Raw genomic sequence first — 71,515 nt, forward strand, 5'->3', positions numbered from 1 at the left:
ACTAGCTTCCCAGATTAAGGACAATAAGAAGTCCTTCTTTAAATACATAGGGGGTAGAAAGAAGGTCCTGGGTAATGTGGGGCCCCTGCAGGACGCATTGGGAAATTTGGTCGTCACACCAGACACCAAAGCTAACATGTTTAACGATTTCTTTGCCTCCGTCTTCCTAAGTAGGGACCAGAACAGCCACCTCCCTGCTGGGTCCCCCTCGGGCCCCAGGGGAGGCACACCTGGGCCAAGGGTTAGCGAGGAACTAGTTAGGGAGCTTCTGGAGGGACTAGAAGTATTCAAGTCAGCCGGTCCAGACGATCTCCACCCTAGAGTTCTAAAGGAATTGGCCGAGGTCATTGCAGGACCCCTGGCTCGGCTTTATGAGCACTCATGGTGCTCTGGTGTGGTGCTGGAAGACTGGAAGAGGGCCAATGAGGTTCCCATCTTCAAAAAAGGGAAGAAGGAGGACCCGGGAAACTATAGGCCAGTTAGTCTTACCTCGATCCTAGGCAAGCTGTTTGAGAGAATTATTCTGGCACACATCCATGAGGGGCCAGCAGGGGAATGCATGCTCAGGGGCAACCAACATGGGTTCATCAGTGGCAGGTCTTGTCAGACCAACCTGGTGGCCTTCTATGATCAGGTTACCAGATCATTAGATGCGGGGGTAGCAGTGGACATAGTCTTCCTGGACTTCCAGAAGGCTTTCAACACTGTCTCTCACCCCATTCTCATTAAGAAACTGGGGGACTGTGGTGTCCACACCCACACAGTCAAATGGTTTGCCAACTGGCTGGAGGGCCGCACCCAGAGGGTTGTAGTAGATGGGTCCTTCTCAACCTGGAAGGACGTGGGCAGTGGGGTTCTGCAGGGCTCGGTCCTCGGGCCCGCACTGTTCAACATCTTCATCAGTGACTTTGACGAGGGGGTAAAAAGCACCCTGTTCAAATTTGCTGATGACACTAAGATGTCGGGGGACATGGCCACACTAGAAGGAAGCAACAGGCTTCAGTTGGACCTAGACAGGTTACTTGGGTGGGCGGATGAGAATAGGATGGGATTCAACACAGACAAGTGCAAAGTGATGCACCTGGGGAAGAACAACTGGCACCATACCTACAGGCTAGGGAACTCCCCTCTTGTCACCACAGAGGTGGAAAAGGATCTTGGAGTTATCATTGACTCCAAGATGAATATGGGCCGGCAGTGTGGTGAGGCAGTCAGGACAGGTAACCGCACCTTGTCATGCATCCACAGATGCATCTCGAGCAGGTCCAAAGAGGTGATCCTCCCCCTCTATGTGGCACTGGGCAGGCCGCAGTTAGAGTACTGCATTCAGTTCTGGGCGCTGCACTTCAAGAGGGATGTGGAAAGCATGGAGAGGGTCCAGAGGAGGGTCACTCGCATGATCAGGGGACAGCAGGGCAGGCCCTATGAGGAGAGGCTATGAGACCTGAACCTGTTCAGCCTTCAGAAGAGAAGGCTGAGGTGGGATCTAGTGGCCTGTTATAAACTAGTCAGGGGGGATCAGCAGGCATTGGGGAAGTCACTGTTCCCCTGAGCACTGCCAGGAGTGACCAGGAATAACGGTCACAAGCTGGCTGAGGGTAGGTTTAGGCTAGATATCAGGAGGTGCTACTTCACAGTCAGGGCGGCTAGGATCTGGAACCAACTTCCAAGAGAAGTGGTGCAGGCTTCTACCCTGGGGGTGTTTAAGAGGAGGTTGGATGAACACCTTGCTGGGGTCATTTGACCCCAGTGCTCTTTTCTGCCATGGCGGGGGTCGGACTAGATGATCTGTTCAGGTCCCTTCCGACCCTAGAAACTATGAAACTATAACTAATAGGTGCCACACTGGAGGTTTCATGTTCATGGGGTGCGAGGACTGACTGAAATAGGTGGTGGAGGCAAACTGTCCCCCTTGTTGTCACTACTTCTGCTTTGTACTTAAGCAAAAGCTCCAGCAGCCTAGCTGTCCACAGCCCATCAATTACATCTTTCTGTGTGTATCTGAACAATTCCTTCCATAAGAAATGCCTAAACTCATTCCTATGAGACTGAAACTCATTAACTGTCTGTGTTCCTGTTGGTTCCTCTCCTGGAAACCCTTACAATTCCACTCTCTTTTCTGGTACTGCCCCTTATCCAAGCATAAGGCCTGATTCTGCCTTTTACTAGAATTTCCCTTATGAACAGCATGTTGGCTAATTACACTCACTCAGGCCTTTTTCCTATGCTGCTGCTGTGGCTGATTGCTAGTGGTACTATTGCTGTCAAAACTCACAATCTTAGCCTGGCATTTATGCCTCTTAACCACCCTTTCCTTTTCACTTAATTCCTTTCCAGAAATCATGGCTATTTTTCCTGCTCTATGGTAATCAGTATTTCTGCTGGTATCAAATTCAAAACTTTGTTTTGCCCACTTCATGATCTTGTTGAGAGAGGCATCAACACTCAATGGGACTACCCCCATTTTACTCCCTATACAGTGTAGCTTTGTCGTGGACATATTTCACCCAGAATTTTGAGGGGGAGCCTGAACTATACTCTCACTGTGCTTGGAAAGATTTCATAGATTTCATAGACATTGGGGCTGGAAGGGACCTCAGATGATCGAGTCCAGCCCCCTGCCCCAGGGGCAGGAAGTCAGCAGGGATCATAGGATGCCAGCAAGATAAACATCCAGATGTCTCTTGGAGGCGTTCAATGTTGGTGCTCGAACCACCTCCGGCGGCAGTCTATTCCAAACCTTGGGGGCTCGGACAGTAAAGAAGTTCTTTCTTATGTCCAGCCTGAAATGGTCATGGAGGAGTTTGTGACCATTTGACCTTGTCATCCCGTGGGGCGCTCTGGTGAACAGACATTCCCCCAGATCCTGGTAAGCACCCCTGATGAACTTATATGTAGCCACCAGATCAACCCTGAGCTTTCCAGGCTGAAGAATCTCATGGCTCTCAGCCTCTCTTCATAAGGTCTGCTTTCCTGACCTCTGATCATGCACGTGACTCCTCTGCATCCTCTCAAGCTTCTCCACATCCTTTTTGAATTGTGGAGCCCAAAACTGGATGCATTACTCCAGTTGTAGCCTCACCAAGGCCAAGTACAATGGGAGGATGACATCCTGAGGTTTACTTGAGAAGCATCTGTGGATGCAAGCAAGCATTTTGCTTGCTTTACTAGCAGCAGTATCATACTACAAACTCATGTTCATCTTGTGGTCAATCATGACCCCCAAGTCCCTTTCATCCATAGTGCTAGCCAGCGTAGCCCTGCTGAGCCTATGACCATGCTGCAGGTTTTTCTTCCCAAGGCGGAGAACCTTGCATTTTTCAGTGTTAAACACCGTCAGGTTCTCATCTGTCCATTACCTGAGCCTGTCAAGGTCAGCCTGTGGACACTTTACCCCAGAGTTTAGTGTCATCAGCAAACTTGGCCAGTCCGCTTCTGATACCAAAGTCCACATCATTAATGAAGATGTTAAATAGTATAGATCCAAGGACAGAGCCCTGGGGGGCCCCACTGGCCACAGGGCACCACGACGATTGACTTTCATCAACCACCACCCTCTGGGTCCTACCACGGAGATAATTCCCCATCCAGCGCGTCATGGTGCAGCCGAGCCCGCAGTTAGCCAGTTTTACTAAGAGGTGATCATGGGATACCAGATCAACGGCTTTTTTAAAGTCAAGGTATATGACATCAATCTCTTCTCCTTTGTCCAGGTGATAGGTCACCTGGTCATAGAAGGAAATGAGATTGGACAGGCAAGACCTGCCCACAGCAAACCCTTGCTGGCTATCCCTCAGGATGTTGCCATTGGCCAGTCTGTTAAGAATGGCCTCTTTGATAATCTTTTCTAAGACCTTCCCCGGGGTAGAGGTCAGGCTGATGGGCCTATAGTTTGCCAGATCCACTTTTCTCCCTTTCTTGAAGATAGGCACCACACTGCCCTTTTTCCAATCCTTGGGCACTTCACCAGAGCACCAGGAGTTCTCAAAGATCTGTGCCAGGGGCTGAGCTATCATGCTAGCTAGCTGCTTGAGTACCCTGGGGTGTAAAGTGTCAGGGCCGGCTGACTTGAAGGTATCCAGCCTCTCAAGTTGTTCCTTCATGAGGTCAGGATGGACAGGGATGAACAGGGTTAGATGTTAGCTCAAGATGACCAGTAGTGCTGGGTAGCACTGGCTTGGGGCCTGGCTTGGTATTGGGGAATATTTGTTTATGAATCAATGAAATTAAGGACAAAAGAAATGTAACATTTATTAATAACAACAACAATATTAATAGTAATTCACAACTATTAGCATATATATATCTATTTCACAAGTGACACCGCAGCTTATGCAAAATAATTTAATTAGCTCACACTTAAACTTATGCTTCCTAATACTATATAGAGTCCCCTGCAGGTTTAGCAACTCCACAGGCAGTACAAAAGGCTGAAGCTCTTTTCCTTGCTCACCACAGAGGTACTCTGTTAGGCTCCTCAGGCCTCTTTCTCCTCACCATGGATAGGTACACAAAGTAAGGCTTCTCAGGCTTCTTTTGTAAGGCTTCTTAGGGTTCTTTCTCCTCACCACTGAGAGAGACACAAATTAAGGCTGAGACAACAAATGCTTAGTTAAGAGCCCTGCACTTCTTACAACAGAGAGATTCTTCCAAGGGACTCTGGAGCCCTTCTCTTCTTGTCAGTATAAACGTAGAGTAGTCAAACTATGCTCACAGGATTAACCAACAGGCTTTTACCCTTACAAGGAGGTCCCCCAGATCTCCAGGGGCAGATGAGGACAGCAGAAGGTAGCACTGATGGAGATCACCACTCTCTCAAAATACCAAGTACCTTCTCCTGCTTCCAAACCACTTGGCACCAATCATTCTCTTTTATACCTTTTTCTTTCTTACATTGCATCATTCTTTCAATCATCTCCTCTTACTATCTCTCTCTCTTTATCCAATCATCACCATATGCACCTTGATACATTCTTTACCACTCATCTGTCCATCAAAGGTGGTTGTCCACATTTACCTCAGACTCCTGCATGACTTTTCCCAACAACCATCCTGACTCCTCTGTGCATGCCTGTGCTAGGTAGGGCAGCAAGTCAGAAGTTCCCATTCTTCTGCAGGATTCTACTAAATGTTATTGTTGCACATGCTCAATTTCATCTACGATATCAACTTTAACAAGCTACCTCAAAAACATCTACCACCACAGACATTTATCATCTAATTTTTTTCATACTTTGAAGAAATCAGAAGGAATATCCCTCTCTTCCTGCTCCACAGTACATGTTGCTTATTATTAGTTCATCAGCACTAATATGCAATCATGTGCATGTAAAAGACATTTGCCTTCTCATCAGTCGCCTCAGGGCATCCTTCACCTCCTTGGTCCTCAGGCTGTAGATCACAGGATTCAAGAGGGGGATCACTACTGTGTAGAACACTGATGCCACTTTATCTAGGTCCTGTGAATGCCTGGAACTAGGCTGTAGATACATGAATGCAATAGACCCGTAGAACAGGGTGACAGCCATTAAATGTGAAGTGCATGTTGAGAAGGCTTTGTACCTACCCTCAGCTGAGCGGATCCTCAGGATGGTGGCCAAGATGTAGGTATAGGAGGTAATAATGGTAGTGACAGTGACTACTATAACAAAGCTAACAAAAGCAAATATCACAGTTTCATTGATGGTTGTGTCAGTGCAGGAGATTGTGTACAGAGGGGGGCCTTCACAATAGAAATGCTTGATGACATTAGAGGCACAGAAGGAGAGGCGAAGCATAGTGCCTGTGTGCACAGTTGTGTTGATGATCCCAGCCAGGTAGCAGCCAACCACAAGCTGGAGACAAACTCTGCTGTTCATGGAGGCCATGTAGAGCAGTGGGTTACAGATGGCCATGTAGCGGTCATAAGCCATGGCAGCAAGGAGAAAACCTTCTGTAGTGCCAAACAACACAAAAAAATAGAACTGCGCAAGGCACCCACCATAAGAAATGACTTTCTTCTCTGTTAAGAGATCTGACAGCAATCTGGGAGTGATGGCAGATGAGTAGCATACATCTACAAAGGACATGTGGCTTAGAAAAAAGTACATGGGGGTGTGAAGTCGGAAATCCACCGTAATTAGAAGGTACATCCCAAGATTCCACACCACAGTGATACTATAGACCCCCAGGAACAGCATGAATAGGGGTACCTGCAATGCTGGAAGGTCTGTGAACCCTGAAAGAATGAACTCTGTTGCTATGGAGTGATTTCTCTCAGCCATTGTCTTGGTGTCTGTGGGAAGGAGACAAAGAACAACATATAAGAAATATTGGAAAACATGTGACAGTCGCACAGGAACATCAGGAAAAGGAAAATGGGTTGTTCATGCTCTTAGGGAGAAGTTTTAAATTACTTGAGGAGGGCGAAAGATTTCTGGAGAGCATTTTAGCTTAGAATCATATGCTGAAAAAACTTTGTTTATAGGAAACACAAGGCATAATTTGAAGACTGATGGTGGATGAGTGTTTTCAAAAATAAGAAGTGAGCATTTGTTCAAGGCTCCTTGAAAAGGTTTAGAACTACTATATTAAAACATTCTTAAAAAGGAAGACGTGGACTTCTAGGGACACTTGAATTTACTGGTCAGTTTCCATCTGCCTATGTGCCCATTCTTACAGAGGTACTCTTCTTTGGGGGCAACCAGCTTCATTCCTTTGTTTCATAGATTTCATATGCATTACGGCTGAAAGGGACCTTGGGAGATCATCAAGTCCAGCCCCCTGCCCCAGTGGCAGGAAGTCAGCTGAGGTCAAAGGATCCCAGCAGGATAAGCATCCAAACGTTTCTTAAAAGAGTCCAGAGTAGGTGCTTGCATCACCTCTGGAGGCAGTTTGTTTCAGGCCTTGGGGGCTTGGAAAGTAAAGAAGTGTTTCCTTATGTCCAGCCTAAAATGGTCTTGCAGGAATTTGTGACCAATGGACTTCGTCATCCCTTGGGGTGCTCTGGTGAACAGGCGTTCCCCCAGATCCTGATGCACACCCTGATGTACTTATAGGCAGCCACCAGGTCCCCCCTGAGCCTGCGCTCCTCCAGGCTGAAGAGCCCCATGGCTCCCAGCCTCTCCTCATAAGGGCCATTCTCCTGCCCTCTGATCATGTGCGTCGCTCTCCTCTGGACTCTCTCAAGCTTCTCCACATGTTAACTGAGGAACTGCAGAACCACAGTTGGTATCAAGGAGGGGAATGAAATTACCTGATCTTTGTGTGCCCCCGAGGCCTGCACTGGGGATGGAAAAGTACCTGGACTGGTCCTCTGCAAGGAAACGTCGCCGTAGGGAGCGTGCTGTGTGGTGAAACAGAGTGCCAAGTGCAGAAGTTGGGTCAGCCAATTTTCTCTGAAGTATTGTGGTGTCGCTGTAGGGTTGTAGCTGGCTGCCCCAGTCTGGGTAGCACACCTGTAACATTGTTGTTCTTGGGTCAGAAGCCAGCTGTTGACCTCTGTTTTTATCAACCTGGTGTACATAATTCTACTGCCCTTTACTTGTAGTTGCACTAGTGTTTGTTCTACGTACCTGTTTGCCATTGTTGTTAATGTTGTTTTGTGTTTCACAAATACATTCTGAGTCTGCGGTTTCTAAGCGCTAATTAAATATTTGGTTGGGTAGAGTCAGGCAGTAGATTTATGAGTCGGACCCCCCTACTGGGTCTGGCGGTGTACCTGTAGGTGTGATTAGAGTTTGTTTTGGATAATTAGTTCTGCTCCTAACATTGTGGGCAGTGACAATGGAGTAGTGTAACATGGCTTGAGTGAACAGGGCACCAGCTCTGGATGCCAAATTAGTCAGGGCACCACAATTTCACTTCCAGGAAGTCCATGTCCCAGCACTAGCAGCAGCACCCCACATTGCTGCTGTTGCAACAGCAGCAGGATACATGCTGCAGTGGTAGCAGCAACAACTGAGGCAAGCACAACGTGGCATGGCAGCAACTGCTAGGTGGTTTTTTGAGTCCCAGGAGCAGGTAAGATGCCTCTCTCTTTCCCCTATCCCCATTATCAGCACTCCATCCTCACCAGCTCTGAGTGACACTTCACTTTCTCTCAGTGGACTTTTTAGCAGGGCTTGCCCAGGATGCAAACCCTGCTTATTATGCCTCTGGTGCAATTGGATGTGACTGGTAGCATTAACCAATGGCCCTACCATGGTTGTGAATGGTGCAGACTGGCCTCCCAGGGTTGTCCTTCATGCTCTTTTATCTTATTTTTCCTCATAGCCCTTTCAGATTAAGTAGGCTCTGTAGCTGTGATGCAGAAGTGTCCTGGCATTCTCTTACTCACTACATCAATTTATATCCCATATGGTTTCTTTTCTCCCTTTTATACTTTTCCTTTTGGTCCATCCTTTCTGAAAAGAGTGCAGTGAAGGCAGCAAAGGAAGCCTTCACAAATAAAGCCTTATTCTTGATAAACTTTCCTGTTTCCTAACAGCTAAACTGGTAATAAAAATACTTTACGCTATGTCTGGAAGAAGGATATGAGGATATGTAATAAGCTCACATATTTTAAATTTCTAGACCCTAACATGATTTACAGTAAGAGCTGGAAGTTACACTTTCTCAACATTTCCTTTGCGTGTGGTTCTTCTAAATGTATGCGTGTGTCTTTGGAAAAAAAGAAGGGGAAATATAATGACTGGACTTTACAACAAAACTTCAGAGACTGCCAACAGACATGACAACCCATCTCTTTATCTGTCAAAGAACATGACTTTTAACAAGAACCAAACTCCTTTTCTCTTATCGACGTATACATCAAACAAGTTCTTTTTTACAATCTGTGTAGTGATTGACACCAGAAAATCTGGTAGGTAATTTAGCATTGTCAATCTATTTTGCATGTCAGGTAATTAGATTATGTTGCCAAACCAAGTTACAAGACAGATTGATAGAAAAGCACATAGAGAGACAGCTACATATAACATTAAAGAGACACATTATACCAGCTGAGAACATACCACAGATTTGCCTGGAGACATCATGGGCGTGTCCAGATGAGCGCGATTGTGCTGTATGGGGTACTGCAAACACATGTGGCATGAGCATTCCCTGGGGACAAGAAGTGGTGGCGCAAGATGCACCACTTCTACTTGTCCCTGGGGAACCAAACGTCCATGCTTGTGTGAATGGGCCTCATGAGATTTTCAGTAACACGTTATTTCCTATTCTTTATGCACCCATTGTATACTCTTCTTTTTTACCACTAGACAAAGTTCAGCAGTTGTTTCTATAGACCTGGCCACAAACACTTCCAAACCTTTTCCTAAGCAATTGCACTTAATTGAGAAGTCAAGAAATTCTAGGAATTTCTAGGATTTCTGGGAACATTTCCACACATGTCCTCTGATGCCCCTGCATTTTTACCTCATCTACATTCATATGAATCTGCTCGCATGTTGGTCACTTTTTGCTGATAATCCCTGGAAGCTTCACTCCATGGTTCTCTCTGGTGATGACCAACCTAACCACAAAAGGCAGCTTCCTGTCAGGCACTTACTAATGAAACAGGTAGTATAATGAATCAAAGGAGATTGAATCAAAGGAGAATTTTTACAACAGTGCTTCTAAACTCACTTGTTTCCTCACAAAGTTTCCTCCAATTATTCTGAGAGGTTCGGGTGGCAAAAAGCAGGTCTTGCTCTGAACTCTGCATAAAGGAATCAAAAGCAATGCTCTTTTCCTTGCTGTCTCCTAGTTAGAATAAGTGATAGGCTGTAGGGTTCCAGGTTTTGTTTCATTCCTAAAATTCTCTGGTGACTTTCCTCAACAGAGTAAGGTCCTTTGCCAGATTTAGAGTTGACATATGAGGCATTTCCACTAAGGATTCCAGATGTCGACATGTACTCTCAGATGTATTACAGAACTCAGGTGTGCATAGATGAAGCAATTATGTTCATAGTTTCCAATCCAAATGGTTTATGAACATAGAGCGATTTTTGTCAAGTTTTTAAAATAAAGGATTTTTTTCTCCTGTCTCTTATAGCCCTCAGGTGCAAATAAATCTCTAATAATAAAGGTGATGCAAATTAAAGCAAGTGTTAGTCTGAAAAAATGGCTTTAAACAGGGCATCTTCCTCAAACACTCTACACATTCACTGGGGTGGATTCTATTCTGCCTATTAGGTGAGTCATAGGACTTAGAAGTCTATGTGCAATTTTTATTCCATCCTCTTGGGTTCCTTAGAAGTAGTTTATGCAAAAGCAAATGAATTTTCTTCCTCCACATTGTGTTTTGTTACTCAGTCTTCAGAGTAAGTGGACAGTATGCTACAAACATAAATACATTAATGGATTTCAGGACTTGAACAGGATGGAATAGTATCACACTTAAGCACCTTATTCCAACAGGTGTGCATCACCAATACCTCTCTTTTAACAGTGGACAAAATCTGGACTGGTTCATTAGGCATCTCCAGTTGAGACATTAAACTGTGTAAATACAAGTGCCTGGCTCTGGCTTCCCACGCTTTATCAAAAGGGAAAGTCAGGCATCCCATACATGGGAAAGCTCTGTCTCTTTTATAAGGTGATTCCAAAATGCTCTATGTTTATGCTTTCATAGGACACGTCCAGACGAGGGTGGCCATGTGGTACCACAAACACACCTGTGGCACCACATACCACATACTCTTCGCACTGCAAGGGGTAAAAAAAACCTGCAGAAAAAAAAGTAGAGCAGCTCACATACAGCCTTAAAAGCGGAGCCTGGCCATCTGGAGCCATGCTGTGGCTGTGAGCCTGGCTCTGCTTGGCAGGACTGCCATTGCCACAGCTGCAGAAGGACCCCAGAACCCCAGGTAAGGCTGTTGGGACCAGCCCAGTGCTGGCCCCAGCCTCTGCTACCCCACCTGGGATAACCGAAGTGCATGTGGCACAGGTGTTCCCTGGGGACAAGAAGCTGCTATGCAAGGTGCGCCACTGCTACATGTCCCCAGGGAACCAAATGTCCATGCTCATCTGGATATGGCCTTTGGCTCTGTGTAGATGAAATGAGAGGCATGTGTGCATGACACTTTAAAGTGGACTGAATGCTTTTGCAGCGCTTTAATGGTGTCGGTGTTTGCATGCCCTAGCAGCGTGTTGTTTAATTCTGGCCGCTGTAGGAAATTTGGCAGTGTAATGTGCCTTAAATGACTTGGGGCACAGCAAACTAAAATTCCTTTGAGGAGTTTGAGTTTGTTGCCTCTACAGCTGTGGAGCAAAGCACTGGGCTCCGCGCAGCTCCACAGCTTGGCAGGAAGCCCTGCAGGCAGCCTGGCAGCAGCCTGGGAAAGCAGCTCTGCCCAAGAAAAGAGGCAAGCCTGATCCTTTTTTTTTTGACCTACTGGAGCCTGCCTGCCTGCCTGGCTGAGCTGCGTGGGGGCCTGCGTGGGGGCCTGGTGTCTACACATGCCATAGAGCCTATGTATTTGCCTAGAGTTGGGCAATAGGACATGAGAAGCATTGGGTTCTGTTTGGTAGGTGCCTATGTGACAGCAAGGTGTCAATGAAACCATAGCATAACTAGAGGCAAGCGAAGGGGAGCACCCACCCTGAGCACAGATTTAGAGTGTTTTCCCTTTCACAGCCATAGAATATAGAGCAGCGCTGTTCCAAAGCACTACCAGGCCTATTTCTAAAAGCAATTCTCTATTTACTGGCAATTTCCAATGATCTCTTCCAAATCTACCAACATGACACTTTCTCCATTGATTTTAGCTTACTATCATCTTACTCAGTTTGCTGAGCTATATTGGTGCTGCCTGCAACAATTCTTCATGCCTATCTTCAGTAATGAACAACTTACCACAAAGTGTGGCTGGCTGTCAGGTGCTCTCACCTGTTACTAACAAAAGTAACTAAATCATGACCCAGAGGGCAGTGATAGGAAGCAAAGGAAGAATTTCCATCTTATAACTTACCTGTTGCCTGACATTGGTTCCGCCATATAATCCAAGACTTTCAGATGACACAGAACAGTTTTTGATCTGAAATCTGTGTTTGGGATTCAATTAAAAAACTTCTTGTTGCCTTCTGGTGAGAATGAATCATCTGTCACCATCAGCTTAAAAGGAGCTGGTTTTATTCCATTCCCATAGAAATCTAGAATTCTCAAACCGTGTTGGAAAATCTAGTTAGATCACCGCAGACTACTTAAGAGTTGTATCCACTGCGGATTTCAGATGTTGGCAAGTCCCTAGTGGCCCGAAGAGCTCAGGTGTGCACAAATGGAACAATTATTCCTATTAGCTTCAGATCTTCCAGTGCAGGTCTATTTTTGTTAAATTTTATGTTAGAGGAATATTTCCTTCTCCTTTGCTTTGAGTCCTTCAGTACAAATTAAACCTATAACATTGGAACTGAATCAAATGAAGGCCAATGCTGTATTAGTCTGAATTGTAACTGTAAATGTGTCACTTTGTTAATCAACACACCTACCCCTCCAAGTACGAAGGGCAGAATTTTATTTTGCTTCAGGGATGACCAAAGTGTAACTTGTGACGAATAGTGAGTTACCCAACTAAAGCATAGAAGTAATTCTAATGATACATCAGGAATATTAGGGATTTACCTAAGTTGTGGTTGGCAAAAGGGTTTTTTTCAGGGTGCATGGAACCAATTTTGTGGCCTTTTAACAGTAAGCCTATCCCTCTCCACTGGTTGGCTGAGAGGGCTGTCCATTGTGGGGCCCCTGTCTCTTGCTGCTGATTGGCAGAGAAGGGCAAAGCCATGCAATTGTAAATATTGGAAAGATGAGGTAGAGGATCTGCAAGCCATGTCATTGTGGTGGTACAATCACCTACCCTGGAAATCTTCAAGAGGAGACTAGACAGCCACCCTGCTGGGGTCACCTGACCCCCAGTTATCTTTCCTGCTTGGTGCAGGGGACTGGACCTGATGATCTTCCAAGGTTTCTTCTGGCCTTATAATCTATGAATCTATGAACTGTGTGGCAGTAGGCTTACTTATTGAACAGTAAAATACTTACTGTGCAGGTGTCAGTGCCTGAGGAGCGAAACTGGAATCCCTGAGCTGAGCCGAACAGCTCTGATAGCTCTTGTCAGAACTAAGGAAGTTGCTTGACTGGGACCCTGAGGGGGAATCCAGACTGAAATGGTGGTTGTTCCACTTACAGCAGACCAAATTCATGTGACTGGAGGACGTGTAGGACTGTTAAAGAAAGAGATTGTGGTCTCATGGCTGGCAGAGGTAGATTTAACAAGTGAAAGCTCTGGCTAATACAGTTGTAGATGTATTGGACATAATGCAGCAGTGCATGAATACACAGAATTTTGCTGCTTTATCAGTGAAAACTAGAAACTGGGCAGTGTAGACCTCTGGGGGTGTTTAAGAGGAGGTTGGATGAACATCTTGCTGGGGTCATTTGACCCGAGTATTCTTTCCTGCCATGGCAGGGGGTCGGACTAGATGATCTGCTCAGGTCCCTTCCGACCCTACCAACTATGAAACTATGAATAGTGCTATTAGAGATGAGGTGTTCACATTATTTTTCCCTAACAAGCCACCTGTTGTTTTGTTCCATGAAGAGAGACGGGACACTGGCAAAAGACTGGAGGCATATTCTGAAAGGAAAAAAATGTCATTCATTTCCACTGGCCTGGTAACAGTCAGGAGGGGAAATGCCTTTGACTTTGATGTGTTGGCTTTTAAGGAACCTCTGGTTAATGGATTTATTCCTCAGTGTCTGGGAGGAGGAGGAATAGAAGCTACTCTGGACGAGATTGTGAAATGGGCAAAGACTGGATTTGATTTAGGAAGCAACCATGACAATGAGCGCTGGATAGCCAGCGAGATATCTGTAGTGTCTGTAAGAGATTATGAGTATTTGAGAGCAAGGAAGAGACCACAGCACAGACATGCATTTTGTCAGTGGTAGTACCTCAAGTGTGAAAGCACAGACACAGCATAAGGAGAGACCATGTGTCAGCATAGTGGCTCAGCATGACAGAAAATCTGATAGAGAGCAGGTCCGTAAGGTACCAATAGAGTCTCATAGTGAATTGGAAGAAGAGAATAGATATAGATTCCAGGAATGTGGTTCATATCAGGAACATACCCCTTAAGGCTCCCAGGAGGGGAGTCAGGGTTATAAGGAATGGAATGGATTCTGTGCTCATACAAGTGACTTCAGGGATTCAATCTGGAAGAAGCTGCTTCGATATACAGATTGGTAATTGATTGATGGTTTACCCACTGTATGATTATTAGAATTGCTTACAGATTTCAAAAGGAAAAACCAAGAGACTAAGGAAATCATTGACATGAAGGACAACATGGGAGTGCCACCACCTGTGCCCGCAGTTGACTCCTCTGATGGTTAGGACAGCTCAGAGCCCTCACAGCTCCCTATCCCTGGTGAGTTTTCTCCTGCTTTGGCACCACTTGGCTTTGATTAATTGGGATGCCCTGTGACACTGGTTTATTTCCGTAATCACAAGAGAGCGCTGTGGCATACTCAGAGAATGCTCATTGATACTGGTGCCACCTTCTCGTTAAATAGCAACAAGGGTCCATTCAAAGATTGGAAACCCATGAGCGCAATGATCCTAGAGGGGTTCAGTGGTTCAGGAGGGAAAGTAACTTTCTCTTTCCTGAAGGCATTGAGGATGGGACACCAAATTGGCATGGGAAGTTTTGGTATGAGCAGATTATCAGGTGTAGGCATATTTGGCAAGGAGCTCCTAAGGAAATTGGGGGTAATTGTAGATCCACAAAACAGAGTCCTGTGAATAGTTGAAGAGCCCAGTGACAGACAAGAAATGCAGGTGAGGCAGTTTCACTGCTATTAAGGCAAGAGAGCCTTTGATTATGCCCTCAGGGGAGGAAGATGTTGCTAATGTTGTTTCCAAGTTGCAGATGTGTGTGACAGAAAACTTGCTTGTGGGGAAATCAAAACAGAAATAAAGATACCCAGTTTGGATCCCAGTCCAGTAAGGCAGTACAAGTATCCCAAGGAAGCTGAAAAGAGCATTGCAGAATCACTAACTGTGCTCAATGAACAGGAAGTACTAATTAAAACAAGAAACATGACTAATAGTCCTATATGACCAGTAAGTAAGAGCAATGGAAAGACCTGGTGCCTTACTATTGATTATCAATAACTAAACAACATAATGTCAGCATTTAGCACCCATGGTATTGAAATATCTGGAAGTCTTGGCTAGTATTTATGATGGGGCTAAATGGTTTTCAGTCTTAGACCTTGCTAATGCATTTTTTCCTATTCTAGTCTATGAGGACTTCTGGTATAAATTTGTGTTCACTTTCCAGCATGACCAATATATGTATACTAGGCTCCCACAGGGTTTCCACAACAGCCCATTGTTTTGTTACCAACATGTGACCAAAATGTGGGAGATTCTGATATATATACTATAGCCTATGTTGCTGATCACTGAAGCAACAAGAGAAGAGTGCCTAGAAACGACTGAATTGGTATTGAAGGCAATAGAATCCACAGGATTCAAAGTGAATCCACAGAATTGGTGCAATAACAGGTGAAGTATTTAGGCTTACACTTGGTTCCAGAAGAGAGGAGCCCTGACAAGCAAAGGGTAGAATTGATAAGTTGTTTACCATCATAACAAAAGAAGTATGCAGAGTTTTTAATATTAAACGATGGTTGCACATATCTGGTCATCACCAGAGTTCAGGTTGATTGAGAGCAGTAATTGGACATTGAAAACAGCTCTTTGAAAAGCTGTGAACAAACAGGGGACCACCTAGGAACATAAATTGCTCCTAATCTTCATGGCATTCGGAGAAACATGTACCAGTCAGGGATAACACTGCACAAAGCCATGACTGGATGGGAAATGCACATGCCAGAGCACTGGTGGATTGAGCACAACACCCCCAGTGATTGGTAACCTAAGATACTCTGCATACTTCTTCTGTTATGACTCCTACAAAATGTAGCCCCTGGTCACTATCTGTACACTGTGTTGTACCTCACCATGCAAAAACTTGGTTAATGAGAACTCATGCTGGTGTAGTTTTGATGCAATTTTTCATGGTAATAGTTTCAGAATAGTTTCAGTCCACTTGGTATAATTGATAATAACTAAACAAAATCTATTCAACAGGAGGGAGTGGGGTAGGGGCTGGGGTCCAGTTTCCTGTAGCCCGTCCAGTTTCCTACAGGGCTGTAGCTCAGTGAGCTTCAGCCCCCTTTCCCCACCCTGACTCCCTTCCCCCACAGCCCCAGTCTGCTCTTATTAGATTCACTAACTCCACTGTATTTTGTCTTTCCTTATTGGTTTCCCTCTCCCTTATGTAAAACCATGGCAGAGTGGTAGACTTCTAAGAGGGAAGATGCCAGCCCCTGCCAAAATGTTTCCAAGCCCCCCCAACTATCAGGGACCAAGACAAGGGCAGTGGAAAGGACTCCTCTTCGGCCTCCTCCACAGATTTCATAGATTTCATAGATTTCATAAACATTAGGGCTGGAAGGGACCTCGGGAGATCGAGTCCAGCCCCCTGCCCAAAGGGCAGGAAGTCAGCTGGGGTCATAGGATCCCAGCAAGATAAGCATCCAATTTGCTCTTGAAGGTGTTCAATGCAGGTGCTTGAACCACCTCCGCTGGCAGACTGTTCCAGACCTTGGGGGCTCGAACAGTAAAGAAATTCTTCCTTATGTCCAGCCTGAAACGGTCTTGCAGGCGTTTGTGACCGTTCGACCTCGTCATCCCTTGGGGCGCTCTGGTGAACAGACGTTCCCCCAGATCCTGGTGGTCATCCCTGATAAACTTATAGGTGGCCATCAGATCACCCCTGAGCCTGCGCTTTTCCAGGCTAAAGAGTCCCATGTCTCTCAGCCTGTCATCGTAAGATCTGTTTTCCTGACCTCTGATCATGCGCGTGGCTCTCCTCTGGACTCTCTCAAGCTTCTCCACATCCTTTTTGAATTGTGGAGCCCAAAACTGGACGCAGTACTCCAGCTGTGGCCTCACCAAGGCCGAGTACAAGGGGAGAATGACATCCCAGGATTTGCTCAAGAAGCATCTATGGATGCACGCCAGCATTTTGGTCGCTTTACTAGCCGCAGCATCGCATTGGAGGCTCATGTTCATCTTGTGATCAATGATGACCCCCAAGTCTTTTTCTTCTGTAGTGCTATCCAACGTAGCACTGCCGAGCCTATAAGGATGCTGCAGGTTTTTCCTCCCAAGGTGGAGAACCTTGCATTTATCGGTGTTAAACACCATCAGGTTCTCGTCTGCCCATTTGCTGAGCTTGTCCAGGTCAGCCTGGATCACCCGCCTATCTTCTGGCGTGGATGCTTTGCCCCAAAGTTTGGTGTCATCGGCAAACTTGGCCAGTCCACTCCTGACTCCAATGTCCACATCGTTAATGAAGATGTTGAACAGTATGGGTCCCAGGACAGAGCCTTGAGGGACCCCACTGGTCACAGGGCACCATGATGAGTGACTGCCATCAATCACAACCCTCTGGGTCTGACCACGAAGCCAGTTTCCCAGCCAGCGGATCGTGGTGGAGCCAAGGCCACAACTGGGCAGTTTGGCCAAGAGGTGATCATGGGATACCAGATCAAAAGCTTTTTTGAAGTCAAGATATATGACATCAATCTCTTCTCCCTTGTCCAGGTGATAGGTCACCTGGTCATAGAAGGAAATGAGATTGGTCAAACAAGACCTACCCGCAACAAACCCATGCTGACTATCCCTTAGGATGTTAGCCTGGGCCAGTCCATCAAGGATGGCCTCCTTAATAAACTTTTCTAAGATCTTCCCCAGGATAGAAGTCAGGCTAATGGGCCTGTAGTTAGCCGGATCCACTCTCCTCCCTTTCTTGAAGATCGGCACCACATTGGCCTTCTTCCAGTCTTCGGGCACTACACCAGAGCGCCAGGAGTTTTCAAAGATCCGTGCCAGGGGCTGGGCTATGATGCTCGCCAGCTCCTTGAGTACCCTGGGGTGCAGATTATCAGGGCCGGCTGACTTGAAGGTATCCAGCTTTTCAAGGTGTTCCTTCACGAGGTCAGCATTGATGGAGGGTAGGGGATCCCCCTCACCCAGATTTCCCTGTCCCATAGCAGGCATGGGCATCCCATGTGACTGATGAAAGACTGACGGAAAGTACCTATTTAATAGGTTGGCTTTTTCCTATTTCCCACAGCTGGGGGTGGGAAAGGCAAGGGTCCCACACCCAAGCCTAGACCACCAGTGCCTGAGGGAATCAGATGTGCTATGCCAGCCAGCACACCCACTCAGCCTGTCCCTGGTCCTAGCCCAGGCTCCACCAATGTGGCCCCCCAGTAGGGGAACCATGGCTATACACAGGCAACTGCAGGGTGACCTACAGCTGCAGGGTCTGGACTCTCCACTTCCAGCCTTTCCAGCTCAGATGGCAGGGCCCCCTTTCTGGCACTCACCCACAGGCATGGGGTGAAGTGTGAACTACCCAAGTGGGAGAACCGCTGCATTTTGAGAGCTGGGTGCAGGCCCTGGCTTAGGTGGTGGGGGCTCCCAAGATCGTGGGAGCTTTCATGGGAAGGGTTTTTTTTCCTTGCCTTGGAGGCCGCCACAAAAAAGGTGGTGGAGAGGGGGCTCATCGTGGAGGGTGAGTATGCCTCCCTCAAGCCCCTAGAAGAGTTGGGGACCATCAGCTCTGTTGTACCTTATATCTCTCCCCCAGCTCCAAATTCTGAGGAGGGTTATCTCCCTGGTGGTGGCCCTCTCGCTGTGATGCCAAGACTGAGGGTTTTCTATACACTGGTGGGCATGCAGTAGTTCCAGTGGTGCTTGTGTCACAAGTGCCCCATGGGCCAGGAGGAGAGGGCATCTGTGGGTCCCACTGATGAGAGGGGTGCCCCTGCCACCAGTGCCTATCCCCACTCAGGCTCCCCGGTACCCCAGCTACATTATCCAGCCCCCCGTGATACTGGTACTGGTTTGGCTTCATATAGAGTATTGTGTGCAGTTCTGGGCTCTAAATTTGAAGGAGGATGGGGAGCAGCTAGGGTGCAGAGGCGAGTGGCCAAAATGATAAAGGGATTGGAAGGCAAGCCCTACAAGAAAAATTTGAAACTACTAGGTATGCTTAGTTTTGAGAAAAGGTGATTAAGAAGGTCATAGTATCAGTTTTCATATATTTGAAAGGGTCAAGAGGGACTAGGACTGGATGGGTGATGGCTTCCTTCATGACTTCTATGAACTCTTGCAGGATATCTCTTCTAGTTATGGTTATGTGGTTGGGCCACATTGTCTCACGTTCTGGCCAGTGTTACCTGTCATCTCTGTGTTCCTGAGGGAGCCCTGGCACCCAGCTTTCTAGACTTACAAAGAATTTTTTCTATTTCCCCCTCCTCCCCTTACCCCCAACACCTCATCTAACCAGAACTAAGCACAAGAAAAGTTTAACAGGCATCTCGGGCCCCAGTATGGGAAGCCTATTTAAACTTGATTGACTAAAACTCATTTGCCGGGTTAGGGAATGCTGAGGCAAGAGACTGAGTCAGAGAGGGTATGGGCAACATTTGAACAATGGTTAAGGGTTCATCACAGCATCCAGCCCATTGGAGCACTGACCACAAATGCTGTCATACTTTTCCTGGGATGACGGGTGGAAGTCCTCCCCACAAAGTTTATGAACTCTCCAAGTAATCCCCTTAAGTCTGTTAAAAGACTACAGTAAAATCTGAGAGTCATGCTAAGCCGAGGCTTATTCACAACAGGTAAAATACAAAACACTGATGCTAACTTCACAGTACAAGCATAGCTAGGCCATCTGAGAAGATCCCTTCCAGTATATTCATTATAATTTCAAGCTGACTCCTAGGTGTCTGGTTACTCCTTAAAACTTAATGTTTTTCCTGGTTGTTAATCAGTTTCTTGAGATGTTCTAAACCAGATAACCCCTTGTCACTGAAAAAGGTAATTCATTTAAATTGAAACTGTTTATAGAACAGGATTTTCCCTGTCAATTATGGCTTGGGACCCTCTTGATTTACACAATTAAAAGAATGCTTTGAAAAGGCTAGACTAAGGGTATAAGAAAGCTGTAAAGCAGCAAACAGTGTGCTTCAAGAGAGAGAAATTTCTCTGACACCATCTGCTGTCGTTCTCAAGAAGCTGGGAGAAACAAATTGTCTCCCTTCAAGGATCATGCTGGGAACTTTGCTTGTCAACAAATCACCGGAGTACCTTGGAACAGTGATCCTAGCTCTTTTTCTCTCTCTTCTTTTTCTCTCTAAGCATAGCTTTCTGAACCTAAATTGTATTAGTTAAGTTTGAGCTAGGTTTCCCCAAATACTCAGTTAAACCAGGGTAATATTGTAATTGTTTTGTTTGTTTTTCCTTGCATGTCTGTTATTACTAGTACCATTATACATTTTGTATACTTAGCAATAAATAACTTTTATAGTCAAACTGGTGGTAACCGGGTGTATTTTTCCTTCTCTACTTCTCCTTTCCTGCTTACTCTGCAGCAGCACTTCATTTCCTAAGCCAAAGATCCCTGTGAAGCCCAGAAATACTGTGAGGTCCGCTCATCAATTGGACCCCACAATACAGTTTGGCACAGACGTGCCCTAGTGAACTGAATGCTGGCCTGTGAGGGTGTCAGTTGGACACCCAGCTGGATTCAGAGGTATTCTGTTCACCTGCATGCTTGTGTCTGACTGCATTTTATTGTTACCTCAGTGAGCTGATTCCTGGCATATGAGGGTGTCAGCCTATATATGCTGATCAACCCACCCAGGTCAGGCGTGTCACATTAATCTCACATTAATCTCTGTGTGTGTGTGTGTGTGTGTGTGTGTGTGTATTTGACTGATGTAGTGTCTGGAGGAACCCAGTCCCACTGAAACCGAGTCCTGCAAGATAGCTCCACTGGGCACCCCCAGTGGACTTGCAGAAGGGAGAGATACAGCTCCATATAGAAACACAAGTAACACAAGCAGCACATCAATAGAATGACAGAAACCTTAGAAATGTATCCCTAATAAATGAGCACACCCCAAAGTGATGGGCAAATCTGATAACACCAGAGGATCCCAATAAGCTGTGCAGGGTTCTCCAACAAACCTGTCATCAAGGTGATCCCCAGCCTGCTTGATTAAACTGTCTCTGCTATGGCAGCTCACCTTCTACTTCCTCTTGGTACCCATGTTGGAATGGTCCCCTAGGCATGTGGTGAAGCAACACCTGGAGCAACCAACCTTCCTTCCAGGTGTGCAGTTGTCAGCTGCTGCTGCTGGATATAGCTGTAACTGAGTGCTAGTCATGTAGGCCCAGAATTATGCTATACTATTATTGTCTTTGTGCCCCACATTTCATGTACCAAGGAAGTGATGGCAGTAGGGGCCATTAGTTACATCAGCTTATGACTCTCGTCCATGCTTATGGTATCTTGCATGTCCAGGAGAGTGCTTATGATGCTGGTAACCTCCTATGTCACATCCCCCCACAGTGCTCCCATGACCTGCACCATGGCTGTGTTCTGGGCAAGGAGTTGCTCAGTGTCTGCATCTGTAAGTCCCTGTTCTCCCTCTTGCTGAAGTTCTGGCCAGGTTCAGGGGAGACTGTGATGTCCCAGGTACCTGGAATATTCAGGAGAGAGAGCAGAAGACCCAGGGGGTAGGGAAAGGCTGTGGGACAAGCATGGTCCACATGGCTCAAACCCGCATGAGGGTTTTAAGCATCATCACAGCCTGTGTAACTCACTACCATCTTTGGAGATGGCAAACTGGGGGATTACTGAGTCCTCAAAGCACTCCTGGAGGGGATGGGGCCAAACTGGAAAGTTAGGCATTGGTCATGACTAACATGTTAATTTTCAGGTTCCCCATTTGGAGGGGAATACAGACCATAAGGACACCAAAAAGGGATGGTCTTGAATCTCCAGAAAATAAGGCAATCCTAAAGAAATACAATTGGGCACTGTGGTTGGGTGCTTTTAAGCCATTTTTGTAATGCATACTGCATGAAGAGTGTAGCAGGGCACTGAGGTGCCTACTACTGGTGAATCAATAAGTAGGGAGCCCAGCTGCCGGTTGCCAGGGTAGCCAGGGGAAGTCAGCTGACCGGAAGGGGCAGGGCCTGGCTTTTATATAACTCCCAGGCTGAGGCCGGGCAGGCAGTTTCCTGCTGGCAGCCCAGGAGGAAGGAACTTTGCTGGAATGAATAATGAGTAGAGGCCAAACTGCAGGTATGGCCCAAGATTGGGGATGGGTGGAACATCTCTGATGTGGCAAGAGAAAGGTTGGAGCCAGATGGCTTAGAGTTATATTATAGCCAAGGAGCTTCTGTTTTATTTACTGTTTGACTGGAGGACTGGATTAAGATAGAAGGGGATGGGGGGGGCCTCATAGCGGAACCACGATAGTGTGGGCAGTGTGAGAAGCCCCAGAGTAAAGGGGGCACCGAGAGTAACGAGGGCCGTGGGGAGCCCGAGCGCCAGAGGGCGCCAAGAGTGACGAGGGCTGCAGCTAAGACTGAACAACATTTGGTAGATCTGTGAGGCTTGGGGTGTGGTACAGGGGTGGTTGGAGCCACGCATAGCTCATAAGGCTGGGGTGCTCGGACTCCCATTATATAAACAAGGCTTGGGGTAGCAGGAACTGACCAGGAGGACAAGAGATAACCTCCCTTTAATTTTTACAAGATCAAGATGTGGCAGGTGAGAACGAGGGTGCTTTAACCCAAACTTGGCATGGTAGGGGGCACTAGGGGAGAGCACGGCAACCCTAGGACATTTCCCCCTGCTGCCTGGTATGAAGAGGAAGGTGCAAAGATAAAAGTTTTAATGCTTCAGCATGCCTGGCATATTTTTTTGTGCATCCAAGGGGACAGCATGACTGAAGTAAGGAAATTCACAGAGGATGGGAAAGAAGAAATGAGCTGGGTCTGCAGGAGAACTTAAATTGAACTATGCCAGGAAAGCAATAGATTGTCAGGTGACATTTATGTCACTAGAACCTACAGATTCCCTGGATGAACCATATCGAGACATCCCTCACAGACCACATTGCTGAGTTATTACAAACCCAGTGTCATCTCCTGCATGGCATAAACCACTTTATTTTTCCTTCAGTTGCTGTAGGCTGTAGGAAACTACTAGGGGTGGATTCAAGGGGTTGTACAGTGGTACAATTATACCACCTCTTTTTGATTTCTGGTCCATTCACAGTGTGAAACCAGCAGTCTGGCAGTGGCAGCAGCATTTCTATTCTGGTAGCACTGAGGGAATCAATCAACTTCATGGCACAATGACCTGGATTCCTTCTAAATACTTCATTGCATGGGTATTAATGACTCTCTCTCCTTTTTAATGGTCTGTAATGGTTCTACTAATCAAGCTGTCTTTTTTTCTTGCAATATTGCTGCCTCTTAGCAGCTTCTGGTAAGGTAGCTTCTTTTCCACAGCCCTGTGGACTATTTGTATCTCCAGCCTGAAACCTGAACTAAGCAACAGAAATATTATTAATTCAGGTGAACATTAACTTAGGTATGGAAATAACTTTGAGTGAAGCATTGGATGTTCTGTCAAGATGCTCAAGAAGGCTAGATTTCTGTTTATAAGTCTGAAAAAGATGTAGGTTTAATTTTAATGAAAACAGGAGTGATGAAACGTCTTTTGATCATTTTTGCCTAGTTTTTAATGCATAATATATGACATAGCAAAGAAATGAACATTTCCATAAAGTTTTCATTTTCTTTTGTTTTTACTTTGAATGTAAACTGAATATTATTGCCCTAGGCCCTTAGAGTATTAAAGCTTTTTGTTTGTTTCTGACTGGAGAAAAAATGTATTGTATGTGGTGATGCATCACACCATCTGCACTGCCCCTTTTCAAAATACTAATTCTGTCTGTGGAAACTACCACATTCATATGAGACCCCAAGATCAAGTCATCTAGGTTGCTCTATATACCTGCAACTGTTCTCACCATTTACTAAACCGTTGTTTTTAACATGATATGTAAATGTTGCCAATTATGCTTTTACTTTCCAGATACAGTTGGATCAGAAGTTGATTAGGGTAGATTGTCACTAATTAGGAGGAGATTAACCAACCTGTATTAAAACCCTGTTGTGGATATGGCAACTGATATTTCAGCATATACCACCCATGTGGAGTCCACCCTATTTAAGAAAATAGGGTTCACCTTTACATTAAGCACACATTAAAATAGTAGTGTTACAAAGCATTTAAAATAGAACTGTATTATATCAGATTATTATAGCAAAATACACTTTTTCAGAGAAAGTTTTTCAATAAAAGGATAAATATTTTTCCATAGAACTTCCAAAGCATCCATCACAACAGATGGCTCCATAGTCTTAAAGAAGGACGTCATGTTGTTGGTGTCACTGGGCATAACCCTAGGTAACTCAGAGGGATGGAAGACCACCAGTGTCGATGAAGCGCCTCTGGTCTAGGCCCAAGCGAGCCGGGGCCCCCCCCTTTCCTGAACCTTTGTAACCCTTTCCTGAACTTTTTGTAACCTCCTGTAATACTGGAAAAACAGGATGAGTAGCAGGCAAGCTGAAACTCCCTAAAACTGTTACCTGTGGAATGCAAGGACACCGCTCAGAGAGAGAAGAAAGGAGGGAAAGGGGAGGGTGGAAGGGGGTGGAGGGTGGGGTGGAAGCCAACTAGTGGAAAATTACTGCTGGAAGCGTCCAGGGTATAGAAATACACTGTTGCAGGGCTAGGGGTAGGATTTGAGACCATACAGTCTCCCTGCGCCTTTTACTTGAGCTCAAATAAACTCTGTCTGCTTCTCCCCCCAGTGTGTTTATTGGTGCGACGCACACTGGGCAACGAACCCAATTGTTGCCTCCCTCCTGCACCTTGTGCCGGCAACAATGTTATTGTTTGTATACAGAGAAAAATATCAATAAACCCCAAACCCACCCCTTTCTACATCTGAGAAACATGCTGTTCAGTTACAAGTTGCATTTTAGAAACCAGAGTTAATGTCCAAATATCATTATACTATGTACCTAGAGATGTCTGAATCCTTACAGATATACGTTGGGAGGTGTCAAAGGATACTGGTGTTTGAAGACCTTTCCAGTCACACCAACTAAGCAACTCCCTTGTTGTGGAGAAGTGCTTTGGTATAATGCAGACTGCCAACCTTCCTTCTCTGATAAAAATATTGATAATTCTTTGATAAAAAACCCAAAATCGGTGATTAAAATTAAAGGTCCCCCACAGCCCTCTTGGCCCTGTTGGTGCCCATCACTCCCCAGTTTCCCCAGCCCTCCTGGTGCCCCTCTTTCATGTGTGCATCTGTATATGTGCACGTGTTCACCTGTGCATGTATACATGTGTATGCATACTCTTGTGCACATCTATGGGTGTACATGTATGTATGCCTCTGTGCATGCATGTGTGCATGCATGTATTTGTGTGGACACTGGACAATTCCATGGGGAGCTGGCTGGGGGCTGAGGGAGTGGGGAGGTATTGGGGGAAAGATGTGGAGTGGCTGCCTGGCTGGTTGTACATGGACTGTGAGTAAGCTATTGGCCCTTAATGGAAGCTGCATATGGAGTAGCCAAGCCTAGTCAGGCCGATAGCACTGCTTGGGTTCCATGTGCAGCAAGCCTGGCTCTCCAGCCAGGAACAGGGCACTCCAGCTGGGAGTGGGGAGACTGCAAAACCCTGCTCCCAGATGGCTGCAACCCCCCCCCAGTTCCTGCAAATGCCACAGCTCTCAGCTGCTGCAAACCTCCCAGCAAACCCCCAGCTCCCAGCCAGCTGATGTGAGCCCCGCCCCCCCAGCTCCCAGCCCATTGCAAACCTCCCAGATGGCTGCAAAACCTTCCAGCTCCTGCAACCTCCTCCCCACCCCTGCAACTCCCAGTTGGCTCCAAAACCAGTGGCAATGCATAGGAGGTGCATGCAGGTGCATGTGCACCCCCTGAGCATGGCAGTACACCCCCTATGTCACTCACCACCCTTCTGCCCCCACTGCTGGCAGCACCTATGGGTGGTCAGTGCTGGCCACCACTGCCACTGCTGGTAGCATCTGTGGGTGGTTTCCGATCCCTGGTTGACACTCCCCCGTGGGATCTCCCACTTACTGTCACTTTGCTCCCACTGCTGCTGTGCTCCTGCTGCCACCTTTCCCCCCCACCTACCGGGGGCACACGTCGTTCATGTGCAAAACCCCCGAGCTCCTGCAAACCCCCCAGCTCCCAGCCACTGTAAAACTCCCAGCAAACCGGCAGCTTCCAGTCAGCTGCTGCTAACCCCCCCAGCTGGCTGCAAAACTCCCCAGCTCCCAGCAAACGTCCCCACTCCCTCAACCCTTAGTCAACTCCTTCCCACAGCCCTGACCAGCAACCCCCAGCCCCCTGCAAGCCCCACTTACCACTTCACAGGCTCCAGAAGGAAAGTGAGCCTTATGTAAGACCTGACTAAAAGCCTCCGGTCCCACCCTTCACCCTCTCCCTCTAGCCAGGGTTGGGGATTTCCTGCCCTTTTTGCAATCAGCTTTTTGCAATCAGGCTGGAACTCAGCTACCTGCAGAGCTCTTTGAAAAAGGGGAAAATCTGTGGATTTCCCTGCTAAAAGGGGAAATCCATGTTTTTTCTGATAAAACCAGGAAATCTGTTGGTTTTCTCCGTTTTTCCATGGAAAATGGAAAATTTAGATCCCTGCTCATCAGGCAAGTGACCATCGAGATCAGTTTTACATCTCCCAGGCCACTCTTAGAAATGTCTTAGAGACATTTTATCATAAACCTCAATATCATTTTACTGCAAATATAAAATTGCTTGTTGGTAGTTAGCAAACATCTACCCCTGCTGTCCTTTGGAGAGAACAGAAGGAATAGTTCCCCTATTTGTCCGTTTAGAATGTTTCATTCATTATCAATTCATCAACATAATATACGTGTGTCCCTCTTTTTCTTCATCAGTCTCCTCAGGGCATCTTTTACTTCCTTGTTCCTCAGGCTGTAAATCAGGGGGTTCAACATGGGGGTCACCATTGTGTAGAACAAGGAGGCTACTTTATCTACATCTTGGGAGTGTTTGGAATTGGGTCGTAGATACATGAATGCAATAGACCCATAGAAAAGGGAAACCGCTGTCATGTGGGAGGCACAGGTGGAGAAGGCTTTGTGCCTGCTCTCAGCTGAGCGGATCCTCAGGATGGTGGCCAGGATGAAGGTGTAGGAGACAATGATGCTCGTTACAGTAACTAATATAATAATCCCTGTGAATGCAAATATGACCATGCTGTTGATGTTGGTATCAGTGCATGAGATTGCATAGAGTGGGGGGGCTTCACAGTAAAAGTGATTGATAACTTGAGTCCACAGAAGGACAGTTGGAGCATAGTGCCTGTGTGCACAGTAGAGTTGATAATTCCACCCAGATAACAGCCAGCAATCAGCCTGACACGGACTGTGGGGGACATGGCTATTGTATAGTGCAGTGGGTTACAGATGGCCATGTAGCGGTCATATGCCATGACTGCCAGCAAGAAAGCTTCTGTAGTACCTAATACAACATAAAAATAGAACTGGGAAAGGCAGTCAGCATAGGAAATGACCTTCCTGTCTGTGGAAAGACCTGACAGCATCTTAGGTATAATACAAGATGACAAGCTGAAGTCTACAAAGGACAAATTGCTGAGGAAAAAGTACATGGGGGTGTGAAGCCTGGAATCTGCCCTTATTAGCACAATCATCCCAAGATTCCCCACCACAGTGATGATGTAGACTGCCAGGAACACCAAAAGTAGGTAGACTTGTAGCTCTGGACAAAGGGCAAATCCTGAGAGACTGAATTCTGTCACTGTGGACTGGTTTTCTTTTTCCATTCTCTTGGTATCTGTGGGATGAAAACAAAGGGAGATATTTGGAAGAGGAATATCCTGCAGGAGTATCATTTGGATGGAACTGGTATGCTGAGATCTCTAAGTGGAAGGTTGTCAGTGTCCTGAAAGAATTAAAAAGCGGAATTTGGGCATAGTAACTCAGAAATCCATGATACGAAATGATTGTGCTATGAAAACATGAAACAGAATCCAGGTGAAAGGGTTCAAGTTAAAGGAACAGGAGAGGCTTGTGGTAGCCTTATAATAAAATATTCTTAATGGAAGAAGAAAATATGTAAATATGGACAGATGAAATTATTTGTTTGAGTAGATTTCCTGGGTGAAAGTTGCTAACATTTCTGAGCCATGATCTTTCTGAAGAAAACTTGCTATATTACTTAAGCACTGGAATTAACCAGGATGGGACTGGAAGGATGAACTGGCACACAGAGCACAGCTATAATTACTGAGGGACTGAGTTTCACACAATGATACCGTAGCTCTCACCAGATCAGACAAGCAGGGTGTTATCATCTGAAGGACTAGTATTTCAGCAGCCTCAGAAATGTGAAGCAGTGTCCAGCTATTTTCATTCCTCATGCACTATGATATTTCTCTCTTTATCCTTCTTTTCCCATTTTTTACCTTCCTTGGTACTCTTCCTATTAAATCCAGTTCAACACCAGTAGTCAGAAAAAATCTACTTTTGGTGTGCTTTAATGTGTAGAGACAGATGAATTAAGAAAGTGATGTTTTAAATCAAGAGTTGTCAACTAGGGGGTACATGTAGGGGTACAAGGAAAGGTCCTAGGGGTATGTGTAGGCAGGTGGGGATGAAGCACAGCCACCCACCACCCTGTGCTGCTGCTTCCCGGTAGCAGGGCCAGGGGAGCAAGGGCAGCAGCACCCCTCTGCAGGCTGCACAGGCGTTACCTTGCTGGCCAGATGCGGGGGAAGGATGGGGGAAGCTCACACATGGTGGCTGCTGCCCACCACCACTGTGCACCACTTTCCCACAGCCAGTCGCATGTGTGGCTCTGTGGGCTGCCGACAGGCGGTGCATGATTGACTGGGTGTGAGGCCCATCAGCAGTCCACAGAGCCTCATGTGCAACCGGCTGTGGGATGGCGGGGTGCAGCAGCAGAGATGTGGGGTCGTGCCCACTGATCCGCATCTGTCCGCTGCCACCAGAAGGCATGCACTTCTTTTAAGAAGTTGAAAACCTCTGCTTTAAATGAATTCCAGAAGGAGCTTGCCACATCCCCGAGCTTCCAGCATCTGATCTGGAGACTTGTGACTAAAATTTGCTGACAGCTATAGTTTGATAGCTAGATAGACAGATAGATGAACAGGTTCCAGAGGTGAACATGCTACATATATTCATAGAGGCATTAAGATAATTTCCATTAGATTTTCTCTTCTACAGTTTACACAGGCAGGTTGCATTTTCTTTCGTACTACCACTGTACATTCATTATTTTTTCCTTAGCAGTGTCCTCAGCAATTCCCATACTTTTCTCCTTAACACAAAATAATCTACCATATTTCATGTCATAGCTTCCTTTATCTACTTTAACATGCCCTTGCTTACATTGCTTTAAATGACAACATGTTGTTCAGCTTGCTGATCTGTTAGTCTTTCTGAAGTGTCTGTGGTTATCTCTGGTGATGACCTAATGCAAATGCAAATTTTTATTTTTAGTCAGGCACTATATTAATAATTTGAGTGATTTTTACCATGTTTAAACATGATTTGTAGTGATTTCATAGACATTAGGGCTGGAAGGGACCTCGGGAGATCATCGAGTCCAGCCCCCTGCCCAAAGGGCAGGAAGTCAGCCGGGTTCATAGGATCCCAGCAAGATAAGCATCCAATTTACTCTTGAAGGTGTTCAATGTAGGTGCTTGAACCACCTCCGCTGGCAGACTGTTCCAGACCTTGGGGGCTCGGACAGTAAAGAAGTTCTTCCTTATGTCCAGCCTGAAACGGTCTTTCAGGAGTTTGTGACCGTTCAACCTCGTCATCCCTTGGGGCGCTCTGGTGAACAAACGTTCCCCCAGATCCTGGTGGTCACCCCGATAAACTTATAGGTGGCCATCAGATCACCCCTGAGCCTGCGCTTTTCCAGGCTAAAGAGTCCCATGGCTCTCAGCAGAGAATCTGATATGAAGCAGAGGTACAATTTCTATGCCATAAAAGTTTTCTGCAACTCACCTGTTTTCTAGTAATGGTTTTTCTTCAATGATATCAGTGTGGTGAAAGTTACACATTGGTATGAACACTGAGCATGGGAGGATGCAGGTTTTATTCCACCTCAATGGAAATAGAGAATTCTCCAGAGACCCTGCAGGACAGAGTGAAGTCAAGGTTGGCAGCTTTGGAGCTGCATCATGGTGGAGATTTCTCCCAGGAATTCTGGGCTTGGGATCTCTGATGTGTCATAGATCTCAGGTGTGCATAAATTAATCAGTTATTGCTATTATCTTCAAAACTGGCAAGATGAAAGCTTAATGTGATATTTTTGTCCAGTTTCTCTAAAAGAGGAATTGCTGTCTCTTATCTTTCTTGTGGCCCCTGGGTGCATATTAAAACAGAAATACCAAAGCTTAGACAAAAGTACAAGCCTGCATGACTGAAGAATAACTCCGTAAACACACCACCTTGTCATACAATTCTGCTGACTCTCTGGCAATCCATATTCTTTTTAGTGATTTCAGCATGAACACATTTTAAAAACAGACCATTCCTGTTAGCCCAGCAAAACTACCTGAACTATGAGAGGGAGAGAAGTCCATATTGTGTTCTGGCTTATAGTATATGGATGGAATTGTCCAGTATGTTCCTGTACCAAGATCCAATTCTGTTTTTATGATACCTTCACAACAGTGAGAAGTTGAAAGCTATAGGTTACATCCTTTTTCACTTGTACATGCTTACATGGCACTTACATGGCCACCTAACTGCAGTGGAAAGAGAAGAGAATCATGTTATATGCATACCTGCTGGGAAAAAATGGGGGATGAGAAGGTCTCCTAATGTAAAGAACACAGTAGAGGCCTTGTATACATCCTCCATTATACAAAGGTTGGAATTAACTTTGGGTAACCTTGTAGAGAGACAGGTTTGCAAGTCCAGAATCCATGTATTTGCTGATGTATACAAGAAAGCACTGACTTGGGTATTTGACTCTAGTCACACAAAAAGGTGCCAGGATGAAGTTGCTATCACCTCCCTAGGTACCAGAATGTATAGGTTTTTATATGTTCTACTTTTATATTGGATGCTATCAATGCATCTTCCTTTCACTGGTGTATTTGTTCCTAAATAGCCAGTTATTTTGATGTTTGTTGTTTTGGTCTCGATTTTAATTGTTCATGTTCTGTAAAATATATACTTCCAGTACCCAATTTGAACAAAGCCATTGTTCCACATGCTTTCACTGGCAAAATCCAGTCCCTCCCCATGGTTTGCTTGATTCCACCATTTCCCTATAAAACTCACAACTGTATGAAGTTGAGGGTTTTGGGTTTAAAAACTGCAGCCTTTGGCACATGGTTCCTTATATGACAGTTAGAATTTTCCGAAGACAGCACAATATTTGGGGTCATGTTGCTTTCCATACCTGCAGCATGTGTGCCTGTTCACACACTCTACTTTGTCAGCCTCCTTACTAAGGGAAAAAATCATCCTATGAGGTGGCTTTTTCTGGCCGTATTCTTTCATGCTTATTGCATGGACCATTTTTGGTACATTCAGCTCTGCAACCTGGGCCTTCAATTTCTGCTGCCCTGCAACTTCATGTAGTTTTTGTTTCCCTTGTGCAATAATCTTAATTGTAATACAGTGCCTACAATGCTACAAATCCTATCTTTAATGAGATATTCTGTCCATTTCCCCAAAGCAGTCTCCTTAGATAAGCAAAATGTCAATATATATTCACAATGTTTAAAATTGCTCAGTGGACTCTCAAGTGATCTTATCCCCTGCAGCTATACAACTTTTTTTATACTTCTGGCTACAGATTGTTAGTCACACACCCACGTTTGATTAATTTAATTCTGCATCCAGTCAGCCCCTTCAAAATGCTAACTCTGTTCATTGAGCCAGTGTTACATATTGCCAAACCCTGCTTAACAACCTAATACTTGCCCAACTCAGTCCTACGTGTTTGTGCCCTCAAGACATTGCTCTGGCCAATGGGGCTCACCAGGCTGCCACCACTTCTCCCTGCCACACATAGGAGTATCCCTCCACTACCAAATCCCGCCACAGCCCCTGCGTCCATGGGCCAGATTCAATGTCTCCAGAGGCTGGAAGCTGCCGACCCCCACCTTATGTATGCCTATGCAGGCAGATGACTCAGAGATGTAAGGCTCTGTCCTTACATGTGGCTGCATTGCTCTACTTTGCTCTTAGCTTCTAGCTTCTTCAGTTTGAGTCTCAGATTCTTTTATCCCTTCTCATTTGCCATTTCTGACACCACATAATGTTCATCAGGTTCATTGAAGACAATCATGAATAAATGAGAAGAACTAAATAGCAACTTTTATTGCAGAGCAGCAGATAAGTTGCTACAGATCCTTTTTCTCTAACTGAGGGACCACTTTCCAATTTCCTACTTCCTCGGTCTTCCAAGTTATGGAGTTGAGAGCCAGTGGGTACTGACCCGTGTGCTCTACACAGGGTCCCTTGGAGCACTTATTAACTTCTGACCTCCACACTCATTCTTGTTTCACTTTTGCTGTGCCCTAGCATTAGTTGGTGCTCAGTTAGGGACCCCCTCTAATAACAGGGGGCTAGCAGTTCTTGTCGGTTTATGCCTATGATTCCATACATATTACATTTTTCCTGAGTTATGGAGCATTTCTAATTAATAACTTCTGTCATTGCATTTTCTTTTTCTTCTTTATAAGGTACTACTGTTCTTGATATGTGACGATATGCTAAAAAAGAAAGCCCCATTTGTACCTTATTTGCTCTTCTGAGACAGGATGCATTCTTCCTTAGTTACTTCCTTTCCTTAATGTGGCTTGTAACAAGTCTTGAAACACTTGTAGTTTATAGCGTCATTGAATAGGATCAGAATTCTGTCTTGCCTTCTTTAGAATTTTTTGCTTCTGTTCAAGATAGTACAATCATAGTACCATGTCTGAGTGAGTTTGAGTGGACAGGGGGGCAGGGATGTAGAAAGCTTAGCATGCTCTTTGTAAGGACTGTTGCCTTTGTTTCCATGTACAGTGGCCTGTGGGCCTTAATGATGGCCTCCAGCTGATCCTTATAGCTATACCTAGGCTTCACCAGTGTCACTCCCTCAATTTTGTGGGGCCTCAGCCCAGGCAGAAAGTTCTTGGAGAATACATTAAGGTGTGGCATGGAAGTGAAAGAGAGAAAACTCTAAGGGAAGCAGAGGGTGCAGGGAGGGCTGACCACAAGAGAGCATGCTTTTGGGGTCAGGACTGCTACAAGCACTTCAAACTCATGACTGGGTCTAAAGTTTGTGTGACTGCTGGGCTTTGAATAACCACTCTTGAGCAGCCTTTGTTCTACTGGTGGATGTCAAGCACCGTCCAGGTTCGTGTTGTTGCCGGATTAGTTCTCTTCCTTCTGCGTCACCAACCCTGTTCTCGCCTGCCACGACTCAGTAGGTGGGGTCGGTTGATGGGATACTCTGTGGCCCGGAGTTCGCCTGGTGGTCGTTCACGGAGCTTCACCACCCCTGCACCCTGGCCTTATGCCTCCTTTGGTGTGCCGCCCAGCTGTTATCTGCAGCCTCTACTCGTGGGGTCACCCTCTCCACTGTTGCGTCTAGATGCCACTAGCTTAAGGCCCTGTTTGGCCCTGTGGGCCTACCCCACAGCCCTTCACACCTCCGTCCCTTCCTTCAAAGGTACATACCACCACGAGGGGGGAGCCCTACCGAGGCTTCTCCACAGCCCTGCCCCTTGGGCACTCATCCCTATCTCCTATGCCCCTTTGCCTGGGGTAACAAAAATAAATGTGTTAACCAAAACCAACCAGTAAGCTATTCCCTGCCCCTTTCTATCCTTTTCCTCAGAGCCTAACAGGGAGAGGATGTTTTCCTGTTGACCCGTCGCTTCCCGGATCTACTCCCGTCTGTTCCTCAATCCGATGGAACCCTGTGGCGATACCCACCCCAACCACAAATCCTTTTAGGGCTCTCCTGGGGTCTTCACCCCCTATTGTGCCTTCTTCCAGGCCCCGTTGTCCCGGCACTCCCACCTGGGTTCTTCTCTGCTTCCAGGTGCCGCTTCAGCTCCGCCTCTGGCTGGCAAACCTGTCGCTCCCTTGTTGTCCTGCGTGGGCTTTCATCGAGGTACTCACTCTCCACTGGCTGCATCTGCTCCTGCTTGCCAGGCTCCCTGGGTCCAGCGAGTGGGGTCTTCCCTGCTGCCGGCGTCAGCCGTGGCTTCATTCCTCGGCTATCCGCCCCCTCCAAAGCAGCAGCCGCCATTTTTATTTCTGCCGGCCGGCGTCTGATGCTGACATCACCGGCCAGCCGTAATTGCACAAAAAGGCGGCTAATGAGCTGCATGGGTTCCTCCTTCTGCCCCATGCGTGTCCCATCCCAAGCTCCCGGTAAGTGCCACTCATTATTTTGACTCCTGGGACAGTTTGTTTTACAGATTTTGCTGAAAAGAAATTCAGAACTGCCCAGAGGTATTGAACTCCAATTATATTTTGTTGCAATTTGGCCTGCTCTAGATTGTGTTCATTGCTATATTTCCATATTTGGAGAGAGTAGAGTGAAAGTGGGAGGTTGGAGATTGTATTTTGATAGTAAGCCTCAAGGTCAGCACCCAGTAAGTGTACAAATACACTAATGCACAATAACTGAGGAGTATGACTTAAACTTATACATTGACAAGTTTACACTGGATCAATTAAAGTGGAATAAGATCACACTTTGATGCTTCAGGTTGAATACTATTTTACTTTTACTCAACCATACCTCCCCACCCATGATTATGTAGCCATGTAAGTGTGGTCAGAGGATGTTCAGGACCATCATCTTCTACTAAATCACAATGTCATTCAAGAATATCTTTCAGACTATACACCTTTTTTCTCAGGAAAACCAGCATCTAGTTCATCAGCAACATTCACCCCCTGGCCTCCAGAGCTGTGCAAAAGCGGGGGTTCTGGCCAGACCTTGCTCCAATCTCCTGGTAAGCTCACTGCTCACCTGGAGCTTTGGCAGGACCCTGTGCTTACTGGGCAGTGAGCTCAGAGGTCACTCACGTAAGTGACACAACCAAAGTTGTGGGGGCACATCCCCTCTTCCCTCATTGCTGGACGCGCTACTATATGCATCTGAAGAAAAATCTCTAAATTGTGGCCTGGTGAAAACAAGGAGGAGGATATCCCTCCCATATTTTAACCCCAGTAGTTAGGGCATCTGCCCAGGAAGGAATTGATCTGAGTTTTAAATCCCCCTCCCCTATATGGGCTATAAATCTGCATTTTCTCAGCAGAGTATCCTAACATCAAAGCCAAAGGTTAGGCACTATTCAGCCCCTTTTCTACCCTCTTCTTGAACTTTACCACTTCACTTTACATTATGTGAAGTCCATTCTCTTTCTCTGGACCCCACATATCTCTATTTGTTGGCTACCCAGGGCACCAGTTTCAAAAGGTGGACTGGACAATTGTTAACTAGTGATTAATCCTTAACTAGAGATTAAAACATTATCCTGGAAAATGAGAGATGGGAGAGCATGCAGTTTTAGATGTGAACCTATTACCTCCTAGGAGAATGTTAGCTAAAACGTCTGTGTATTCTCCTCTGGCATGTAACCCCTGTAGTTCCTGGGGTTTTGCTCAGTTGAGACTTCTAGACCCATGCTTGCCTATGGCACATGCCTATAGAGAAACATACCTGTCTAGCAAGCAAGTAGAATACTGAATGTGTTCAGTAGCTCTGTGGACACTTATACATCCAAACTGCACATAAACAAGCTGTGTGTAAATGCAAAATGGCAGTTATGCAGCAGGATAACAGATACTTTGGAAATGAAAGAGGGATTCTCTGCCCAGATCCTCTTTCACGCATAGAAGTTTTGAACCTTAATTTGATGCTTTCCAGCAGACCAGTCCATGGGACAGAGATTATTTAGAGGATCCTTTGATTCTTCTCCTCAAGATGAGCCAGTGGGCAGTCAAGAGGGGAAGATACATGAGGCCAGAAGGAGAGTAAGCCAGAAGAGGGGTAGCTCAATTAGTTCCTTTTTACACCATAATTTTAAGTGGCTTCTGGACTTCTTAACCCTAGTTTGGCTACATGTTAACACCTTCTAAGTGCTTTAAAGAACTCATTCATTTTAAAGTTATGCCACTCCAGGGCAGGATTATCTTTAGTTTGCCTAATTTTGCTGTTCCATTAAGGTGTGGCCATATCAGACAGCTATTCTGGCCAGTTTGAAGCAGTGCTCTCTCCTGAGTCAGGGCAGGCATGCCAGGGTGCAGCATGGCTGGGTACAGTACATTTGCTCCACTACTTCTACCAGGAAGAGCCAACACCACAGCTGGGAAGTGCCTGATGGCCACAGTGCCTCTCAGACCAGCTCGCTGCTCTGAATGCCTAGGGCAACCTCAGGCCATGGTGCCTGCACTAGCAACAGGCTGATCCTCACACCTCCTGCTGACCCATAGTTGAAACTGCACCCAGCCCTGAAGTCTGCTGCAGTATGTCCCCTGCCCAGTGCCTGCACCCCCAGGACCTGGATACCTGCCCCTACAGCAGGCGTGGGCAATTATTTCAGGTGAAGGACTGCTTACTGAGTTTTGGTAAGCCATCAAGGGTTTCATGACAGGCAGCCAGGGGCAGATAAATATTAATTTTCTAAATTTTTTAGGGGCTTCTCAGGCCAGATGGAATGGCGTGGCAGGCTGCATCTGGCCCATCGGCTGCATTTTTCCCACCCCTGCCCTACAGGGTGGGGCAGCTGGAGCAGAGTGGACCTCACTGGCTTCAGCGTGGCAGCCTGAGGCCAGTTCTTACTGACCCCATGCTCTTCTGTGCTGTGCAATTTCTACATGTCAGCTCTTCCTGCCTGGATCACGTAGCAGCAGCCACACTTGGTAGGTACATGAAGCCTCTGTACCCCACCTAGCAGCCAGGTTGCTCTGGCTTAGTATACAGGGCTTGGCATTGCCTGGCCAGGATGGGGCTGCACAAAGTAGGTGGGGAGGCTGCAGAGCTCACAGCTGCCTCCCAAGTCCATTGTGGACAAGAAGTCCTGACCCTGTAACCCCTTGGGCATATTCCCAGACCACTGAGCTCAAGCTGAGCAAGTGAACTCCAGGGCCACAGCTCTAGCTTTGCCCAAAGACAACCAGCCACCATGGGGTGGGGGGGAGGGGTGAGAAGAGGGGGCTGTTCAGGGGCTTTAGGCACCTGGCAGCAGCAGCCACTGCCGGGCAAGCCAGGCAAGAGGAGCTTGTAGCCGAATCCTACACAGACCAGTGGAGTGGGGGTTCAGCAGAAAATGACCTCAGGCTACAGCAGCTCTGCACCTGCCAAGCCCTGCCCTGCTCTAGCCAATTTGCCCTGCTTGGGTGTGTGATCCAGGCCTTGGGAGCCTGATCCTTTTATTTTTCCTCTGAAGCTTTCTCCCATGTGCCACCTCTGGTCAGGCCGCTGGTCCACCAGGGGACACCTGAGGGGCTCAATCCTGTTCAGAGCTCAGGCAGTGCCCAGTCAACTGGCAGCCCAGGCAGGGTCAGTGCTGTGATGTTGGGCTACAGAGAAAAAAAGGGATCAGGCCCCAAGAAGCTCAAGCAGAGAGCTAGTGAGCAGCAGGAGAAGGCACCACAGCTGTGTCATCGAGTAATTGCAACTACTTTTTCCCAGAGCACCTGAGCTACAGGAATCCTCAGGGAACAAGTCCCAAATTTGCAAGAATCAGCTATATATATCTCTCTCCTGTATGATGCAACTATATTACACCACTGCCAAAGTGCACATTCTGTTTTGCACAGAAATAGATGACTTCTTGATTCCAAGGGAATGCATTAAAGCTGGGATCTCTTCATGTTTTTACTCCATTTTCATCCAGACACAGCAAGAAGATGAGGTTTTGTGTCAGACTTCCAGATTAAAATTTCTGATGAAAAGCCTACGTGATCCTGGATGGAGAGAAAATGCCACTGATGTGTGAGGAAACAGTCAAGTTTTGGAGAAGTTTCTACCTCAAAACTACAGTGAGTCACCTGTCAGACGAGTTTGTTGCATGTAAGAGGGAAATTGTGATGTTGAGCCTTAACATTACCAGTTTGGATACAATTTACTCATCTTTGGACTGCTAATAGCTTTTGTAGGAAAAAAGACAACTACAGAGAACCATAACAACTGTTTGTAAATTGATCAAAATCAGGACAGATGAAGCTCACTGTATGCAAATGCAAGCTTAGAAAGACTGAGAGGTGACTTGATTATGGTAAATCAGTACTTTCCTTGTAGGCAAGCACTGTACACTAAAAGGATCTTGAATGTAGTGATGAAGGTCAGAAGTACACACCTTACTTTACCTGTTTAAATAGGAATATGGCACATATGTTGTATAGCAACGATGACTGTAATAAACTGTGCAGGGAAATAGTGGGTTCTCTAAGTAAACAAGTTCTCAGATATAGACTCTCTCAAATAAGAAGTTGTACTATAGGGAAATAAGCTGACCTGGATGGCAATGTTTAGGCTATTATAACTTATTTCTCTAAGCAACAGATGGAACTGCCTTGAGCCAAATATTTATAATACATCTGCCACTGTTGCCCACTCAGTCTTATGTAATACTGAAAAACTGTTAGTCTGTAAGTCCTGCCTGGTCCTAGGAAGCTAGAAATTGAAGGTTCAGACTGTGATTGTTTCCCTGTGATGTGACATTTAAACCCTTGCTGATATTACAAGCACTTCCTCAACTGAAATTTCTAATTTGAAACAGAAAATACACTTTTGTGAAATCCTCTTGGATCCCCCGTGTTGCACTTGCATTGTATAATAACTGTTCAGTAAAGAAAGGAAACATTTGACTTATTTTGCTTTGACACACCTTTTTATGGAGAAACATATTCTTTTCCTAAAATAGAAATGAGTCAACAAATAGAAGGCTGATACAAATGAACTGTTATAACATAGTAAAGTAAAGCCCTCCAAAACTACTGTTTGAATCACCATGCTGTAATAAGTATCCCAGTTTAGTGACATTCACTTGCATAATTTTCATTGACTTCCATTCAACTAAACTGTGCCCCAGAGTCTGAGACAGGATATCTGTTTGTCTTTGATATGTCCTGTGTTTCTAACCGTAGAAAATCACAACAGGTTACTGAAATGATCTCAATACAGTTAATGCTTTCATCTAACAACATAAAAATTGGGAGGTACTTACACAGCCTGTTTGTTTTCAGAGTAATGCCTACTGAATGTGTTTATTTTTTGTTTTTTCCTTCCCAGACACACCAAAACGATGACTGAGGGAAACCACTCCGTAGTTACTGAGTTCATCCTCTTGGGTTTTTCAGGGAGTTCAGAGCTCCATATCATCCTCTTCCTGGTGTTCCTAGTGATTTACGCTGTCACACTGGTGGGGAATCTTGGGATGATCCTGTTAATTAGGATTGACTCCCGTCTCCATACCCCCATGTACTTCTTCCTTGCAAACTTGGCCTTCATAGATATTTTCTACTCCTCATGCATTACTCCAAAGATGCTGTCTGGCTTCTTAATGCAAAGGAAAACCATTTCCTTTGTTGGGTGTGTGAGCCAGTTACACTTTTATGGTGTCTTTGCAATCTCTGAATGCTATCTGCTTGCTGCAATGGCATATGACCGTTATGTGGCTATCCGCCACCCATTGCTCTATACAGTCATTATGTCACGCAAAGTGTGTGTCCTGCTGGTATCTGCAGCCTATGTTGCAGGAAATGTGATCTCCATGGTACTCACAGTTACCACATTTCAACTGTTCTTCTGTGACTCCAATATCATTGATCATTTTTGCTGTGAAATACCTCCACTGTTATTGATCTCCTGCTCCAACACTAGCAATGCTAAGATAGTGATGTTGGCAGTTATTGCCTTCAATATAGTAAATGTTAGCCTCATCATATTAATTTCCTATGCATACATTGTGGTCGTCATCCTGAAGATGCAGTCAGCTGAGGGCAGGCGCAAAGCCTTCTCCACCTGTGCTTCCCACTTGACTGCTGTTGGTATCTTCATTGGAGCTGCTGCATTCATGTATCTACAACCCAGTTCCATGCATTCTCAGGAACAAGATAAAGTGGCCTCCATGTTATATGGCATTGTGGTTCCTATGTTGAACCCCCTCATTTACAGCTTGAGGAACAAGGAGGTGAAGGACGCCCTAAAGAGTACTGTGGGGAGAAAAATGATTTTTCCATACAAGTAATCATTGCTCTGATAACACTACATTATTGGAGACCAAGAGGCCTCCATTCAGAGAGAGGAGAAATTCTCCCTTGAGTTTTGTTAAACTTAAATGGTATTCAAATGCTAGAACATTCACCTGTGAAAATGAACCTCAATGGATGAATTGAAACGTAAGCAATACCTTCTCTTTTCTAAACCATAACAATAGAACTATGGAATGCTGGTTGAATTTCCAGTGGTAGTGGACAAGAATGGATGAGTCCTAATGGTGAAGACTGCAAAATGAGTATAAGGATTCCTAGATGCTTTTACCAATGGTGTAATTGTTCTATTGTAAGCATTCGGAATAAGTTGCATTTTCCTGTTTTTCAAGGTGGAGATTAGTATTTTGAAGTACTTTACTCTCTGTATAACTAATAGCTATAAAGTATCTTGGGCTCATCAAATGAAAGGTGCGACATAATTCAAAAGTATTATTACTGTTCCTGTTGTTGACACAGAACCAATAAAAGGAAATGTTTGCTCTCAAAGGTTGAACCTTACTTGTGGGAATTCCTTGCTATACTTTTGACTGATGGGTATAATATACTTTTTTATATGCATAAATAGAAACCATAGGATCACAGGAAAAGAGAACTAGAAGGGACCTCACAAGGTCATCCAGTCTAGACCCTCTGCTCAAGACAGGATCATCTCTGGCTAAAACATCCCAGACAAATGTCTAACTTTCTCTTGAAAACTTCTAAGGTTAAGTTCCCTCAAACCCAGGCCCAGGAAGAGACTCTAGAATCCCCAACTACAGACCCTTGCTTATGTAACACCCTGCTGCAGGGTGCTAACCGCTACCAGGGGCAATTTGGGGAACCCTGAAGCACCAGCTATATCTGTCTTTTTGGTTCCTTTGGGCTAATGAAGAACCTCAGGATCCCAGTATGGGGTTACTTCCTGTAACAGCACTCTGACAGAACAGGTAATTATTTACAATATGTATTATTCACAATACATATAGATATGTATGAATTTATATTCAATTATTTACATACATACATATATTCATATACATACACCACTATCTATTCTAAGGTTTAATTTGTAACTCACTTAACTTACGGAGTAGTACTAGCAAACTTAAGGCTTATAAATATATAACTTTGTAACGACATATATACATGTATAGGTAGGTGATCACACCCCCGGTAGAGTGACAGTAGGTCTATTCCCCAGTAAGGCAACCTTATGTGTGTCCAAAACCCAAAAGAAACAAAGCAGGGGCATCTCTTCTTTTGTAAAAAATTTGATAGAGTCCCAGTAGATCTGTCATAGACACCCAGAATAACAGTCTTTCAGTTGACTACTATTGTCTTGAAGTCACCTTAGTTCAGGCAAGCATAATCAGTCAGGTGTGGGTACAATGGGAACTCCCTTGATGGCCCCAGGGTTCTTCTCCTGATGACAGCTAGTGCCTTTGCTCAGCCTCCTGTAACACATAAAGAATCTCCTCCCCACAACACCCCTTTCTGCCCCTCAGGCAGGGCTGGTGGGTCTACTTTCCCAGGTGATCACTCCCATAGCCCTCTTTGACACTCAGGGTATGGGAGTCCTCTTTGACACTTGATTCAAACTTGATTCTTCCTGGGTCAATTTTTCTTTTGGCTTTTACTTCTTGAAGCATGAAAGTATAAAATTGCATGTCCATGCTTCTTCCAGGGCCCACTGTTTTGGACACCATACCTATACATAGAAGAAACATAAAATTGTAGAAATTACAATGAAAGGTTAGGATGATCAACAGGAAGTGTCTGCAACAGGTAATTGCAGTGGTGCAAATAGAGACACAATGGGTGCGTCCAGACAAGTGTGGATATCTGGTTCCCAAGGGACCTTGCATCACAGCTACTTGTCTCTGGGGAACACCTGTGCCATACGCACTTTGGCATGCAGCAGGTTACCCCAGGGGCAGTAGAGGAGGCTGGGGCCAGCATTGGGCTGGCTCCAGCAGCCTTAACTGGGGTCTTGGGGGCCTCCCGGGGCTGCAGCTGCAGCGCTTCTGCCAGCCAGATGTATTTGTGCTTTTCATTCTGTCCTGCATATAATAAGAAAAGATATCATCCTCTGTTTTCCTTTTTCAAGGCCTACTATTTGCTGAAAGGTCTTCACTACTGTCTCAATGCCCAAGGAAATGCCAGCTGTCCCCAGTGACCTTGAACAATGTAGGATGAAGCTAGTGTTCCTGTGACTTCTCTTCTGTGTTTCTTCAGGCTAGCTCAATTAAAGTTATCTCTGTGGTTTTCACATGTGCAGTAATCACACTTCCAATGACAAGGATGGAGAAGACCCAGAGAGTTTGCTTAGTTTGACATGCTGGGGTCTCAGGAAGGACTGAAAGAAGATGATTTGCAGTTTTATAGATATTTAAAAGGAACTTATCTCTTGGCTAAGGGGAACTAAATAAAAGGACTAAAATGCTAGATGGAAATAATAAAAAATGGCCTCCAAGAGGGAGATGGGGAAGCTCAGCTCAATCCATGAACTGTATGAGAATTAGCATCTTTGTCAGGAGAGATGGTATTTCCCACCCAGAAATTTTCACTCTTTATCTAATATCCAGCCCTTCAGGCAGAGGAATGCCGTGCCTTACCCATGCCTTATATTAACTTTTTGGAGACTACTGCCACAGGTCACCACATGCATTCAGGTACCAGCGATGTCGTTTGGTCAAGGCCAAGACCAAGGCCAAGACCAAGTATGTACAAGGCCATAGACACTGACTTTAATTTTGCCGGGGGAGGGAGGGCAGGGGGAAGATGATGCCTCCTTGCCCCCCATGGCATATCTGAAACAGAGCTGAGCAGAGCCTGCTGGGGAATACGGGTGCATGCAGGCTGCTCACTGTGGGCTTGGGGCTCCCCACCCTGCTGCCCTCCCCTCGCAGCCTCATGCCAACATGGCAAGGTGACATTTCCCCACCTGGCAGCGGCAGGAGGCACAACTGCGATGGCATCCTGCTATTGCTGGGCAGGCACAGGGCACTTTGCCATTGCATTGTAACCAGTACAGGGCTCCAAGAAGAAGGGAAGCAGGGTAGTGAGCCTGCCTCTGCCCCCCACGATGTGCACAAATTTGAGGCACATGCCCTCTCCATGCTCCCCTCCCCAGGAGTGCATGCAGTGGCAGGGAGCTGTCCTTCCCTCACCCCTTGAATGAGCCATTCCTGGCTCTGTCCCTCTCCCTGCCCTGGCCTTGGGCAGCGCCCCCAGGCCTAGCCTGTGCCCCACTCCCTCCCTTACTGTGGGGGCCTCAATCTTTCCCTCTCCGTAGACTTACTTGCAAGCAACTGGGGCAGCTGCTTTCTACTGCTGCCTGGGGCTGTATTGCTGGCCATGTGCATGTGTGTGCGTGTACACGTGCAGGTGGCATCCCCTGCATCCTGCTCCCTGCAGCACCTTTCAGGGTGGAATTCTTCCAGCCTGCAAGGGGAAATCTACCTTTTCTAATGACAAGAGGAAATCCACCATTTCCCACTTTTTTTCACAGTGAATATAAATCCAAGATCCCTGCATGATCTGGAGCCAGGACTTGATGCTCCCATTCTGGGACTGTCACACCCAAATAGGGATGGGTGGTCACCCTGCTCTCTTCCTGAGGGAGCCAGGGACCTCAGATCCCCACATACTTGCTGTCTATGCACAAGGCTGAAGAACATATTGACATTTTCTTCAGGATGCACCGGGGGTAAGAAGTTACAGAGGCTGGGAAGAGTTGTAATCATCCATGCAAAAACATGAGAGAGGATACTCTGAAAATGGCGTCTGGTCACTCTAACTGAACTGCCCTGAGGTTTGGGTGTATGGGAACTGACATGGGAATCAAAGTAGCCAGTGTGAGTATGGTATTCTTGGAAGCTACTTGATAGGTCAGGCCTCTGGGGATTTAGGTGACCTGTGGAAGGGCACCTGATGCCCGAAAACTCATCCAACTGCTCTTTCAACTATACAGTCAGTCTAACAAAACAACAAATAAAACAAAAAACAAAGAAACCAAAAATACCCATGCAAGACTTGCTTCCCAAAATCCAGTCTAACTCCTGTTTCAGTTGCTTAGTGGGCTGATCTGGATCTGACCCTAAATGACATTTCTTCAAGCGCAATTGAATACAGAATGGAGATACTGATGAAAATGGAGCTGGCAAATCACTAGTCCCCTTTCCTTAAAGAGCAATGACAGCATTTCTATGGTGGAGGTCAGGGAACGGGCACAAGGGTGCGTGTGTATCTACAGTTCTGCAGCCACACACTGGAGCTTAGTTCTTTAGTAAATGGGTAAAAGGGCAATAGATCTAAAAATACAATGTTTGTGTTGTCCCACCCTCACCACCCCTCTTCCTCATCATGCTCTTGACCACCACCATGCTGTGAATAGGGAGACAATAAGGATGAGAGCCTCATCCTCAGAACCAGTTTTGTCTGCACATAGGGTATTGCAAGTGAGCTACTTTCACAAATCTAGAGATGTGCAAAAGTGTGCTTGTAAAGCATAAAGCAGCATATTTGCTTAAATTTGTACAGGCAGTCCTTGACTTACAACGTTTCGAGTTACAACGTTTCACACTTACGTTTATAAATTGACACCGTTTCAACTTTCTGACGTCAGTTTTGACTTTACAATACTTGATCTGATGAGATGCCACCCCAATGAACAAGTTCAAGACTCCAGAAAAACCTGCAGCCAAGACTCCTGAGAAGACACCAGCCAAGAACCCTTCAAAAAGTCCAACCAAGAGCCCTTCAAAAAGTCCAGCCAAATCAATATGATTGCTATTTACAGTATAAATACATTAATGTAGCTATATTACGCATCTATAATTGATTGAGTACAAACTTCTTCGTTATTTTTGGTGAAAATAGGGTATTGGGCCTTTGTTCAGGAACCAATCCCCCATTTATAACATTGCTTCCTATGAGAAAATTGTTTCCGAGTTACAACATTTTGACTTAAGACACAGTTTTCAGGAACCAATTGTGTTGTAAGTCCTGCCTGTACATAATTTTCCCAGACCCAGAGTCAAAATATGTTTAGGGCATATGAATAAATATGATGGTAGAATAGCATGGTTATACCCAGAGATCTGAAAAAGATTAAGAAATATTACCTATTTGTTCTGATCTTATCATGTGTTATTAGAATAAATACATTTTTTGAAAAATGATGTTATTTTTAGTAGAGCAATGATGTGTTTGTTCGCCCAAACCTTTTCACTATTAGAGAGGGTTTAAGGCAGTGTTTCTGAACCCATGAGTCACAACCTTTAAGTGGGTAGCAAGAATAAATGAAGAGGTCATGAAAAAACCTTTAAAGGAGAAAAACATGGGAAACTGTGGTTATCTACTTGAAGGCTGGCACAAGGGCTGCTTTGGGCTTGGGTCAGCAGGAGGAAGGCAGTCAGGAAGGGGGACCACATGCCTGTGCATGCACACACATTGGGGGTGTGGGAGGGGCACAGGAGATGCATCATGGGGGAATGGGGGGACACATGCCTTTCCAGATGTGTGCACTAACAGCAGGCATGGTGTTGCAACCTGGCCAGAGTGGCATGGGCAGGAGTCACCTTTGCAGCCCAGCAGACTACCCAGCAGAGGAGGGCAGAGCAGGGCCGCGAGACTTCTTGCTGTTGCCACTGTTGGGCTCCCTGTGCCAGCTGTTCTGCCAGCAACACGAGAAGTAATGGAAGGAGTGGAGAGGGGGTGGGGGGGACTGCACTGATCTCACCTTTTCCTGATGCCAGCCACCATGGCTCAGCCGCCACTGCTGCTACCGCTCCCCTCAGACTGCAACTCTACCCCAGAGGGGATGTGGGGTAGTGGGCAGCTCGGGTGGTCTGAGGGAAGCAATGGTGGCAGTGGCTGGTCCATGGTGGTGGGGTACAGCCACAGGCCAGTGTGCAAGTGGCTGACAATGGAAGGAGGTGAGGGAAGCATGGTCCCCCTGTCTGTTACTCCTCATGCTGTGGCAAAGCTGGCATAGGGGTCCCAGTGGAGGTAGCAGCAGCGAGTCTCGCTGGCCCACTCTGCCTTCCTGTGCTGGGTCCTATCTGCTGGGCTGCGGAGGTGGCTTCTGCCTGTGCCAGTCTAGCTAGGCTGCAGCCCCATGCCCACTGTGGGTACACAAATATGGGAAGGCATGTGCTCCCCCATGCCTCACACACAACCACAACCCCACACACCCACCCCCTGCCCCAAGCATTAGAGGGCTGGGCGTGGGAGGCAGTGTGTCAGGAGTAAGGGGCGCCAGCACGGTTGGGGGGTTGGAGGGTTGTGGGTTAGGAGAGAGGGACATTGCAGGGCTGGGGGCGGATATCTACTTAAACTGTCTATTGGGTTGGGACTGGCAGTTAATGTTTACGAATGGATTCTGGTACAAAAAAGTTTGAGGACCACTGATTTAGGGTATAACTGTAGAAGAAATTAGTCAGAATGGGGAAGTTTCAATGCAATTCATATAGCAAGCAGACTCACAGCAGAATGAGATTCAATGCTTGGGCCGGGTGTTCATATATTATGTCTTATTGCCATCTGATTAGTAATTTACAATGTTAATTAATATATTATTTGATATCACTCTTCTCAGGGCATCCTTCACTTCTTTGTTCCTCAAGCTGTAGATCAGGGGATTCAGCATGGGGGTCACCACTGTGTAGAAGACTGAGGCCCATTTATCCTTTGGCTTTGAGTCCTTGGAACTGGATTTTAAATATACAAAGAGAGCAGTACCATAGAAGATGCTAAAAGCTGTAAGGTGGGAGGTGCAGGTGTTGAAGGCTTTGTGTTTGCCCTCAGTAGAATGGATCCTCAGGATGGTGGAGAGGATGAAAATGTATGAGATAAGAACAAGGACACCACTGGACAGTCCAAATAAAGTAGCTGAAGCAAGGAGAATAATCTGATTGATTGTGGAATCAGATTCAGAGAGGGATATCAGTGGGGAGATATCACAGAAGAAATGCTCAATGACCTTGGAGCCACAGAAAGATAAATCTAACATATTCACAGCTTGTGTCATTCCATTTACACACCCAATTAAGAAGGAACCAATGACCAGCTGTGCACAGAGTTTTGGGGACATGATGACAGAATATAGCAGTGGGCTAGAGATAGCCACATAACGGTCATATGCCATTGTAGCCAAGAGGAAGCCTTCAGTTACAACAAAGACACCAAAAAGAAAAACCTGAACCCCACATCCTATGTAAGAAATGTTTTTCCTCTCTGTTAAGAAATCAGACAGCATCTTGGGGGTGATGACTGTCGAATAACAGAGATCAACAAAGGCCAAATAACGAAGGAAAAAATACATGGGGGTGTGAAGCCGAAAGTCATCCTGGATTAGAAAGATCAGCCCAGTGTTGGCTACCATAGTGATGAGATAAATTGCTAGGAAGAGCAGGAAGAGAGGGATCTGAGACACTTGGTGATCTGTGAGTCCTGTAAAAAGGAATTCAGCCTCCTGGTTGCAGTTTCTTCCCATTATGAGTTTAGAGCACAGACTCAGGCAATACAACACAGAGGAAAATTTCAAAATAGCTGCCGCTTCTTCAGTCCAGTTACGTCTTGGAGCTTCTTCCAGAGGTGCTGAGTAGTGTTGACTTTTTGGTTCTTCAGGCAGGAGGCTCAGCATACGCTATTTTCCCTGCTGTCTTGGTTTCATGGATCCTCTTCAGGTAGAGTGATACAGCATCAATATTCCTATGATAATTGTGAGGGCATGGAAAGATCAGTAAATGGCTTTGAAAAAGGAAACTGAAATAATGAATGGGAGACATCCTGCCCTGGGAAGTCTTTCATGCACTAGAAAGTACATCATGCCTGGAATATGCCTGTATCGGCATGCTATGAAACCTCTTATTTGCTCTTTGCTTTCTGTATAACGATGTCTCTCAGCTCATTTTCTTTCAGACAATGACTGTTCCACAAAACTGTCAGCATGTCCTGTATAAAATTGACATGATGTCATGTGACTTGCTCTTTAAGTACAATGCACATTTGAAGATAAGGAGGCATTTTAATCAATAAGAGAGTTCACTGTTATGTCTGATGGATCAATATCAAAGACAGAAAAAATTATTTCCAAAACTCAGTTCTTCCCAGGAATTTTGTCTTGCCTTTGATTTTCTGAAGCACAGGATAAGTAAAATGTTAATCTTCATCCTTTACACTTTCCAGGTCAGTGCCACAAGGAAACAGAGATTTGCCAAGAGGACAAGACCTATATCTTTTTATCATTATACTAAATTATGTCCCAGTTCTGCGGTTACATTGATACAAAATAGCTCTTCAACTTGCATGTAGCCCCAATGCATTCTGTAAGAGCACAATGGTCAGTTACTAGTTGTGAAGGGAAAGGAATTGGTAAAATGCATATAAAATAGTTTTCATGAATTTTCCATAAGAGCATTCATGATATTGCCACCTAGAAATGAGTTAAAGTCTGTGGCTGACACATGATCAGTGACACGGGCACTGGGATATGAACGAGATGAAAAAAGACTGAAGAACCTCAGCTCAGAATCCAGTACAGCAAAAAATATATCCTGGAAGTTTGGACTATCAGCTGAATCCTTAATCATAAACCACCTATTACGACAGGGACAGCTTACATTCACTTCATAGAGAGACTATCTTAGCCTCATACAAATCAAACTATGCCATTTTATTGCCATAGAAGTTAGGCAACAAGAAGTGACGGCAACAAGCAGATGGGGTGAGAGTACATGTGCATAGAAAAATTGGTACGCATGCACAGTACACAGAGCTGTTATAACAGCATGTGCAGATGTGACTGAAGTTGCTGTAATCTACCTAGTCTAGGTACCAATATTCAGGAGTTGCAGTTATGCAGACTTCAGCACTGCCGGGCAACCTGACTGGCTCATATGGTTCTGGGTACACTTGCTCAGTGATGAGACTTCCTTTTCCTGATGCAAACTGGCTGGATTAAATTTGCCACTGCTGCCTGTTGATGTACTGCCATCAACACTAAAGATTGCCCTGTCAACAGATCCAAAGAAACAGCACTGGCCATCATGATATGCTGTGGTCTCAGCATATTGACTGTCTCACCACTCTCCAGCATATATTATGAGCACTGCATGAAAGGAGGCTTCTTTCCACCTAGGAAGTGGAAGGATGAAGACAAGGGAGATTTGCTGATATCTGGCAAATATTTTATGCCTGGAGAGAATCTGAGTGAGAAAGGAAAACAACACTTATTTGGAATTATATGAAATAACCTCCAAAGGAAGGTGAAATAATTTCTGAACACAACACAATTCTCAGTGTTGGGGCTGGGGTTTTCCAGCAAGATTGTCTCTCTCTCTAATGAACATTCCCCCTTTCTCTCTCTCTAAATCACTACTCCACCTTGTCTCCCTGACTCTTCTCCCTCTCACATTAAAGGTGGATTTATCTGCAGAAAAATAAGGTAGAATATTCCCTCTATGGTTAATGGGCTTCTTCCCCTATATGAGTCTTATCAAGGAACTTATGGCAGGAGCAGGCATGGTATGAAACTGACCTTCTCTCTCATGTTTCATTGTCTCTCCTGGTCCTCATTTCTGCATTTTCTGTCACATATCTGTATAAGGTAGGTCGTGGTTTAACCTGTGCAATAGGCTGCTCCCTTACTTACTCTTGAGCTATCATGACTCAGGGACCTGGAACTCCAGGAGCACCTCTAACCCCAGGAGGATGAACCTGCTCAACCCAGACCTTTAATTTGTTTTCATGTTTTTTATGCTGGCAGCAGATGGCACACAGAGGATATAACTGTGTGTTGACTAAGTCAACAAAAAATTGGCCTCAAAGGGGTAAGATGAAAAGGAAACTTGTTTAATAGCAGTTCTTAGTTCCCTTAGGGGGGAAAAAAAATCAATGAGCTCCTATGTAGAAGCTGACATACTGTCAAGCTCTTCCGTGGCACAAATTTAGGCTCTGATATGTAAATCACTAATGTGACCATTGTGGGACTGAGGCAGAATTGGGCAGATAAATCCAAGTGACCAATCCACAAAACCTCAGCCTTTTTTTCTGAGATGCTGTTTTGTCCTGTAAAGTAACTTTCACTTGCAAGTACAGAGCTGGGCTGAGAACCCTGGGTAGGGTGACATACTTCCAGCTTTCACTGGTACAATCTGTTTTTTAACACCTGTCCCACTAGTTTGGTCTAAAGAACACTTTTGTCCAATTTTAAGAGGGATGCCTGGGGCAAATATTAATAAAATGAACTCTCTGGGTTAAATGGAACTGTTCCTTCACCCCTGCCCTCTGCTTCTGAACATGCGTTCATCTACGATCATAGAGCTGAGACAACTGAGTATACTGGAGGGAGTGGAAGGAGGGAGTAGTGTCCCATTTGGAGGCCATGTAAAAATGTTCATCATAGCTGTGGGTTTGTTTCTTATACCTAAGCCAAATCATGAGTCACACATAAGGTAAGGGGCATGCACAGCCTGGCCCATGGGCTGGAAGTGGACTCCATTTCCCAGTAGTCCCTGCTCACATGGATGGGGCCAGTCTGCATGGAGACTCCAGCCTCCCTTGGCTGTGACAGCACAAGGCTGGGGTTGCCATGAAGACAGGCCCCAGTCATGCTGTTGTTAGAAATGGAGTATTGTTAGAAATGCACAGCTTGCATCTTGCACCTGATAAGAAAGAAACACTGCCAAGGACTTTTTTCCTTGCCCAGCCTTGCCACAGCTTCTCTTATATACTAAATCGCAGACTCTCCCCCAGCTTCTCCCTAGCCTTTCTCATGCAGATTACAGAAGCTGGAATTCAACTGACTGTGTCCTTGAAAGGGCGGGGGTTTAAACTCTTGGTGACCTATAGTACTTTCTGAGCATGCTTAATTAGCTGATGCATATTTACCTCTCCGCCCTGCATACTTAAGTAGTTAATTATAATATACATGCAATATATGTAGTGATGTAACCACATGTATGCTTGTATGAAACGGAAGTGAGCTGTAAGAGTTCCTGTTTCTGCACACGTGCCCAGGAGGAAAAAGATACATACAGCCTGCAAAATTCCTTGGTGGGTTCAGAGTAATCTGAGTTTTTGACTCTGCTCTGACCCTATTTGCAAATACACCTTTTGTGCCATCTAATGTATGTGTGTCTGTGATACTTTGTGAGCCTCCAAGAAATGGACCGCAATTTTTTTCATCACTGTCATGGAATGCTGCAGGGTGGGGGGCTGCTCTGGAGCTGCTGGGATCTTGTGGTGGGGGCAGTTTGGTTTGGGGCCAGGGCAAAGCTGTGGTCTGCAGTCTGGACTCTCTGGGCCAGACTGCGCAGGCAGTGGAACATGGCTCTTCCCCGGTTCAGGACCAGGCTGTCACCACTGCTAGGCCAGGGCAGAGCTGTGATCTGCTGCTTGTGTGCCACAGCCCAGAGTGTGCAGGCTGAAGACTGGGCTCTTCCCTGGCCCTGGACCAAGCTGCCCCCTCCACAAGATCCCAGTGGCTCTGGAGCAGCCCCCTGCCCTGCCCTGCCACATGACCTGCCAGCATGGCTGGGCTGGTCTCCATGGCAACCTCAGCCTTGTGCTATCACAGTGCAGGTGAGGCTGGGGTCTCCATGAGTACCATGACCGAGCCATGTGGGCTGGGGCTGCTGGGAAGTGGAGTCTGTTAATCAGTCTAGGCCCAGCTGAGGAGCATTAGACCCCAGGCCCCAGCTGGATGCAGTCATGGATTAAGGCTGTGTCATTCCCCAGGGCTACATGAAGAGGGCCCCACTCCCACATGCCACAGAAACCCAAAGCAGGCGGCAGCAAGCTGTCAAGGCAAAGCCCTCAGCTTCTGGACCCTACCTTCAACACTCAGCTGACCTGCCACAACCACCTATATCCCAGTCCCTTACAATGCCAAACTCACGAACACCATTTGCTTTAACACAGCCCCTTGTAGAGGCAAGGGGTAGGGTGGATCTTCTGAATTTTATATTCCTGCTGAGTGATTTGAGCATTTGTCCATAGAAGGGAAGGCCAGGGTTTTAAGTCCTCCTCAACCTGAGGGGGTTCAAACCCATCTGTCCCATATGGCTAGGCTAGGCTGAAGTGGTGGTGAGGAAAGTACCTTGTCAGTTGAATCCTTGACACTGTACAAGAGATATATATTCACTGGCCCAGGAAGCAAGTAAACAAGGGGGATGTGACCCTGCCACTCTAGTCTGAGAATACTCCAATGGAAAGGGGAATTCCTGAGTGTGGCTCTGCTTGGAGGACTCTTTATGTTTCTTATCCAGTGACTATATAGTGCCAGAGAAGTCTGGGATTAGAACCTAGGTGTCACAACTCCCAGTGGCATGCTCTTATCTCTGAGCTACAAAGTTACATGTCCTATTGAGGGCTGTTTTTCTGGCCCTAAGAATCATTCATACTTGGCCGCCAGGTGCCTGAATTTTCCCATCCTAATGCTGAGGAGGGCCTAGATCCCAGGATTCTCACTTCCTGGATGACTGCTTCTACCAGATGCATATTATACAACAGATGAGTGGCAACAGCAGCAAAAACATATGTCAGTATGTAAAGCACTACATGCTTCCAGTGACAGCACTGAGTTTTGTATAAAACATAGCAAGCAGTCCAGAACCATTGTCACTTGAAAACACAGAGCTAGTAGGGCTGTGTGAAATGGCAGTGTTCCATTTCAAATTTTGTTTCAGTTCGAAACAGCTGTTCCATTCCATTTCATCGAAACAGTTTCGCTGTTTCGCTGCTGTTTCAACGTTTTGCCCATAGGCTATAATGTAGAAGCTCGAAACAGCCTGTAATTTTGTCATTTCAGGCCTGATTTGGATGAAACTTTCAGGAATGGTAGCCCCTTCTGAGGGCATGAATCCTGCCAAGTTCCACAGAGATAGGTTCAGGGGGTTCAGGGAAACTGTGCCCCATACTCTTGAAAGCAAAACTCACGTCACGTGTATGTGTTAAGCCAGAGCGGGGTCAAAACTGCATGCTAGCCCCTGCTGATGCCACAAAGCCTGCCAAGTTTCAAGGAGATCAGTGCAGGGGCTTCTGGGTTCTGGGGCCCTGCACCTCTAGCTGCTGCCAGGCAAAACTTGTGTCATGGGTGCTTGTGGGACTGTGTCTGTCTTGGGACAGAGTGGAGTGAAAACTGCAGGCCTGCTAGGCCCTCTGTGGCCATGAAGCCTGCCAGCTATTAAGGAGATAGGTGGAGGGGGGTTCTGGGGCCCTGCACCTCTGGTCACAGGCAGGCAAAACTCGTGACATGGGTGGGTGCCACTGTGTGTGTGTTCAGGTGTGCCCTTCCTGGTGCTAGGGCCTCTGCACAACATGGCAGTGTGCCCCTGTGAGGTCTCCTCCTCCCCTTCAGCCTTGGTCTGGTCCACCACTGTAAATGGCAGCAGGTAAAAACAGTGTAGGTGGCTCAGCAGTCAGCATGAGTAGTACCAGCAGCATCTAAGGTAGCCAAACTGAAATCTCACAGAGCCTTTCTTTTTATAAAGGAATTAACCGCAAGAAGTAAAGATGTTGTGTTGGATATATGTTACCTATGGTGAGTGATCGCTTATTTTGTGTTTTTATATTTATATGTTCATTATGAAAAAAAAGGAATAGTTAGAGAAATATATCTTAGGAAGATTTCAGGTTGAAAAACCCTTTGTCAGGCTGAAAAAGTACCTGAAGTTGGTGGGTCTCCTGGTCCTGGATGGAAGGAATAGTAAAGAAGCCTGGTATGGCGTGCAATGAAGGCAAGAAAGCCAGTCAGTGAAAATGGAAATGGAGGCATCGGGGGGGAGGGACAGACTGGGGTGGGGGGTACGGGGTGCCAGAATTCCACTGTGTATATTGCGTCCATAAGTTTCTGTATCTACTACCTATGAGTCTGATGAAGTGCAGTTCATAGGCCCAGCTCTGAAAAGTGGTTTGCATTGTAATTTGTTCCCTCTCAGGATCAGGCCCAAGAGACTGGAGGCAGAGTGTTTTTCTCATGAGGAATGTGCCTCCACAGGTAGCTGGGTATTGTTGTCTTTGATAGATTCTGGTGTGCAGTTTGTGGGGGTACTGGAGATAGTTGGCAGGTTTTGTGTTTTGAACTGTAGGAAGTTGGCTTCATTTCTGGTGATGAGTTAGGTGCTTGTTTGAATGTACAATCCACTTTTCATAGCTGGGCATAAAAACATAAGACAAGCCATCACACACCATGAGTAACGTCATATGTCCAACACAACACAATGCAAAGCAATGCAACGCAACGCAACGCAACGCAACACAACACAATATCTTTACTTCTTGCTGTCAATTCCTTTATAAAAAGACAGGCTCTGTCACAGTTCAGTTTAGGTACCTTTGATGCTGCAGCTGATGCAACTGGTGTTGAGCCAGCTAAGTTATTTTACCTGTTGTCACACAAAGTGGAGGACCAGGCATAAGGCTGTAGGGGAGGAGGAGGCCTCACTGGGGCACACTACTCTGTTGTTCAGAGGCCCCAGCGCCAGGAAGGGTGCACCCTAACATACACACAATCTCACCCACCCACATCATGAGTTTTGCCTGCCAGCAGCTTAAGGTGCAGGGCCCAGGACAACAGACTCCCCCAGTGAGACACACACAGCTGGCAAGCCTTGTGGCCTGGCAGGGCCCAGAACATAGGCCTGCACTAGATTTCTGCCCCCTGTCCCCCAATACAGATGCAGTTGCTCAAGCACCCACTTACATCACAAGTTTTGCCTGTTAGCAGCTTGAGGTGCAGTTCCTCCCAAACCCCTGAACTGATCTTTTTGAAACTTGGCAGGAGTGAACAGGAATAACGGTCACAAGCTGGCAGAGGGTAGGTTTAGGTTAGATAGCAGGAGGCGCTACTTCACGGTCAGGGCGGCTAGGATCTGGAACCAACTTCCAAGAGAAGTGGTGCTGGCTCCTACCCTGGGGGTCTTTAAGAGGAGGCTTGATGTACACCTTGCTGGGGTCGTTTGACTCAAATACTTTTTCCTGCCATGGCAGGGGGTCAGACTAGATGATCTAGTCAGGTTCCTTCCGACCCTAGAAACTATGAAACTGCAAGTGAGCTACTCTCAAGCATCTGAAAATGTGCACAAGTGTGTTTGTAAAGCATAAAGCAGCATATTGGCTTGTTTAAGATTATCCATAATTTTGGCAGAGCTGGAGTCAAAATATGTTTAAGGCATATGATGGTAGAATGGCATGGTTAAACCTAGAGATCTGCAAAAGATTAAAGAATATATTAGCTATTTGTTCTCATCTTATCATGCTTCATTACTATAAACGGATTTCTTAACAATCGGTTATTTTTAGTAAAGCAATGGTGTATTTGGTCCTCCAAACCTTTTCAACATTACAGATGGTTAAGAGTATAGCTATAGAAGAAATCAGTTCTTCAGAATGGGGATTCTCAATGCAATTAATAAAGCAAGCAGACTCACAGCAGAATGAGATCCAGTGCTTGGGCCAGGTATACCTATATTATGTCTTATTGCCATCTGATTAGTAATTTACAATGTTAATTAATACATTCTTTGATATCACTCTTCTCAGGGCATCCTTCACTTCTTTGTTCCTCAAGCTGTAGATCAGGGGATTCAGCATGGGGATCACCACTGTGTAGAAGATTGAGGCCCATTTGTCCTCTGGTTTTGAGTCCTTGGAGCTGGGTTTTAAATATACGAAGAGTCCAGTTCCATAGAAGATGCAAACAGCTATAAGGTGGGAAGTGCAGGTGTTGAAGGCTTTGTGTTTGCTCTCAGTGGAACGGATCCTCAGGATGGTGGAGAGGATGAAAATGTATGAGATAAAAACAAGGACACCACTGGACAGTCCAAACAGAGTAGCTGAAGCAAGGAGAAAAATCCGATTGATTGTGGAATCAGACTCAGAGAGGGATATCAGTGGGGAGATATCACATGAGAAATGGTCAATGACCTTGGAGCCACAGAAAGATAAATATGACATATTCACAGCTTGTGTCATTCCATTTACACACCCAATTAAGAAGGAACCAATGACCAGCTGTGCACAGAGTTTTGGGGACATGATGACAGAATACAGCAGTGGGCTAGAGATAGCCACGTAACGGTCATATGCCATTGTAGCCAAGAGGAAGCCTTCAGTTACAACAAAGAGAGCAAAATGAAAAACCTGAACCCCACATCCTATGTATGAAATTATTTTGCTCTCCATTAAAGAATCAGACAGCATCTTGGGAGTGATGACTGTTGAATAACAGAGATCAGCAAAAGCCAAATAACGAAGGAAAAAATACATGGGGGTGTGAAGCCTAGAGTCAACCCAGGTTAGAAACATCAGCCCAATGTTGGCTACCACAGTGATGAGATAAATTGCTAGGAAGAACAGAAAGAGAGGGATCCGATAAACATGGTGATTTGTGAGTCCTGTGAACAGGAATTCAGCCTCCTGGTTGCAGTTTCTTTCCATTATTAGTTTAGAGCATGGACTTGGCCAGTACAACGTAGAGGAACATTGCAAAATAGCAGCCACTTCTTCAGTCCAGTTACCTCTTGGAGCTTCTCCCAGAGCTGTTGAATAATGTTGACCTTTTGGTTCTTCAGGCAGGAGGCTCAGCATACGCTATTTTCCCTGCTGTCTTGGTTTCATGGATCCTCTTCAGGTAGAGTGATACAGCATCAGTATTCCTATGATAATTGTGAGGGCATGGAAAGATCAGTAAATGGCTTTGAAAAAGGAAACTAAAATAATGGGTGGGGGACATCCTGCACCGGGAAGTCTTTCATGCACTAGAAAGTACATCATGCCTGGAATATGCCTGTTACTTGTAGTGTTATGAAACCTCTTAATTGCTCTTCATTTTCTCCATCCAGAACCAGCTTCCAAGAGAAGTGGTGCTGGCTCCTACCCTGGGGGTCTTTAAGAGGAGGCAAGATGTACACCTTGCTGGGGTGGTTTGACCCCAGTGCTCTTTCCTGCCATGGCAGGGGGTTGGACTAGATGATCTACTCAGGTCCCTTCCAACCCTAGAAACTATGAAACTATGTCCCTCAACTCATTTTTTTTCTCACTATGACTGTTCTACAAGATTATTAACATCTCCAGTATAAAACTGCTGTGTTACTTGTTCTTTAAGGACAATGCTTATTTGAAAATAAGGAAGCATTTTAATCAATAAGAGAGTTCACCATTATTTTTGGTGAATCAAAGTCTGAAACAGCATAAATTATTTTTAAAAACTCAGTTCCTCACAGGAATGTTTCCTTGCTTTTGATTTTCTGAAGCACAGGATATATAAAACCTTAATCTTTTTCATTTACGCTTTCCAGGTTGGTGCCACAAGGAAACAGAGGTTTGCTAACAGAACCTGTATGTTTTTATCATAATACCAAATTATGCTTCAGTTCTGCAGTTATATAGATACAGGGGGGCTCCTCAGTTTACTTATAGTCCCAGTGTATTCTCCAAGAGCACAAGAATCAGTAGTGAAGCAAAAGCAATAGGTAAGATGCGTATAAAATTTCTTCATGAATTTCCTATAAAAGCATTCATCACCTGCCCACGTACAAATGAGTTAACATTTGTGGCTGACACATGAGCAATGATGTGGGGACTGGAATATGAATAAGATGAAGAGAGACTGAAGAACCTCAGTTCAGAGTCCAGTACAGTAAGAAATATAACCCGGAAGCTTTGGGGTGTATCAGTGGGACCCGCATTCATAAACCACATGTCACTACAGAGACAGCCTGCATTCATTTCATAAAGAGACTGTCTCAGCTTAGTAGAAATCATACTATGGTATTTTACTGTTGGAAGAGATTAATTAACAAGAGCTGACTACAGTCAGTAGATGGGAGTGAGAGTACGTGTGCATAGAAAAATTGGTACGTGTGCACGGTAAACACAGCTGTGATAACAGCATGTGCAGATATGACCAAAGTTGTTTATTCTACGTAGTCTAAGTACTAATATTCAGGAGTTGTAGCTATGCAGAGTGCAGCACTACCTAGCAACCTGAGCTATGGTTCTGGGTGCACTTTTTCAGTGCTAAGACTTCCTTTTCCTAACATGCAAGTTGGCTGGATTAAAGCTGCCACTGCTGTGTGTTGATGTACTGCCATCACATCTAACATTGCCCTGTCAACAGATCCAAGGAGACAGCACTGGACATCATGACAAGCTGTGGTCTCACCATATCAGTGTCTCACCACTCTCCAGCATCCTGTGAGCACTGCAGGAAAGGATGCTTCTATCTAGTGTGGAAGAAATCAAACTTTGCATTGTGGTTGAATCAGAACTGACAGAGCCAGCTTTTCTTTATTTAAGGCTATACTGTGATCACAGGGAGAATTCCACACAGCAAGGGGAATCATCCACTTGTCTGTTTCAAAGGATTTCTCAGACTCTCTAAGTTTACAAGGGTATTTATACTAAAGACAGAGAAAGAGATAAAAAATACACCTTGGAGAAACAAAACAATAGTAAATTACACAGAAATTTAGAAAGTTTACTTAAACAAACTATCTATGCATAGGGCAAGATATCAAGATAACCCAAGGAATGCAGGAATGCGGATTCCTTATCTCAGAACATTTGAATTAAGCAGTATCAGCACTCCTGGTCTTTGTCTGTTTTTTTCTAGTCAAGTAAGCTAATTACTTCTACATTAGGAACTTGAAGGAGGAAGATGAGGGGGATTTGCTGACATCAGACAAATATCATAGGCCTGGAGAGAATCTGAGTAACAAAGGAATATAGCATGTATTTGGAATTATAGTAAATAACCTCCAGAGGAAGGAGAAATAATTTCTGAAAACAACACAATTCTCAGTGGTAGGGCTGGGGTTTTCTAGCAAGATTGTCTCTCTCTCTAATGAACATCCCCCCTTTCTCTCTCCAAATCACTGCTCCTCCTCATCTCCCTGACTCTTCCTCTTCCCACACTAACGATGGGTTTATGGGCAGAAAGATGAGGTGGATTATTCCCTCTAATGTTAATGTGCTCCTTCCCCTATTGAATCTTACCATGTAATTTATGGCAGGAGCAAGGATGCTATGGAACTGACCTCTCCAGTGCTTCATTGCCTCTCCTGGCTCTCATCTCTACACTCTCCCTGTGACATGTATATATAAAGTAGGTCTTTGTGTAACCAGAAATAGGCTGGTTCCTTATTAACTCTTGCGCTGTCGTGACTCAGATAATTGGAACTCCAGGAGCACCTCTAGCCCCCGGAGGATGCAACTTCTTAATACAGCCCTTAATTTGTTTTTAATTTGTTTTTTGCTGGCAGCAAATGGCAGACAGGGGATGTTGAGTAAATCAAAAAATATTTGGCCTCAAATCTCCAAGGGGTCAGACCAAAACTGCGTCCAAGAGGAAGCTTGGTTTTGATCAGTTCTTTGCTCCCTCCAGGGGCATACAAATCAGTCAATGAGCTCCTGTGTGCAACTTGACATACTGTCAAGCTGTTCTGTGACAGCTCTTTAGGCTCAGAAAGCCCAGATCACTGACATGACTATTGTGGGACAGTCAGAATTTGGATAGGTAAATTGAAGTGACCAAGTGACAAAACCTCAGTCTCTGTTTCCTGAGAAGCTGCTTTTTCCCCCTGTACAGTAACTACACAGATAGAGAGATCCAGCAAGTACAGAGCTGAGGGATTTTGCTGATGTGGTTGCCGAGCCACTGGCCATCATCTTTGAAAACTCATGGACATCAGAAGAGGTCAGATGATTGGAAAAGGGCCAACATAGTGGAAAGAGGATCCAGAGAACTATAGACCAGTCACCCTCACCTTAGTCCTTGGAAAAATCATGAAACAGATCCTCGAGGAATCCACCTTGAAGCACTTGGAGGAGAAGAAGGTGATTAGGAACAGTCAGCATGGATTCACAAAGGGCAAGTCATACCTGACCAACCTGGAAGATTTAGCCAAAATAAATCTCATGAGATTCAACAAGGAAATATGCAAAGTCCAGCACTTAGGATGGAACAATCCCATACACTTCCACCGCCTGGGGACTGACTGGTTGGGCAGCAGCTCTTCAGAAAAGGACCGGCGGGGTTACAGTGGACAATAAGCTGAATATGAGCCAGCAGTATTCCCTTGTTGCCAAGAAGGCTAACGGCATACTGGGCTGCATTGGTAGGAGTGTTGCTGGTGGGTCAAGGGAAGTGATGATTCCCCTCTATTCAGCACTGATGAGGCAACATCTGGAGTACCGTGTCCAGTTTTGGGATCCCCACTACAGAAACCAGTTTAAATGACCACCAAGTCCAAAGCAGTTATTCTTCTTTTTCCAATCTAACTTTGTAAAGCTATTTTTTTGGTCATTCTTAGTTAGTGCTGGTCAAAACTTTTCTGGAAGAAAAGCTTTGTGTTTTTTGGAAAAGGTTGAATCAGTGGCATTGAAATATTTGGTGGGATTGTGTTGATTCTGTTGGCACATTTTGACATAAGTGAGCAAGGCAGATGGTTTCTCTAGTTGTCCTCCTAAAGCCAGGTATCCCAGCAGGTCAGCAGCTATGAAAGTGGGCAGCAAGTGCTATAGAAGAACTAAACAATGGAGTAGTTTATTAGCTTGTGAGGCAGGAACCTAGGCAGTTCACAGCTCCAGGGAGCAAGAAATTCAGAATCCAAGCAAACCATCAGGTGGGGAACACTTGTCCCATGCAGGGGAGAGTGCCCCATTGAATTCTGAAAGTTGGAGAGAGATATGCACCCTAACATACACACAATCTCACCGACCCACATCATGAGTTTTGCTTGCCAGCAGCTTGAGGTGCAGGGCCCAGGACAACAGACTCCTCCAGTGAGACACACATGGCTGGCAGGCCAAGGCCTGCCAGGGCCCAGAACACAGGCCTGCACAAGATTTCCGCCCCCCATCCCCCAGGACAGATGCAGTCGCCCAAGCACCCACATACATCAGAAGTTTTGCCTGTTAGCAGCTTGAGGTGCAGTTCCCCCCAAACTCCTGCACTGATCTTCTTGAAATTTGGCTTGCTTTGTGGTCTCACCAGGGGCCACCACCCCTGCAGTTTTCAGCCCACTGCACCTTAACACACACAGGATTATTTGTGTCATGATTTTTGCTTCATCCTTTAGATTCCCTACTTTCCCTACATTACTTTAGAAGATCAGTTCTGCTGCTTGCTGTAGTTGTCTGACACTGAGCTGCTGGAACATAGATAGCTCACTAACTGATACCAAGGCAAAAACTAAGCAGGGCAGTTTAAACAGTGCTGCTTTTTATGCAGTTTTTCCATCCCTCCCTCAGAGCCCTAGGGTTGGAAGGGAGCCCAGGGAAGGGTGCCAGTCACTGGCCAGCTACACAGTCAATAATGAAAGCACTCCCCACCACCTCACCTTCCCGCCTCTTCCCCTTCCCTCTCCTTACTTTAGTTTATCTTTCCCTGCAGGCATTGAAGGCAACTGAAGGCAAGCCCAGCTTCAGCTTCAGCTTCAAAAGTCAAAATGTTAAAAAAATTTAAAAATGTTTTGACTTGCCTCATTTTATTTCAAGGATGTTAACAATATCTGTTTCATTTCAATATCACTGTTTCAATCTCAAAACGAGTCGAAACAGCGTTGAAACAAAACTGGTGGTGAAATTTTGCACAGCCCTAAGAACTAGGGCTGGGGCTGTTTTGTGTGTGGACAGAAGCTTAACGCTCTCACCCATGAAATGGCAGCCTGAGCTGTAGCCCTTCTCTTCCCAAAGTGATTTGAATGTGCATCTTTCACCTCCCAGGGAACTTCTTTCTCCACCAGGCTGCAGACCAGGTTAGGAGGAGGCAAAGGGAGTACATTTCCACTGCTATTGTTGATAATCAACAAGTCATGCCACCAGAAAAAGTAAAAGCCCTGACTGTTGCAAAGTGCTACGGTGACTCACTTGGGTTTTGGTTTCGACTCCAGGGTTTAAGCTGGTAGGCAGGAAATTCAAAATTAAGCTTTCTATATGGATATGGTGCTTATACAACAACAGCTACAGAGGTGCCAAATGTCTGGACTTAATCTGGCTTTTGGATTCTGTCTCAATGGCCTTGACGGGGGATGGGAGATCTGGGCAGCCTCCACTCCTCCACAATCCTGCTTAGTATTTGGGTTGAAGGTTTGGCTGACCTCTCATACATGCACCATCATCCGGAAGGGTTGACGGTTGCTAAACCAAGATATGCTATGCATAATATAGAAGTTCACACTGTTTGCAAGTGCCTGTCATGAGTTTTTGTGGTCTTTGACCACTGGTGCTAAAACTGCTATTCAGGGGTAAGGAAATGTCACGTCTGATCAGTACCTAATGACAGAGGCATTTCCAAAACATGCGGTTGCTCATGCTGGGGTTGTCAGCCTATGGAACTGTTCAGTCAAATCCTTTCTCACCTTTCTGTGCCTAAGTAATACCCATATGTTTGAATGTAACTTCTTAAGTTTCATTTTTGGAAACAGTATTTGATGCAGGGTTTCAATTCTGTTTCCACCTGTGCAAGCTTTGCTTGTCCTGGCTGTTCCTTATGAGCATGAACAAAAGACTTACGTATGGCCATACTGGGCATTTTTGCCTTCCTCTGTAGCCCAGTGCAGAGAGGAAGTGGGGGTTTGGTCCTCTTACTGGAAGTTCACAAATGTATTTTAACAAACTACTTTCTGTCCTTACAGAAGCAGGACTCCTCCTGTACATGTCCTTACAGTAGCAGGACATTGACTGTGCCTGCATCCCACTACTTTATCTGTGGCAAGTTAAAGGGTGCTTTTAATGTTTTGAGACAGCGGTACTCAACCGTTTTGCCCTGCAGGCTGGATGGGCAGTGCCCAGTACTTCCATGGGCAAGATTCTGCGTGTGGGCCCTCTTTGATGTCTGATATGGCCTGATCCAGCCTTGCCAGGGAGCAGGGAGGGGAGGGGAAGCAGCACAGCATGGGGAGAACCTGCCATGTGTGGGGAGGAGGCATGGCTTAGTCCAATCTGGTCACACAGGGAGAGGAAGGGTGTGGCCTCGCCTCAATCTGACCTTGAAGGACCTGGCAGTGAATTTGGGAGTGGGGGAGGTGTGGCAGTACTAATGGCCACTGCTACTCTATTGCCAAATTTCCCAGCCTATGGGGAGTCATGTGGGCCAGACACGATGGTCCACCTGGGCCACCAATTTTGGCCTGTGGACTTGGGGTTGAGCACCTCTGTTTCAAGGCATTATGTCTTGTGTGTGAGGGCAGAAGAGGAATCATGTCTAGGGTTCTACTGCCTGCACTGTTCAGTTTATTTTCTCTGCTACAGAAGAGGAAGCATCCCCATTGTCCTACAGTTTTTTTCTAACTACTCCTTTCCCAGCATCTTCTGATTCCTGGGAGTTCATCCCTTGGTAGGGACTGGGTCATAAGCAGAGGTCTGTGGTGGCAAAAGTTTGCCAACCCCTGCAGTAGACAGATGAGTGTATCTAAATGGTATTACCACTCAAAACAAGTTGTTATTTTGGTCACTTTTCTCCAGAATATTTGGAGCTGTGAGCACAACCATCGTGTATGAGTAAAGGCCCCTCTTTCTCAACAGCTGTTACGGCATAATATACCTCCTTTGGAAAATGTGTGTTGAATCCTAGTTGGAGAAAGCTCCTTTCTATGGAGTATTTCATAAAGATCATTTTTTTGTATAAAATACAGAAGAAAAATGAATAATTCCATTCCCATCTTACTCTCCTTTGCTCCAGATCTATTTCTTCCCCCTGATCTTTCTCCCACTTCCTTAGTTGTCCCATGAGGGTCTACTTTACTGCTTTTGCATTATTGAATCACTCTTGCATAATTAACTTCTTTACACAACTACAACTTAGCTGGGAAAACAATAATCAAGAGTCACTGAGCATTTTGCAGAATGATCCATCTTTTATCCATAGCCCCATGGAGTGTTTTTCTGTTTTTTCTGATTGTCTAAGTGACTATTTCTTGGCCATCTATAGGCTGTTTTTGGCACTTATTCAGAGGTCTTCTCATTCTGGATAAATAGTAATGTCTGTATATGGGTGACTATATAATCACATGGCCTGGCAACAACAAAGTAAGGGAGAGAGTAAGAGATTACCTATTTTTCTCTCAACATACCTCAGTAGCTAGGGTTCTTACCTAGAAGGTCAAAGGACCAGGTTTTTCAAAGCCCTTACCAGAAGGGTTTGAATTAGGGCCCTACAGGCCTCCTAGCACAGTATGGTAACCATTATGCATAGGTCAGCTATCAGGCAATCCTTCCTTTTGTGCTCCTGTAGATGTTGGCCCTCTGAGTATCTACAACAGTATGTGGGGCCAGTGGACTAGAAGCAAACCAGAGGTGTGTGGATCCAGTAAGTAACTCAGCTTCTAAGGAAGCACCAAGCTATGGGCCAAAGACATGTCCAAGCATCAGCTTTTTCTCTTCCTCACTTTAAATCCAGTAGCCATGGTTTTTAACCAACTCCACTTTTAGGAGTCTAAGATCATTGTGGCCATGTCTACATGAGACACTGACTATGCAGTAGCCTAATACTACTGGACAGTAGCATTGCATGGCAAAAATGATGACACGATGCTACTGCACAGTTGTGTCACAAAAAAGGCATTTTTCAGCACTGATTGCGCAGTAACTTGGGTTACAGCTCAGTCATTTAGTACTTGTTTATACAAGTACTAAAGGACTATGTAGTAATGGCTGTGCAGTCTTCATCTCATGAAGATGTAACCTGTGTGTCCAGAAGGGGCACTCAGTTCAAATTTGTTTCTATGCTATGAAAATGGGGCCTGGTTACTCTAGTGGGAACACCCTAAGATCTGGGTCTATGGGAACTGACATGAGGCTCAAAGCAGCCAGTGTAATTATGACATTCTTGAGAGGTACCTGATAGGTCAGGCCTCTCTGGGGATTTAGGTGACCTGTGGAAGGGCACCTGATGCCTGAAAATGTGTCCAACTACTCTTCCAACTATACAGTTGGTCCAGTAAACCCCCCCCCCCCAAAGACTTGCTTCTCAAAATCCAATCTAACTTCTATTTCAGCTGCTTAGTGGACTGATCTAGATCTGACCGTAAATGAAATTTCTCCAAGCCCAGCAGAACACAGAATGGAGACCCTGATGAAGGTGGAGCTGGCAAATCGCTAGTTCCTTTTCCTTAATGAACAATGACAGCAGTTCTATGGTGGAGGTCAGGGAATGGGTACTAGGTTGTCTGTGAAGGTACAGTTCTGCAGCCACATACTGGAGCTAAGCTGTTTAGAAAAGGGGAAAAAGTGCAATAGGTAGGCTTAGAAGTAAAGATTTTTTGCTCTACCCTGCTGAGCTTGGACTAATTGGGAGTCTAATTAGTGCTATGCCAAAATAGCAGCTACAGAGTCCAGTCAACGAAAGGGTGGAACTTTGCCCCTTAGAACACATACAGCCCAACCTCCCATGTCTAATCACCAGTAGATTAGACTGGAGAATTAATTGAGGACTAAAATGTCTAATTGCCAATCACTCCATGAGACTACAAGTGTTAATGTTTATGAATTGAACAGTTTATTGAACGAATACTTTCACAGATGGTTAAATAAACATGTAAACACTTATCCTTGACAATGTACAACTCAGTAGCTTCAGGAACAGGGAATCAATTTATTAACAAGGAAGGGATATTTATTTAACCACTCTCTCTTCACTGGTACCACCAGACTTCAAGGATACCTCAGGTAAGGGTAGGAATGATAAGGGTGATACTTACTCTATATGAGATAGAGGGCCGCTGCTGAAGTACACGCACACTCAGTGGGGATGAGCTGAGGAGCCAAACATTGCTATCTCAGTGAAATATCTCAAGATGAGCGATGTCTTTTCCGTCCGTGGCGACCAGGTTGAAACTCCACGCTCCACATCAGTGAATGATCCATTGACACACACCAAGTCTATCCCAAACCTATCCTTCACTCTTCAAACAACTATTCAACGCACCAACACACCACAGGCCCATGGCCACGTGTCAGCATAGCGCACAATACTCTATTCTGCACAAAACACTGTACTCTGCATGTGCTTCATTGGTGGTGATGTAAGGTTTTAAATTAAAGTTCATACAAAGGTCGAACCATAACCTACTTAACATCATCCATACGTGGACCATAAACAAAATCCATCTTGGTCTCTACAACCCTACCCTCACCCTCCTGACAACTACCACCATGCTGGGAACAGAGGGAGAATCAGGGTAAGAGTCTCATCCTCAGAACTACAGTTTTGTCTTCACCTAGGGGACTGCAAGTGAGCTACTCTCAAGCATCTGAAAATGTGCACAAGTGTGTTTGTAAAGCATAAAGCAGCATATTGCCTAGTTTAAGATTATACATAATTTTGGCAGAGCTAGAGTCAAACTATGTTTAGGGCATATGATGGTAGAATGGCATGGTTAAACCTAGAGATCTGCAAAAGATTAAAGAATATATTAGCTATTTGTTCTCATCTTATCATGCTTCATTATTATAAATGGATTTCTTAACAATCGGTTATTTTTAGCAAAGCAATGGTGTATTTGGTCCCCCAAACCTTTTCAACATTACAGATGGTTAAGAGTATAACTATAGAAGAAATCAGTCCTTCAAAATGGGGGGTTTCAATGCAATTAATAAAGCAAGCAGACTCACAGCAGAATGAGATCCAGTGCTTGGGCCAGGTATACATATATTATGTATTATTGCCACCTGATTAGGAATTTACAATGTTCAGTAATATATTCTTTGATATCACTCTTCTCAGGGCATCTTTCACTTCTTTGTTCCTTAAGCTGTATATTAGGGGATTCAGCATGGGGATCATCACTGTGTAGAAGACTGGGGCCCATTTGTCCTCTGGCTTTGAGTCCTTGGAGCTGGGTTTTAAATATACAAAGAGAGCAGTACCATAGAAGATACAAACTGCTGTAAGGTGGGAGGTGCAGGTGTTGAAGGCTTTGTGTTTGCTCTCAGTAGAACGGATCCTCAGGATGGTGGAGAGGATGAAAATGTATGAGATAAAAACAAGGACACCACTGGACAGTCCAAATAGAATAGTGGAAGCAAGGAGAATAATCTGATTGACTGTGGAATCAGACTCAGAGAGGGATATCAGTGGGGGGATATCACAGAAGAAATGCTCAATGACCTTGGAGCCACAGAAAGATAAATATGACATATTCACAGCTTGTGTCATTCCATTTACACACCCAATTAAGAAGGAACCAATGACCAGCTGTGCACAGAGTTTTGGGGACATGATGACAGAATACAGCAGTGGGCTAGAGATAGCCACGTAACGGTCATATGCCATTGTAGCCAAGAGGAAGCCTTCAGTTACAACAAAGAGAGCAAAATGAAAAACCTGAACCCCACATCCTATGTATGAAATTATTTTGCTCTCCATTAAAGAATCAGACAGCATCTTGGGAGTGATGACTGTTGAATAACAGAGATCAGCAAAAGCCAAATAACGAAGGAAAAAATACATGGGGGTGTGAAGCCTAGAGTCAACCCAGGTTAGAAACATCAGCCCAATGTTGGCTACCACAGTGATGAGATAAATTGCTAGGAAGAACAGAAAGAGAGGGATCCGATAAACATGGTGATTTGTGAGTCCTGTGAACAGGAATTCAGCCTCCTGGTTGCAGTTTCTTTCCATTATTAGTTTAGAGCATGGACTTGGCCAGTACAACGTAGAGGAACATTGCAAAATAGCAGCCACTTCTTCAGTCCAGTTACCTCTTGGAGCTTCTCCCAGAGCTGTTGAATAATGTTGACCTTTTGGTTCTTCAGGCAGGAGGCTCAGCATACGCTATTTTCCCTGCTGTCTTGGTTTCATGGATCCTCTTCAGGTAGAGTGATACAGCATCAGTATTCCTATGATAATTGTGAGGGCATGGAAAGATCAGTAAATGGCTTTGAAAAAGGAAACTAAAATAATGGGTGGGGGACATCCTGCACCGGGAAGTCTTTCATGCACTAGAAAGTACATCATGCCTGGAATATGCCTGTTACTTGTAGTGTTATGAAACCTCTTAATTGCTCTTCATTTTCTCCATCCAGAACCAGCTTCCAAGAGAAGTGGTGCTGGCTCCTACCCTGGGGGTCTTTAAGAGGAGGCAAGATGTACACCTTGCTGGGGCGGTTTGACCCCAGTGCTCTTTCCTGCCATGGCAGGGGGTTGGACTAGATGATCTACTCAGGTCCCTTCCAACCCTAGAAACTATGAAACTATGTCCCTCAACTCATTTTCTTTCTCACTATGACTGTTCTACAAGATTATTAACATCTCCAGTATAAAATTTCCGCGTTACTTGTTCTTTAAGGACAATGCTTATTTGAAAATAAAGAAGCATTTTAATCAATAAGAGAGTTCACCATTATTTTTGGTGAATCAAAGTCTGAGACAGCATAAATTATTTTTAAAAACTCAGTTCCTCACAGGAATGTTTCCCTGCTTTTGATATTCTGAAGCACAGGATATGTAAAACCTTAATCTTTTTCATTTGCACTTTCCAGGTTGGTGCCACAAGGAAACAGAGGTTTGCTAACAGAACCTGTATGTTTTTATCATTATACCAAATTATGCTTCAGTTCTGCAGTTATATAGATACAGGGGGGCTCCTCAGTTTACTTATAGTCCCAGTGTATTCTCCAAGAGCACAAGAATCAGTAGTGAAGCAAAAGCAATAGGTAAGATGCGTATAAAATTTCTTTATGAATTTCCTATAAGAGCATTCATCACCTGCCCACCTACAAATGAGTTAATGTTTCTGGCTGACATATGATCAATGATGTGGGGACTGGAATATGAATAAGATGAAGAGAGACTGAAGAACCTCAGTTCAGAGTCCAGTACAGTAAGAAATATAACCCGGAAGCTTTGGGGTGTATCAGCTGGACCCTTAGTCATAAACCACGTCACTACAGAGACAGCTTGCATTCATTTCATAAAGAGACTGTCTCAGCTTTGTAGAAATCATACTATGGCATTTTATTCTTGGAAGAGATTAAGTAACAAGAGCTGACTACAGTCGGTAGATGGGAGTGAGAGTATGTGTGCATAGAAAAATTGGTACATGTGCACGGTAAACACAGCTGTGATAACAGCATGTGCAGATATGACCAAAGTTGTTGTATTCTACGTAGTCTAAGTACTAATATTCAGTTGTAGCTATGCAGAATGCAGCACTACCTAGCAACCTGACTGGCGTCTATGGTTCTGGGTGCACTTTTTCAGTGCTGAGACTTCCTTTTCCTAACATACAAGCTGGCTGGATTAAAGCTGCCACTGCTGTGTGTTGATGTACTGCCATCACATCTAACATTGCCCTGTCGACAGATCCAAGGAGACAGCACTGGACATCATGACAAGCTGTGGTCTCACCATATCAGTGTCTCACCACTCTCCAGCATCCTGTGAGCACTGCAGGCAAGGATGCTTCTATCTAGGACTTGAAGGAGGAAGATGAGGGGGATTTGCTGACATCAGACAAATATCATAGGCCTGGAGAGAATCTGAGTAACAAAGGAAAATAGCATGTATTTGGAATTATAGTAAATAACCTCCAGAGGAAGGAGAAATAATTTCTGAAGACAACACAATTCTCAGTGGTAGGGCTGGGGTTTTCTAGCAAGATTGTCTCTCTCTCTAATGAACATTCCCCCTTTCTCTCTCCAAATCACTGCTCCTCCTCATCTCCCTGACTCTTCCTCTTCCCACACTAACGATGGGTTTATGGGCAGAAAGATGAGGTGGATTATTCCCTCTAATGTTAATGTGCTCCTTCCCCTATTGAATCTTACCATGTAATTTATGGCAGGAGCAAGGATGCTATGGAACTGACCTCTCCAGTGCTTCATTGCCTCTCCTGGCTCTCATCTCTACACTCTCCCTGTGACATGTATATATAAAGTAGGTCTTTGTGTAACCAGAAATAGGCTGGTTCCTTATTAACTCTTGTGCTATCATGAGTCAGAGAATTGGAACTCCAGGAGCACCTCTAGCCCCTGGAGGATGCAACTTCTTAACACAGCCCTTAATTTGTTTGTTTGTTTTTTTTATGCTGGTAGCAAATGTCAGACAGAGGGTGTAACTGTGTGTGGAGTAAATCAAAAAATATTTGGCCTCAAATCTCCAAGGGGTCAGACCAAAACTGCGTCCAAGAGGAAGCTTGGTTTTGATCAGTTCTTTGCTCCCTCCAGGGGCATACAGATTAGTCAATGAGCTCCTGTGTGCAACTTGACATACTGTCAAGCTGTTCTGTGACAGCTCTTTAGGCTCAGAAAGCCCAGATCACTGACATGACTATTGTGGGACAGTCAGAATTTGGATAGGTAAATTGAAGTGACCAAGTGACAAAACCTCAGTCTCTGTTTCCTGAGAAGCTGCTTTTTCCCCCTGTACAGTAACTACACAGTAGAGAGATCCAGCAAGTACAGAGCTGAGGGAGTTTGCTGATGTGGTTGCCGAGCTGCTGGCCATCATCTTTGAAAACTCATGGACATCAGAAGAGGTCCCAGATGATTGGGAAAGGGCCAACATAGTGGAAAGAGGAGTCAGAGAACTATAGACCAGTCACCCTCACCTTAGTCCTTGGAAAAATCATGAAACAGATCCTCGAGGAATCCACCTTGAAGCACTTGGAGGAGAAGAAGGTGATTAGGAACAGTCAGCATGGATTCACAAAGGGCAAGTCATACCTGACCAACCTGACTGCCTTGTCTGATGAGATGACTGGCTCTGTGGATGCAGGGAGACCAGTGGATGTGTTGTATCTTGATTTTAGCAAGGCTTTTGATACGGTATCCCACAACATTCTCACAGGCAAACTGAGGAAGTATGGGCTAGATGAATGGATTGTAAGGTACATAGAAAACTGGCTGGAGCATCAGGCTGAGAGGGTAGGAATCAATGGCTTGATGTCTAGTTGGCAGCCAGTATTAAGTGGAGTGCCTCAGGGGCCAGTCCTGGGGTCGGTTTTGTTCAATGTCTTCATCAATGACCTGGAGGATGGCACAGAGTGCACCCTCATCAAGTTTGCAGACAACACCAGGCTAGGGGGCTACACTGAAGGGTAGGGCTAGAATTCTGAGACACCTACACAAATTGGAGGATTCATAGTTTCATCGTTTCTAGGGTCGGAAGGGACCTGAGTATATCATCTAGTCTGACCCCCTGTCCTGGCAGGAAAGAGCACTGCGGTCAAATGACCCCAGCAAGGTGTTCGGCCAGCCTCCTCTTAAAGACCCCCAGGGCAGGAGCCA

At 45.4% G+C, this 71,515-nt stretch overlaps 5 protein-coding genes and 1 pseudogene across 5 annotated transcripts; 1 reads left to right on the forward strand and 5 right to left on the reverse strand.

Moving 5' to 3' along the window:
• Positions 1 to 5,318: 5,318 nt before the first annotated feature.
• Positions 5,319 to 6,263, reverse strand: LOC149871118 (olfactory receptor-like protein COR4). Its single transcript, XM_090034559.1, has one exon. It carries the CDS (start codon positions 6,261 to 6,263, stop codon positions 5,319 to 5,321), a length of 945 nt encoding a protein of 314 aa, XP_089890685.1.
• A 20,633-nt stretch (positions 6,264 to 26,896) lies between these two features.
• On the reverse strand, positions 26,897 to 27,843 carry LOC149871119 (olfactory receptor 5AR1-like; annotated as a pseudogene).
• An 11,484-nt stretch (positions 27,844 to 39,327) lies between these two features.
• LOC149871120 (olfactory receptor 5AR1-like) lies at positions 39,328 to 40,272 on the forward strand. The gene has a single exon (XM_090034560.1). It carries the CDS (start codon positions 39,328 to 39,330, stop codon positions 40,270 to 40,272), a length of 945 nt encoding a protein of 314 aa, XP_089890686.1.
• A 6,554-nt stretch (positions 40,273 to 46,826) lies between these two features.
• Positions 46,827 to 47,774, reverse strand: LOC149871121 (olfactory receptor-like protein COR4). The gene has a single exon (XM_090034562.1). The coding sequence runs from the start codon at positions 47,772 to 47,774 to the stop codon at positions 46,827 to 46,829; it is 948 nt and encodes a 315-aa protein (XP_089890688.1).
• Positions 47,775 to 55,774: 8,000 nt separating this feature from the next.
• LOC149871122 (olfactory receptor-like protein COR4) lies at positions 55,775 to 56,722 on the reverse strand. Its single transcript, XM_090034563.1, has one exon. It carries the CDS (start codon positions 56,720 to 56,722, stop codon positions 55,775 to 55,777), a length of 948 nt encoding a protein of 315 aa, XP_089890689.1.
• Positions 56,723 to 66,959: 10,237 nt separating this feature from the next.
• Positions 66,960 to 67,907, reverse strand: LOC149871123 (olfactory receptor-like protein COR4). The gene has a single exon (XM_090034564.1). It carries the CDS (start codon positions 67,905 to 67,907, stop codon positions 66,960 to 66,962), a length of 948 nt encoding a protein of 315 aa, XP_089890690.1.
• Between the last annotated feature and the right edge of the window lie 3,608 nt (positions 67,908 to 71,515).

This window comes from Crocodylus siamensis, chromosome 2 (genome assembly GCF_052110815.1).
Source record: "Crocodylus siamensis isolate JL-2025a chromosome 2, ASM5211081v1, whole genome shotgun sequence".
In the NCBI taxonomy this organism is placed as follows: domain Eukaryota; kingdom Metazoa; phylum Chordata; order Crocodylia; family Crocodylidae; genus Crocodylus; species Crocodylus siamensis.

Coding starts and splice junctions, on each gene's coding strand:
- LOC149871121 (XM_090034562.1), bottom strand. CDS start 47,774: ATGGGAAGAAACTGCAACCAGGAGGCTGAATTCCTTTTTACAGGACTC.
- LOC149871123 (XM_090034564.1), bottom strand. CDS start 67,907: ATGGAAAGAAACTGCAACCAGGAGGCTGAATTCCTGTTCACAGGACTC.
- LOC149871122 (XM_090034563.1), bottom strand. CDS start 56,722: ATGGAAAGAAACTGCAACCAGGAGGCTGAATTCCTGTTCACAGGACTC.
- LOC149871120 (XM_090034560.1), top strand. CDS start 39,328: ATGACTGAGGGAAACCACTCCGTAGTTACTGAGTTCATCCTCTTGGGT.
- LOC149871118 (XM_090034559.1), bottom strand. CDS start 6,263: ATGGCTGAGAGAAATCACTCCATAGCAACAGAGTTCATTCTTTCAGGG.